General features: G+C 54.0%; 1 protein-coding gene across 1 annotated transcript; it reads right to left on the bottom strand.

The window, feature by feature from the left end:
- Positions 1-37,761: 37,761 nt before the first annotated feature.
- CLEC18C (C-type lectin domain family 18 member C) lies at positions 37,762-68,135 on the bottom strand. The gene is made up of 12 exons (XM_032795397.2): positions 67,678-68,135; positions 66,262-66,353; positions 60,728-60,961; positions 59,123-59,220; positions 55,683-55,804; positions 55,454-55,561; positions 46,346-46,438; positions 44,463-44,569; positions 42,413-42,542; positions 40,934-41,030; positions 39,806-39,897; positions 37,762-38,432 (listed from the first exon to the last, which is right to left on the bottom strand). The coding sequence occupies exons 1-12, from the start codon at positions 67,805-67,807 to the stop codon at positions 38,395-38,397; spliced, it is 1,341 nt and encodes a 446-aa protein (XP_032651288.1). The 5' UTR covers positions 67,808-68,135; the 3' UTR covers positions 37,762-38,394.
- Between the last annotated feature and the right edge of the window lie 2,493 nt (positions 68,136-70,628).

Genomic DNA, 70,628 nt, shown 5'->3' with positions numbered 1-70,628 from the left:
ATTGCTGATTCCCCAGGCGAGGGTGAGCAACCCCCCTGGCCCCGGTGTGGCTTCATGCAGGTGAGTCATTGAATTGTAGCTCCCTTGCTGGACAATGGCTATTTATAGTTGTGACGGGTTCGGTCACAGAGACCTCTTTGGGACTGTAACCTGACGTGCTGAATTTACCTCTGAGCCCATTTTCTCTGCCAAGATGGGCCTCCAGAACCCTGTCTTGTTGAGCCAGACACACTAGCCTGCTGCAGCACAGACCCAGGCTCTGAACCATGCCCCCAAAGCTGCAGACTAAACTGAAAATAGCTCAGCAAGTGTTCCTGTCTCCAGTACCCAGACACTCAACTCCCAATGGGATCCAAACCCCAAATAAATCCATTTTACTCTGTATAAAGCTTATGAATTGTCCACTCTCGATAACACTGATAGAGAGATGCCCAGCTGTTTGCTCCTCCAGGTATTAATCACCTACTCTGGGTTAATTAATAAACACAAGTGAGTTTATTAAGTGTAAAAAGTAGGATTTAAGTGGTTCCAAGTAATAACAGACAGAACAAAGTAAGTTACCAACAGGGGCGGCTCTAGATATTTCGCTGCCCCAAGCACGGTGGCACGCCACGGGGGGCGCTCTGCTGGTCGCCGGTCCTGCAGCTTCGGTGGACCTCCCGCAGGCGTGCCTGTGGAGAGTCCGCTAGTTCACCAGAGCTGCGGGACCAGCGGACCCTCCGCAGGCATGTTGCCGAAGGCTGCCTGCCTGCCGCCCTCCCGGCGACCGGCAGAGCGCCCCCTGCGGCATGCTGCCCCAAGCACGTGCTTGGCATGCTGGGGCCTGGAGCCGCCCCTGGTCACCAAGCAAAATAAAACAAAGCATGCAAGTCTAAGCCTAACACATTAAGAAACTGAATACAAGTAAAACTTACCCTCAGAGATCTTCCAATAAGCTTTCACAGACTAGACTCCTTCCTAGTCTGGCCCTGTCATAGCTTTCCTACTCAGATCTGAACCTTAGAGTTCAGAACATAAGATGCTAGCATGAAACCTCCAAGCTTAATTACCAGCTTAGATCTGATATCGCTGCCACCAGACAGGAATTTCAGTGCCTGCCTCACTCTGGTCTCCCCAAACCTTTCCCTTGGGGGGCCCCAAGACTCAGATTTGCCCGAGTCTCACAACAAAGGAAATAATCCACTTCCATTTCCCTCTTTACCTCCTCCAGGCATTCCCTCATCTGGGATACCCTGAAGATTACTGTACTCAATCCTTGAATTACCAAAACAGAGAGGAATTTACGTTCCACTCTTTTTTTCCTCTCCCAATTCCTCGGTGAGCTGAGGCTCAATCCCCTTGAGTCCCCACTAGGGAAAAAATCAACAGATCTTAAAAAGGAGCTTTATATAAAGAAGAAAAAGACATAAAAAATGTCTTCTGTATCAAGGTGGCATTAATATCAGGGTTATTGGGCTTAAAAGAAAACAGAATAACAGCCTTTTCAAAAAGAAATGCAATTTAAAACATTCCAGGCAACTAAATGTAAAATACAAAAACAAACAATAACAGCCTATTGTTTTTCTACCTTTTGTCTACACAACTTGGGATAACAGAGTTAGAAAAGCCTGGAGGTGAGAGCATAGAGACACAGGACAAAGGACCCCACCCCAAAACTTCCTCCCTGAGCTTTTTGAAAATAGAGATATATATATAGATAGAGTACATATAGAGATCAGGTGTTTGGTTCCCTTTGTTAACCCTTTACAGGTAAAAGAAATATTAACCCTTAGCTATCTGTTTATGACAGGCCCAATCCTTTCCCTTGGTACAATCCTTGTTAATTCCAGCTCAGGTGGTAACTAGGGAATTTATCATGACTGGCAGCCCCTTTTGTTCTGTTCCACCCCTTTTTATAGCTTTGGCACAAGCTGGGAATCCTTTGTCTCTCTGGGTTCCCACCCCTCCTTCTAAATGGAAAAGCATCAGGTTTAAGATCGAATCCAGTATCATGTGACATTCACATGTCCTGTGAGACTTCATTACCCACTCTGGAGCCATCAGGATTCTAAACCACCATTAATGGCCCACACTTTGCATAATTACAGTAGGACCTCAGAGCTATGCTACATATTCCTAGTTTCAGATACAAGAATGATACATTCTTACAAATAGGATTAACACACTCAGTAGATTATAAGCTTTGTAATGACACCATACAAGAGACCTTTTGCATAAAGCATATTCCAGTTACATCATATTCACACTTATAAATATATTTCCATAAAACATATGGAGTGCAATGTCACAATGGTTGTTGGACATCCCACCTGGGTGTTGGTTACTTTCCTTGCTGTTGTCTCTGGGGAGCTAATATCTGACTGATTCCCCAATTTACAGCATGTTTTAATAACAACCATGCAACACAATCTCGTAACTTCATATGCATTAAAGATGTATATATTTAGATAGAACAGTGGGTTTCAGCAGTTTATAATCTTTCCCTTGATACCTCACGTCATGCTTTATATGCAAGATCACAATGATATATAAATGAGTAATATGGGGGTTACAGGATACTCCCCAAGATATAGAATGTCACAGGGACATCACAGAAGAAACCTCAACTGCATCTGTCCAAGGTAAGGGAGGACACTAATCCACTGGATTGTCTTCACTACAGATACAACCATGCCAAGGGTTTGCTTCTATTTGTAAAGGCCACAAGCCTTCTTCAACCCCCGTTGGAGTCAATGGATGCTATGTATTTTAGTGAGCACTTCTTTTCTTAGCGGTGCTGGAATTATCAGTCTATCCTTCATGCACAAGTGGGCTCCTTATTAATTACATCCCTAGATAGCCAACATGATCTCAATCTGTCATCTCACTCTGCTGTCTTCGTTCGCAAAACTGGACCTTTCCATTTAGGCAAACTGGGTCTCCGTGTCTGTATGAATTTCTGCTAACTAGCCTTCAGATCCCTCTGCAAGACCTACCACTTTCATGAGGTCTACCAGAAATTAGCCAGATAATAAATAGCTGGAGGGGCAGGATACGAGATGTGATTTATTTAGTGGTAGTGTTTTTTTAAAGCACTGTATATAAAAATTGTGTATTTTTGTCCAGATCGTGCAAACACTTACACACATGGCCTAACTTTATGTAGGTGAGCAATCCCAATAAAGTCAATGGTACTACAGATCTGAGTAAACGTAAGCACCTGTGTGTTTGCAGCATTGGGCTGTATCTTTTCCCCCACCCGTTGTACGGTGCCATTTTCATAGGCACTGATCCTACAATGGACGAAGTGTGGGCAGACTGTTGTGCCATTGTGCTATCTGTTGTAGGATTGGTGCCTTAGGATGTAAGCTCTTTGGGTTGGGGAATGTCTCTTCCTCGGGGTGTCTGGCTGGTGTCTAGTACATTGTGAGTGCTGCCAGAATTTATTTATTACCATTATCAAGAAATGTCAGCTATGTCACTGTCACTTTGCTGTCATGTTGGTCTGACTGTCACGTCAAGGGCATTGTACTGTACCTACGTATTGAGATGTACTGGCTAAACAGCAAACTACGGTTCCCATCCAACCCTCTCTCCGCTGTGCTCTAACCTTCCAGGATGGGTATGCTGGCACATCCCCCTTCCCTGACCAGTAGGTGGAATGGGTAGAAATTCTATGGAGGACCCATACTCAGACCCAGGTAATAACTTGGCACTTGGGGAAACAGCAGCCCTATGGAAACCAGGAGCAGCAGAGGAAGCTGAATTCAGGGGAAAGTGCAGGGAGGAAATCTGTTCAGAGCTGGCAGGAGCTGGGGACACTCATGAGAACAGGCTGTGACTGGTGGACACTGCAACCAGGCTGAAGTCTGGGCAGAATCTGCGGGGAAGCAGAAGAGACTGGGTGGGGAGCCAGCTCAGGGGAACCCAAAGGATACACGGCACAAGCCGAGTTTGGCCAAATTCCTTTGTTAATCACGAAAAAGGCACTCTTATTCTGAACTAAGGGTTCACACTGAGTTACTCTGGTTATAACTTCACCAGCTTGTAACCCATTCCAGATCTGTGCATCTACTCATTCAAATACCCCTGGGTCAAAGCTAATGCCCGAAGGCCTTTACATTTCGAACAACCCAGTGGTGGTGGTGGTGTAAAAGTCATCAGCTTAGTGCTTGACTCCTCTCATTTAACTTAGTGTCAAAATGCACTAATGCCAAAAATGTTTTGCCTCTGAGGGCTGGTGTACACTGGGGTGTGTGTGTGATTGATCTAAGATACACAACTTCAGCTACGTGAATAGTGTAGCTGAAGTCGAAGTATCTTAGATCGATTTACCTCTCGTCCTCACGGCGCGGGATCGATGGCCACGGCTCCCCCTGTTGACTCCGCTACCACCGTTCTCGCTGGCAGAGTTCCGGAGTCGACAGGAGCGCTTTCGGGGATTGATATATCGCATCCCCGAGAAATCAATTGCTACCTGCCGATATGGTGGGTAGTCTAGACGTACCCAGAGAGTTCAGCTGTCACTTCTAGATAAAGTTCCCATTTGATGGCTTTACTGAAATCACATGGATCAATCACTATCTATCCTGTATTTGGCCCCTCGGTCACAATCACAGACCTGACCCATTCTACACTGTAGCTTGTTCTGCCCTTTCATTATCTCCAAGTTCTTGCATATTATCAGTTCCAGTTTCTCTTTTATCTATTGAACAATTGCATTTTTCCATTAGTGCCTGGGTCACTGGCACTACTGGTACATATTGCTTAACATGGGTGTTCTCACAGACGTTCAGGGCTTTGGGAATCATCTGAGTGTTCTCCTATTCTGCCTGTGTTTCTGTATATAATCTGTGGCATCTACAGCAAATATCTTGAAAACGAACTTCACTGCTAGAGAGACTTTTAATTCTAACCCAGATAGTCCATTTCTCTTAGTTTTCACTCCCAGTCATGCTACAAGAGCTTTTCTTGCTGTCTCCTTGCCTTTCTGCTGTTTTCCCCCCTTCAATTTCTGGCTTATTCTGACTCACACAGACATACACAGACAGCTGCAACCAAATCAATTCTCAGCCCCTGCTTTAGCAGTCAGTCTAGTCTTTGCACAGTGGCTTCCATTGTTTCAGCTATCACTAAACAAAGACACATTTAATTGTTTCCTCGTTTAGCTTGAATGGAAGGTGATCATCACCCCCAACAGTTTTGTGATTGCTCACAGATCAAAGACAATCTTGTTGGGAACCAATAATCTCCAGCATATTATTAATTATTATTTCTTTATTTATTATTCTTGCAATAGCACCTTGAAACCTCTGCCCTAATGCACTAGGGGCTGTACAAACATAAAAATAATTTTTCTAGCCCAAGCATCAGACACGTCTGCCAGCCTGGAGCAGTTGGCTCTGATACCACTGCCTGTTCTCCAAGCACATGGCCACTGTGACAGGATCCTGGGGTGCAGCCTGGGACTGTGGGATCACTGTACCCCTGAACTCTCTCCAGCCTGGGCTGTCTTTTACATTGCCTTGCTAGTGACCAGCAGCAAACCCCTCCAGGTGCTGTGATCACTCAGCACAACCACATGTGGAGACCAGACACCCAATAGATACATTGCATGAATGCTCCCAGAGCCACTCATGAGCCACACAGAGAAAGGCACCAGAGCCAAATCCCCCCAGGTCCCAGCACTTTACCTCGGGAATATGCCATCTTGCACTACTCAAGATGAGCAATGCAGATTTATTAATTGGTTCACCACTTCATCAATGGAAAGTGGACATACACCAGCCTTTGCAAAACATGAGCAGATTTACCAAACACTTCATACAATCTCATTAGTAAAGATAAACAATAAAACCAATGTATTGACTACAAAAGATAGATTTTAAGTGACTATAAGTGATAAGCAAAAGGTCAGAGTTAGTTACCAACAGAAATAAAATATAAGCACTCAGTCTAAACTCTCAACCCTATTAGACTGGGCAACAACTAGACTTGGCAGTTTTTCTCACCCCACTGGATATTGCAGTTCATAGTACGCAGATTTCACCCTTGAAGCCAGTTCCCTCAATTTGGTTTTATATCTTCAGTCCATGTGCTTGGAAAACACAAATCCAGGAAAGTTTGGGGGGCATTGCTGAGTCTCCAGGCAAAGGTGAGCAATTCCCCTGGTGTGGCCTCATGCAGGTGAGTCACTGAATAGTAGCTTCTTTGCTGGACAACGGCTGTTGATGGTTGTTTCACACCTCACCCAGGTGTTGATTACTTTCCTTGCTGTTGCCTCTGGGGAGCTAATATCTGGCTGATCCCCCAGCTTACACCATGCAACACAGTTCTCATAACTTCATATGCATTAACGATACACATCTATGGATAGAGAAATGACTTTCTGCAGATCATAACCGTTCCCCTGATATCTTACAAAGCATGCTTTATATGTAAGATCATGATTATATGAAAATGAGGAATATGGGGGTTACAGTATGCTCCCCGAAGGTATAGAATGTCACACCTTCCCCCTTAGTTTACTGCAAGAGAGTTAGTCAGTGACTAACTCAAAGGCAGTCTGTGTAATAGTTCTCTTGGCATCCAGCCATCAAGGCCATGAGGCAATATGCCTCAGTTTCCCCCTTCACACACCGCAAACCAGGTTTGTTATGGTTTCTTTGCTGCGATAAGCTTTAAATCTGGTTACATGTACTAACTGAGAAGTAGCATTATCATAAGGTATAACATCAGTATCAAGATTCTTATCCCAAGACTTAACATTAATACCAATTTTTTTCCACAGATGGGTGTTTACAAGTATCTTTATGACACCACGCCCTCTGTTCAGATAGTCTAATTTATGGTAGTTTGTTCATTACCCATGGTGTCCTTTGAATCTCTCCCCTGTAATCAGTCACTGGCTTTTCTTTCCCTCCAGTGTTCCCCTCTGTGTGGGCTCTTCATTTAAATATTTCTGGGATTTTGGTACCTCAGCATCTGGCAAGATAGGGGCCCAGGGGGATCCTGCACATTGGCTAGTCCTTTGGGAAACTGTCACCCCACCTCCGGACTCGAGATATGCAAAAATTCCAACTCCCTTTTTGAGGTTACCCTGTGTTTCCTCCTCCCAGCACTGAGTCCTTCCCTGCCCCCTAAAGGGCTGTGATCTGTGCTCTGGAGGCCAGGTGTGTTTACCCTTTGATCAGATGCACCTTTTCCCAACAGCTTTCCCATAATTGCTCTCTGTGTCTCACTAGCCTGGGGGAAGATACCTCCTTCTCTGTCAGCTGGGTAATTCACACTCTCACAAACTACCAGCTGGCAATTTTCTGGTCTCAACTCCTCTGCTGTCATAGGCATTGGAGCTGTATCTTCATTTAAAGAGACATAGTTTCCAAAAACCCTATCAGAAATAGCATCCTGAAAAACTGGGACCTGGATTGGGGTACTCTCTGCCCCCCTTTCTCTGTCCCTGAGAATTCAGCTGTATGACTGCCCCCTTGGAGGTCAGGTATACAGATCCTTCTCAAAACCTGGGTCACAGGCTGAGTGTCTGAGTGCACAGATGCTGACTCAGCCATTCTGTCCTGGGCACCCTGCTGCAAGTGACTAGTGAGGAGACATTCTGCACCCCCACTATTCCTTCCCCAGCTTCCTCCTCTGGGCCCCCTCCTGAGTTACTGCAGAGAATTCTTTCCTGGGTGCTGGCTGGTGAGTCTTGCCCACATGCTCAGGGTTTAGCTGATCGCCATATTTGGGGTCGGGAAGGAATTTTCCTCCAGGGCGGATTGGCAGGGGCCCTGGAGGTTTTTCGCCTTCCTCTGCAGCGTGGGGCATGGTCCGCTTGCTGCGGTGGATCTCTAGCGAGCTTGAAGTCTAAAAACCACTAATTTAAGACTTCATAACCATCATGTAAGGGTTGTATATAAAGCGGATGGTAGGTCTGTGGCCCTCCTTGTGCAGAGTCAACTAAGATCAATTCGGGTCCTCTACCTATAGCTATGAGACACAGCATTTCTCTGTGCTCCCTAGAAGCTCTACCCTGCTCAGCTGCAAGAGCTTGCCACCTAAACAACTGGACAATGTCCTTCATCATGAGAGTAATTGTCCGTTAGTTTTATGAGTTTTATGTGTCCGTTAGGCGGACCCGATTACTCCCCCCATCTGATTCTCCGTCCTCCTCGTGCCTATAGGGCACGTTCCTCGTGTGAAAGTAGATAGTCCAACATCCTCCCATAACTGAACACCCTTCTTTCCCGCGTGAACCAGATCACAGGAGTCCTCGACCCACCTCAGTGTTCGAATCCATCACCCTTCTCTGGCTCCCCTGGGAACACATTTCCTCGCTCCCTAGGCCGGTTTGAAACGTTCGGTCCTGCACCTCCGGCAGCTACACACCGGACAGTCTCTCCTGGAGCATCAATAGCCTCAGCCTTCCTGATGTGGGTTCCACCCAAGCTGCAGTGCAGATGGTCTCAACCGACCCCCTACTTGGAACACGTGCTCCCCTGCTAGCACAGAAGAAGCGAAGGAGACCTCACTCTTCTCTCAGCAGTTCCTAGACCTTTATCCTTCCCTATGGTCCCTAACATAAAACCGTAAGGATATCGAGGGCCATAACCTACCCGCAAAAAATGTCTGTTAGGCCTGCACACCCTTTACCTGGTGTTGCTAGAGCTACTGCTTCTGCCATCGGTAGCAAAGTCACGAAACGTCCTACGACTTCCCCTGGGCGTTCTTCTTGGGGAAAGGACCCAGATATCGCAGCTACTACGAATGGGACTCAATTATGGGAGTGCTGGAGAGGGCCTGACCAAATCTTGGGCTTCCCACCTTTGCACACGCTCACAAACTGAACAACTGGCAACTCCTTGCCCATTCCTCCTCACCATGGAAAGGACTCCCAACTGTCTTTGGTTGTCACCCAGCATGGCCACTGGGAATGATCATGGCAAGCTAAACTTCCCACCCCCGTTACTTATGACCACCAACCCGTTGTGCGGGCGGCCATCTTCCTGGGTCCACGACAAGAAAGAATTTCCTCTGTACAAAGTCCTTGTCAAACAAATCGCGGATCGTTAAGAAGCTGAAGCAGTGGCTGCTCCGGCCGCCACCTCAAGCTTCTGAAGCTGCCATCTGCTCTGCTCATCTGAACTGTCCTGAGCTGGGGAACCATTCTCCTCAGACTGTGGGACTTGGCTGTCCTCTGAACGATGTAGTGAGGGTGTGTTGCCGTCTGTGAACCGCCTAACCGGTGCCAACCTGCTGTATTACAGGCTCCTGCTGAGCTCTTCGGTATGCTGTCGTGCTTCTAGCCATTCAGCTCGGTGGCTCCTTGGTGTTGACGTTAAGAGTGGGTTGCAAGCGTGCTGGTGCTGTTGCTCGTCCAGTTCCGGCTGGGACTTGAGTGCTGTGGCTCGGCTTCAGCGTTGCGAATGACCGGGTCCACCACCCGCTGCTGGTTCCCTCTTAACGCACAGACGGTTCCCTGTTGGACGGCTCAGGACAGGAATGGGTCTGGGAAGAACTTGCCTGTTTGCTGCTGTAACTATTCCTACTCTCTTGGCCTGCTTCCCTGCTGCCAAGTCTCCCCCAGTAGGCACTGGATCGGATAAATTGTCATAGACTGCAAAAGTCCACATTCCCTGACAGCCGTATACTGGACAGCATGTTCAGCTGTTAGGTCTAGTCTCGATTCATCTTACATGAAGGGGAAATTGTCACTTGGCCTTGGTGCATGATTTGGGATCCAACGAAGGATGGTGATGCTACATATTGTGCCCCGCCGCTCCCAAGGTAACCGTTCTCCGACCACATCTCAAAATTTCCCTTCTGCTCAAGGGATTGAGAGGTAACTGCCTGGATCTTGTGATGTGTGTAATGACTGCACCTGGTGGGTCTTTTGTGCAGCTGCTTAATGTCCCATTCATTACACTAGCATCTCCACTAACCAGTCACTGGGTTGAAGTGTGACTTACTGGAGACTGGTAGGTGAAATATGGGTGTCGGGCCTTCCCTTGTTATAGTGGATGTTGGCTGCCCCTCGTTTGTAGGTTTATGCATTGTGCCCCCTGGGTTCATCCCTTTACAGTACTTTCTTGCATTCGCCAATCAATCATTCTCCAACCCCCCCCTCGTGATAATTTTTGGTTCCATCTAGGATGACCGTGTATGTCCCAGAACAACCATCACAAAGAACTGCTTTCCAATTTTCATGGAGGGCATTTCACAATGGATTGAACTTGTCCTGATATCCACATCATAAGCGCGAGTACTTTTGGAAAATGACCGCATCTGTTCCCACTTTGGTTCTGAAACCGCCGACGGCCTGAACCGGGTAATCCCATTCTGTATCTGGCTGGTGTGAACACAGTTATAATCGTCTATTGGTCTTTGGCATTCAGCCGCCACTTTCTGCCAAGGTCCACTGAAGTGTGACCATCACTCTACCATTTACTGTCTTATCAAGATGCTGACCAAATCAGGCTCTTTCCAAATCTCAAGAGGTCTCATGTCGACCCCTTGCCTTATTGGGAAATTCTTGCTGGAAGAAGTATTGGCGAAGGTTAGGATTGCTGAGCATTTGCCTACCGCATAACTCAGTCATGCTTCTCGTTTGTCCCTTCACTTTTTTGTTGTTTCCCATTCTCGCGGTAGGCGCCTCCTTCTTGTAGTTTCTTCATAGCTGCATGGCTCTGAATCTCTTTTAGCTGCCTCAGCCTGTTCGCCTTAATTATTCATCCGCTCCTCATTTCGATTTCCTTGTCATGATTTTGCAAGCTACCTTCCTTTCAAGGCATCTTTGAAGTCTGGTTCCTGTTCTCTTGGTGGTGCCCCTCTGGGTTATTGTCTGAACTCTGGCTCTCTGTGTCTCTGGCACAGGCCTAGCAACCAGTTCCTTTTTCTCTCCTGCTAGCTGTTTGACATGCAAATTAATCAAGTCCAAACCATTCATTAACTGTGATGTTGCTGGATACTTGACTCTCAATGGACATATAATTGCTTAACAATAGACCTTAATGTCACCATAATAGCTCTTGCTTAAAATGCAACCAAGCGAGCAAAAAAGAAACAGAAAAAAAATCTCTCGGCGCTTAACCAAACCCTTTCTCTCCTGCTAAAAACCCCAGCAGGGAAAAGATAAAATAAATATCCACTCTTCTTTCTGGATTCTTACTTCCCACGCGCGCCACCATCATATCATTCTTTCTCCCAAATCTGGACCTTAGCGTCCACAATCTGGTGCTTAGCATGAAACCCTTCAAGCTCTTACCAGCTAGCTTTGATCTCACTGCCACTAATCCCAAAAAATCCAAGGTTTGGCCCCCCTGCTCCCACCCAGACTTCTCTCTGCTAACCTGAATAGTAGATGCAAATCGTCTTACATCACATACCAAACAAGTCTCTATCCACCAAAGAACACAACCCCAAATACAAGAAACAAGAGAAGATCTACTCCCACCCCACCAACTCCGGCGCAGAGCTATCCTCCGTAATCTACAACAAAGAGAATTCCCCCTGTCCTAACCACCCAGAAGAAAAATCAAAACAAGTCTTACAATGAAAACTATATAAAAAAAAAAAAGAAAGAAAAAGACCATAAAATATAAACTCGCATCAAAGAAAATAACAAGGTAGTGCTATAAAAAATATAATAAACAGTCTGATTCAAAAAGATACGTTCCAAGTAAACATTCCAGACCAGCAATTACACACATTAAATTACCAGCCCCAAACACACATAAAGCCTATATTGTTTTCTACTTTACTACAATTGAACAAATAAAACAAAAAGAACCTTCATAGCTGAAGACAAACATCAAAAGACTCAGATACGCCCAAAAAATCCCCCCTGACTGAAAAAATCCCATTCTGAATGTCCTCGTCAGTTTTGTCCCTTTGTTAACCCTTTACAGGTAAAAGAAACATTAACCCTTAGCTATCTATTTATGACACTCCCTCCTGCTGCAGACAAATACTTTAACCTGAACTACACGGACAAAATCATTACCAAGAAGCAGGTCAGCTAGGAGGTGTTCCATTACCCCCTCAGTCAAAACAATTTCCAACCTTCCCACACCACATGGATCTTAGCTAGTGGTATGAGGAACCTGCTTTCTCCCACCCCCCCAATCTCTGCCATTTGGTCAGGTAACATACTGGCCTTTGGGACCACACGCTGTTTAACCAGAGAGATCTGGGCCCCTGTATTCCTCTGCCCCAAGCATTCCCTGCCATTAATTTTGACAGCCTTAACATGTTCCATATCTGGTTCTGCAAAGGCTAATCTCACAAAACCAGTATGATAGGTTGCCTGGGGGTGTTTCTGTGCTGAGGACAGCGGAACTGATATGAACTACTGGTTGCCTGCTTCCTCCTAGCACAGGGCTCAGGTGATCAGTGGAATTACACCAATAACACCTTTGGGGCTTTTCTGTTTTTACAGGAGGTCTGGGATGAGGGTTAGAGGAATGGTTTTGGAGAGGAGAGTACTTGGCCTCCCAGCCGCCCTCCTTCCTGCAAGGGATAAAATGGGATCTTCCCGTCCCACCAGCTTTAAACCACTGTTTTGGCAGTTTGCTTTCCGTAGATGCCTGGGTCTGTTCAAAGGTATCAGCTAGAGATGCCAGCTTGTCCCCAGACTTTACACCTTTATCCCATAGACACTGCTTTACATCAGCCTTACACGTGCCTGCGAAATGCTCTTTACCAACAAGATCCAACATTCCCTCAAAGCTGGTAACACCTCTGCCCTCTCTCATCTTGCCATCAAATCTTTCATTTTGTTCACATATTCCCCATTACTCCTATCAATATCCCTTTTAAGATTCCTAAATGTAACTCTATATGTTTCAGGGGTAATCTGAAACCTTTGTAAAACAGTGGTTTTGAATTTATAATAGTCTAAAGCATCCTCAATGGGCATTTCATTGAATACATTTAGAGCTTTACCAGTCAATTTTGCATCAGGGTAGGAATTCTCTTGGCAGCAACGCTTTCAATAGATCATGACCCTTCCCCTATACCTTACAAGACCTGCTTTATATGTAAGATCACGACTATATGAAAATGAGGATTATGGGGGTTACAGTACGCTCCCCCAAGGTACATAACGTCACAGCCATTCTTGGCTGTAACTGGGCAATGCACCTTCTGCACTCGATCTTTTCTATTGCCTGTATGGCATATTTGACACAATGCTGGGCAATTCCTCAGCTTGTGTCCTCAGGTACATTAGGGGCTCAGGATTCTTTGCCTCTCTTTTGTTTCCCCTCATTTCTAGTGTTCTGTCTTTTAAATGGTCTGGTCTGGTTGCTAGCTCTGTCCCTGGCACTTGGGGCCCAAATCTTCATCTCACCAATTGCACTGGCTCTGGCTCTGGCGCGGGTAATGGTTTAAATCAGCTTCCTGCAGCAGGCTATCCCTGGCTTGGGCCCCCAAAATGATTCTGTTCAAGTTCTTATTCTGGGCACCATGGTAAGTGGGCACCTTCCAGGTGTGCATGAAGCAATGTGACTAACACCTGCCATATATAGTTCTCTCTTTTCTCCCATCCTCTCCCCAGAGGGAAGTTTACCTGATACATATTGTTATGATAGTGGCCATCAGGTGGTGCTCTCTTACAGTTCTTTTCTTTACCTGTGAGATGTGAGCAAGTTTCAGTCTTGGAAGAAATGCTGTGCTATTGTTAGGTTTGTGATGGGGGGAGCTGTGGCAAGCAGCAGGGCAACTTGCTGTCTGCCTTAAGTTGACTAGAGCCAATTCTTGAGACAGTGTTGCTCCCTTCTAACTAAGCACAGGTGTTTGGCTTGAAATCCCTTTAAAAGGAGCTTGCCTGCATGCATTTTGGGATGCCCTCTGTTCAAGAACTGGTGTCTATAATGTAAATAAATGAGTTACACTATGAATATATCCAGACTTCATGTCACTGATTTCACCTCCAGTGGGAAGCTGACCGGTAAGGCCCTGAAATCTACCAGCACTCAGCAGAGAGGCAACATCATAGATGGATAATTTATTTATTGGATGGCTGCTATTCTCTGTTTAGCTCCTGAATCCTCTCCCTCTCACTGGGCTCGCTCAGAGGCTTAGCATGGTGTTAGCACAGCGACATTCAGGCCAGTACTGCATCATCTCATTTGCATAGCCTCTCCCATCCTGTTGGTATGACACCAATTCTTACAAGCAACAGGAGCCATGGGGGCTATAAGCCATAGACCCGGGGTGGGGAACCCCTCCTGCTCTTGTTTTCCTGCCTCAGTAATAAATGTTCCTTGTACAAGGAGCGCGTTGATCCCCAGCTGTCTGCCCTGACCTTGGCTTGCTGATTCCCAGGGAACCTGGTGACCCTTACACAGAGAACTGCCTCCAAGTCAGTTGTGTAGATCCAGGGGATTGGAAGGCAACAAATGAAACCGTGCAGGGGTGGGAGGAGGCTTCACACTCTGTGTATAGAAGGCTCAACTGAGCAAGACACAAAAAAAGAAAATTGAAAAGGAAAAAGAAGAATAAATGAAAAGCTACTGGGGCTTTGCAAGGAGGAGGGGCGGCGGCTGGGGGCCCGTGCATCCATCTTCATCAGGCGCAGCCTGGGTTAATAATGCAGAGAGCTGTCAGCTGGCTTTTCAGGGCTAGCTTTCGGCAGCAGCATTCCTGGCTGGGCGGATGGGGCAAGGAAGGAACAGAATACTAAATGCAGCCAGAGAACTCTTGCTCAGCTGGGGAACTCTCAGGATCCCTCCCCCTAGATTTTCCACTGAAAAGATTATCAAGATTAGAGAACCACAAGAAGCAGGGGCGGGGGAGGGGGGCAGGAAGATCAGGGACGCTGTGGGCAGGGACAGGCTGCCATGAAACTGGCCTGGTTTTGTGATCAGAAAAAGGGTGACTGTAGCCTCTGGAAATCCAAAGCCATGAGACAAGCAGCCTGTCATGGTGCATGAGAGTGTGAAATGCGGCCTGGGTAAGAGGCTGTGTCAGGAGATGGAAACTCCCTGTTCCAAGTCAGCCCACGCCAACCTCCCTGGAAACTACTGGTCATGTGATCACTGCTTAGTAACAAGAAGTTGCTGGCCTCAGCGCCATGTGGCCAAGTGAGACTGCAGGACAGTGTTGGGACCGTGCCTTGTGTGGGTCACAGCTGAGAAAGCCAAATGCGGGACAGCCTGATATAAAACTGGGCAGTGGCCCCCAAACTGGTGGTGATTCTAACGTTAGTGCTCACTGCATCACTAACAACAGTGAGCTCTTGTGGCACCACGCTGGTTAACGAGATGCTAAACCACGGTCCTCTGAGGCATTCCAGCCCCCAGCACCACCCACACAGCTGGTCCTTATGATGAGAGGTTGCTGAAAGCCAGATTCATCATACACAAGGCCCTTCTAATCCCAAAGGATCCCTTAGGTCAATATATATACTTTAGATCAGCAGTTCTCAAACTGGGGGTTGGGACCCAAAAGTGGGTTGGGACCATAGGTGTTGACTCTGTGGGTGCTCCAGGGATGGAGCACCCACAGGGTAAAATTGGCAGCTCCCCACCTGGCCCCAGTTCACCTCTGCCTCCTGCTTTTCCCCCCCTCCCCCCAACTCCCAGTGATTGCACCACAAAACAGCCATTTTATGCAGCAAGCCTAGGAAGGAGGAGGAATAATGCGGCGTGCTTGGGGAAGAGATGGGATCCAACAGAGGCAGGGATGGGGTGGAGGTGGGGGTGTGTGAGCACCCACCAGTGCCAACAGCTGGGACCCTGTTTTAATGGGGTTGCCAGGGCTGGCTTAGACATGCTGGGGCCAAAGCTGCAGCCCAAGGGCTTAGGTTAGAGGATCCCTGTTTGTTTGTTGTTATAGAGAGATATACACCAATCTCCTAGAGCTGGAAGGTCATTGAGTCCAGCTGCCTGCCTTCACTAGCAGGATCAAGTACTGATTTTGCCCCAGGTCCCTAAGTGGCCCCCTCAAGGATTGAACGCACAACCCTGGGTTTAGCAGGCCAATGCTCAAATCACTGGGCTATCCCCCTAACTGTTGCTGAAACCTTTGGGCTGTGGCTTTGACCCCCCACACACCTGGGGCATGGGGCTCAGGCAAGCTTGGGTTGCGATCCCCACTCCTGGGGTCATGCAGTAATTGTCAGTAACAGTAGGGGGAAAATTAGCATATATAGATATATCTTCCTACTGGATTTTCCACTGCGTGCATCTGATGAAGTGGGCTCTAGCCCATGAAAGCTTATGCCCAAATAAATTTGTTAGTCTCTAAGATACCACAAGGACTCCTGTTCTTTTTGCTGATACAGACTAACACGGCTGCTACTCTGAAACAGGGTACCCAAGACACTCATGTTGCTGCTGTCCTGGGATAGAAACTTTCACTCTTCCTCCTCTTTAGACTCACTCCAAGATGGTTAGAAATCAAATTGCTTGATGATCTGTGACTTCTTCATTACAGCCGAGAGGGGGTTGTGTGGCCTGGGGTTCTGAGTTTGTCTTTCTCTCTGTCTCTGTATTCAGCGCCTCTGCCAGGGAAGTCACTGAGGTGTGCCAGCTCTGATTTCAGCAGGTGGAAGCATCTTGTCTGCAGATGTCTCTTCTGCTGGCATGTGAAGCTTCCAAGGAGACAGTCAACTCTAGAAACAAGCTGCAGACTCTCTCCGAGCTCAGCAATTCGTTATTCCATTCAGGGAAAGTTGCTCAGTCACCTCTGAGGCCAGAGAGAAAACGGAAGCAGAGCAGAATGGAAGCTGTGATTTGCATCACAGTTTTATACAAAAATCCGTTCTCCTAGGCAGCAGGATGATCCTTCGCCCAAGTCACTGTCACAGGCACCATGGTGTGTGTGGGTGTGTGTGTGCGCACAAGAGAGAGAAAAACTTGTCTCTATTCCCCTGATAAATAACATCCGTATAGAGTGTCACTGGCTGTCCAGCGTGTACTACCCCTTGACTGCCCGTGGCTGATCTACAACGGGTATGGGTCTGCTAGATTTCCAAAGCACTGCATAACCACCGACTCCTTAGCCCTATCAACCATTCCAGTGAGGTTGTTAAGGATCATTCTCCTCATTTTACAGAAGGAGGAAACTGAGTACCGGAGGTGAAATGACTTGCTCAAGGCAGCTAGGAGTGGAACTGGGAGTCCTTGCTGCCAGGCCATGCTGATCTTAGACTGAGGGGGGGGACAGGTCTCACCTTCATTCCAGCCCTATTTGGGGGTCATTAAACCTTCCTGAGTTCATGAAACCTTTCAAATTTTGACAGGGCATCCAAAGACGTGATGGTAAAAGCCACAGGGCCAAATCATGTGGTCTTTGCTCAGGCAAAACCCTCATTCCCTGCCTAGGGATGCCTCCTCCATATGGAGGAGGGAGTGATGGCCAAGGAATCTATCCCTGGTTTTACAGGCAGCCCGGTACCTGCTTGGGCAGGACTCTGGGGGTCCAGACAGTGCTGTGTGTGGATACCCAAGCTGTGCAGAGATGCTGAAAGCCCACAGCTCGGTGCCCTGCTCCAGACTCTCACTGCTTGGAATTAAGGCGCTCGCACTAAGTGGATCCCAACGCTCCGAGCTTCTCTCACAGAGGGGCAGGTGTGTTACAGGATGAGCCTGTAGCCAGAGGGTTTGTCTAGACCAGGGCAGTTTCCCACATCAGTGGAGTTACCCAGCTGTAAACCCCTAATGTAGATGCTCTAGACCAGCGGTCTCTAAGCTTTTTAAGCCCAAGATCACTTCTTGAATTTAAATGCAACCCAGAATCTACCTCACAGAAAATATAGAAATAACAATTGCTCCACCCCTGCCCTGAGGTCTCACTCTGCCCCGCCCCTTCTTCAAGGCCCGTCTCCACTCACTCCATCCCCACTCCCTCTGTCACTTGCTTTCCCCCACCCTCCCTCACTTTCACTGGGCTGGGATGGGGGTGGGAGTGCGGGCTCTGGGCTGGGGCCGAGGGATTTGGAGTGTGAGAGGGGCTCTGGGCTGAGCCTGGGACAGGGGGTTGGGGTGCAAGTGAGGGCTCTGAAAGAGAGTTTGGGTGCAGAAGGAGATGTGGGATGCTGGCTCCAGGAGGGGGCTCAGGGCTCTGACAACGGGTTGGGGTTTAGGGTGCAGGCGAGGCTGCAGGGTGCAGGAGTGGGGCTCAGGACTGGGGCAGGGGTTGGGGTGCAGGAGGAGATGCGGGCTCTGGGAGGGAGTTTGAGTGCAGGGGGCAGAGAGTTGGGGTTCAAGAGGTGTTTGGGGTGTGGGCTCCAGCCAGGTGCCACTTATCTCAGGTGGCTCCCGGGTGGCAGCATAGCGGGGCTAAGGCAGGCTCCCTGCCTGGCCTGGCCCTGCCCCACTCCTGGAAGCAGCTGGCATGTCCCTGTAGGCAAGGGCAGCCGGGGAGACCCCCTGCTTCCCCCAGGAGCCGCTGCCGGATATGCCCGCTGCTTCCAGGAACAGCACTGGGCTATGGCAGGCAGGAAGCCTGCCTTACCCCCGCTGTGCCACAACGGACAGTTAGCGGCCAGCTGCAGGAGGGTTAGTAACCCTATATCACAATGGAATGGTCGATTGAGGAGCCTCTGACAGTCAGTCTCAGTGGCTGAGACTGAGACCAAGACCGACTGTCAGAGGCTCCATGATCCACTAGTCAATCGCGATCTACCGGTTGGTGATCACTGCTTTAGACAAGAATGCTGGTAACTTCTGCCGGAGTTCTCCTGGCCATGTTACAGTGATGTCTGCCACCTTCACCCCAGAGTCAGGGGAGCCTGGCTTCTGGTTCACCTCCAATTTGCTGCAATTGTGCTTCCAAACAAGTTCCACACAACGTCCAATCTCTTACTCTGCCTACCTGCTGCTGCTGCTAAGGTAGATCCTCTAAAAGCGTTTTCTCGCCTCAGGGAACTGCTGTGGGCACAGGCACAGCTGGTCACACAATTAGATAAACACTGCCTCTCCCTCCCATGGACTCTCCCCCAGGGGTGAAAGTAACTTGCAGGACTGACCGGTACTGCCGGACTCCCGAGGGGGGTGTGGCCTCAAGTGGAAGAGGCGTCGCCTTTCAAGATTTAAAGGCCCTGGGGCACCGGCTGTGTCTGGGGGCCCCAGGGCCTTTAAATCAACCAGGGGCTCCCATCTGAAGAGGTGGCTGGGAGCCCCCTGGGGCTCAGGGGAAAATTAAAGGGCCTGGGGCTCCAGCTGCCATGGGGAACCTCGAGCTTTACCAGGTTGGGGCCAGGATTTAAAGGGCTCTGGGCTGCCCGCAGCCGCAGGGACCCCTGAGCCCTTTAAATCCCAGCCCAGCCCAGCCACCGGAGCCGTGGGCAGGATTCAAAGGGCTCTGGGCTGCACGCAGTGGTAGGGAGCTCTGAGCCTTTTAAATCCCCGCCCCAGCCCGGCTGCCGGAGCTACGGGTGGGATTTAAAGGGCTCTGGACTGCCTGCAGCTGCGGGGAGCTCTGAGCCCTTTAAATCCCACTCCAGCCCGGCTGCCGGAGCCACGGGCGAGAGTCAAAGGGCTCTGGGCTGCCCACAGCAGCAGGGAGCGATGAGCCCTTTAAATCCTGGACCGGCGGCAGGGATTTAAAGGGCTCTGGGCTACTTGCAGCCGTGGGGAGCCCTGAGCCCTTTAAATCCAGCCCCAGCCCAGCTGCCGGAGCCACGGGCAAGATTCAAAGGGCTCTGCGCTGCCCACAGTGGTGGGGAGCTCTGAGCCCTTTAAATCCCAGCCCCAGCCTGGCTGCTGAAGCTGCAAGCCGAGATTTAAAGGGCCCTTTAAATCTCCGCCGTGGAAGCTAGTGCAATCTGGCATGGTGTACTGGCTCTTACCGGTACGCTGTACCAGACCGTACCGGCTTACTTTCACCTCTGCTCTCCCCTCTCACTGAAACTGCCTGGCCTGATCACTACTGATGTTACCCATGCACAGAGACCGGTTGGGAAGATAGGACTCACTTTACACTTCCCTCTCCAGCAGTAATTTTGCAGGCTCTTTTTGCCTTGTGCACTGCTATAGGGGATATGTAGAGAAGCAGACTCTGGGAACCTGCCTGCGGGCTCAGGGCTCCTCTGGTGATTCATCCTGTTATCAGGTGTGCAGGTGGCATGCGGGTGCAGTATACTCATTGCTGAGATGGAGCAATGAGTGTACTGCAAGCAAGCTCCATCCAAGATACAAGGCGGCCTGGAGCTTCCCTCAGGGGCAGAGGGAATGAGGGTCTTGGACAGAGAGGTGCTGTAGGAAAACTGTATGGTCAGCCAAGTTTTGGGGAATTTCCTATGATATTATTATGTTATGGTTACAGAGACTCTGTGGATATGGGGAAAGTAGTGGACGTGATATACCTTGACTTTAGCAAAGCTTTTGGTACAATCTCACACAGTATTCTTGCCAGCAAGTTAAAGAAGTATGGATTGGATAAATGGACTATAAGGTGGATAGAAAGCTGGCTAGATTGTCAGATTCAACGGGTAGTGATCAATGGCCTGATATCTTGTTGGCAGGTAGTATGAAGCGAGTGCCCCAAGGGTCGGTGCTGGGGCCAGTTTTGTTCAACATCTTCATTAATGATCTGGATGATGGGATGGATTGCACCCCCAGCAAGTTTGTGGATTACACTAAGCTGGGGGAGGGGAGAGGTAGATACGCTGGTGGGTAGGGATAAGGTCCAGAGTGACCTAGCAAATTGGAAGATTGGGCCAAAAGAAACCTGATGAGGTTCAACAAGGACAAGTGCAGAGTCCTGCACTTAGGATGGAAGAATCCCATTTACTGCTACAGACTAGGGACCGAATGGCTAGGAAGCAGTTCTGCAGAAAAGGACCTAGGGGTTACAGCGGACAAGAAGCTGGACATGAGTCAACAGTGTGTCCTTGTTGCCAAGAAGGTCAACGGCATATTGGGCTGCATTAGTAGGAGCATTCCTAGCAGATCGAGGGATGTGATAATTCCCCTCTATTTGGCATTGGTGAAGGCTCATCTGGAGTATTGTGTCCAGTTTTGGGGCCCCCACTACAGAGGGGATGTGGACAAATTGGAGAGAGTCCAGCAGAGGGCAACAAAAATGATTAGGGGGCTGGGCACATGACTTATGAGGAGAGGCTGAGGGAACTGGGACTGTTTAGTCTGCAGAAGAGAAGAGTGAGGGGGGATTTGATAGCTGCCTTCAACTACCTGAAGAAGGGTCTCAAAGAGGATGTAACTCGTCTGTTCTCAGTGGTGGCAGATGACAGAACAAGGAGCAATGGTCTCGCAGTGGGGGAGGTCTGGGTTGGTGTGACAGGGTTGGGACTCCCTACCGCAGCACCTCCTACTGGCACATCTGGGAATTAGCTCTGTCCTCTGCGGGGCGCCCTCTGCCGGTGGTGTCTTGTCCATCATCTGCTCCCCTGTTTGTGTCTGGACCTGCGTTGCTCCCTACTCAGCAGTGCCCTCTTCAGGACATTGCCCTCCAGCAGTGCCCACTGCTCTGGTCTCACCCGCTTCCGGGGGTCTGGTGTTATCTGCAGTCCCCCATCTGCACCTGTTCTAGTGGCTGGCTGCAGCCTCAAAGTCTAGCCCCGTTGTGCCAGGAGCCAGCCACAGCCTGTATCAGGCCACACTCCTCCTCAGCCAGGTGTAGTACAATGGGGAAGGGGGGGGACCCAGGCCCACCCACTACTCTGGGTCCTGACTCAGGGACCCTCTAGCGGCAGCCTCCCTGCTCTCCTTCTCTCCCCTTATCAGACTTTTGTCCCTGGGCCGCTTCTCCTTCGGCCCTGTGCACCCGCTCGGCCCTTTGTAGCCAGGCCTGTAGCCTAGGGTTTTCCTTGGCTGGAACTCCCCAGCACTGCTCTGTCCAAGGTGCTACCTTTCAGCCCAGGAGCCAGTCCTCCTCCCTTGGCAGTCAGGGAGAGCTGCCTTTCTTCCTGCTAGGGTGCCTTTATATAGGGCCTAACCCATCGCTGATTGGCTTCCTCTGCCCTGCCCTGATTGGCTCCTAACACGGCCTCTGTTCCAGCCTTTTTCTCAGGGGGTGGGGCACCACCCCACCACAGCTGGATATTAGGAAACACTTTTTCACTAGGAGGGTGGTGAAGCACTGGAATGGGTTCCCTAGGGAGGTGGTGGAATCTCCTTCCGTAGAGGTTTTTAAGGTCAGGCTTGACAAAGCCCTGGCTGGGATGATTTAGTTGGGGTTGGTCCTGCTTCAAGCAGAGGGTGGGACTAGATACCTCCTGAGGTCTCTTCCAACCCTAATTCTCTATGATTCAAGCTACCAGTAAAGCCAAGCCTCAGGTACGGGGTAAATTTGGACTATACCCATTAGGCCTGAGTTTCTGTTCTCTGCACCATGAGTAACCATTCACACTGGTGCAAAAGAAGGGGAAAATGCTACTCACCCTGCACTGGTTTGCACTCACCCTGCACTGGTTTGCACAGTTGAACATGGTACAGGGCAGTGGAGGAGCTGCCTCTCTGTGTGCATTCTGTGGTCAGCACGCCGCGGGCTTACCAGGCCAGCAGCCCCCCTCGAGACTCCTCCCAACCTGCTGTAGTATCTCATTGGATTCTAGATTGGACCTGTCTTATAGCGCCCTCCTGCTGTGGGACCAAGCTTTATCCTGCTAGGTCAGCTCACTCCCTGGTAGTCCTGGGCTGTGCTTTCTCAGAGAACCAGGGATGCTATCTTCAGCTGAGGGAGTTCCTTTTACTGAGCCTTTGTAAGAAACTAATCCCACTGTATGCAGATGCTCACTTCAGAGTCTAGGCAAGCAGAGCTGTCCCTCCCCAGCAGTGACGAAGGTAGAAATAATTTCTTGCTAGTACTGCACTCATGGGAATGATGCAAGGGAGGGGACCACAGAGTCCTGTGGCACCTTATAGACGAACAGACGTATTGGAGCATGAGCTTTCGTGGGTGAATACCCTCTTTGTCGGATACATGCACCTCCCCACATGACCCTCCATGTGACTCTGCCAGCCCCGCCCTCAGCCTGGGGCCCCCACGCTCTCCCCGTCCCCTCCGATACCCCCCTTACCTGTGCTGTTGTAAAATGATACTTTGAGCCCCTGATGCCACCTGTATTCCAGGTGTCACTGAGGATCCAGCAGCACTCCACGTTGCAGACTTCTTAAATGAAAGAAGGATAGGCTGGACAATCACCCCACTGTTCCTTGACACACTCTCAGTGCCTCTCTATGTCCGAACTAAGCTTCTGCCAGCTTGCCTCTATCTAAGGATCACTCTTCGCCAGGCACCGGGAAAGCAAAGATGCGGCGCCAGCCGGGTTTGATGGATAAGAGGCATAGAGCTATGTGTGCCACGTACATCTCGCTAGAACTACAACCAACATTGTTTTATTATTTTCCTCAGCATGACACACAGGAGGGGCCATCGAAACCAGCCTGGCAGAACGTGCATGAGAACTGTGTCTGGGCAGATGAACAATTGATCAAAATCACATTCTCTGATCTCTTGGGGCCAAATCCTGTTCCCACTGAAATAAATATGGCAGGCGACCAGCTTGGCTTAACAGTGACATCCTTGCTGATCTTAAATGCAAAAAAGAAGCTTACAAGAAGTGGAAGACTGGACAAATGACCAGGGAGGAGTATAAATATATTGCTCAGGCATGCAGGAGTGACATCAGGAAGGCCAAATCACACTTGGAGTTGCAGCTAGAGAGATGTTAAGAAGTAACCAGAAAAAGAGTTACTTCAGGTATAGTTAGCAACAAGAGAAAGTCAGGAAAGTATGGGCCCATTACTGAATGGGGGAGGCAAGCTTAGGACAGAGTATGGGAAAAAGCTAATGTACTCAAATGCTTTTTTTGCCTTGTCTTCACAAACAAGGTCAGCTCCAGACTGCCTGCATCGGGCAGCACAGCAATGGGAGGAGGCTGACCCAGCCCTCTGTGGGAGAAAATGTGTTCGGGACATTTAGAAAAACTTGGATGAGCACAGTCCATGGGGCAGATGCGCTGCATGTGGGGTGCTAAAGGAGTGGCGGATTGATTGCAGAGCCATTGGCCTTTATCTTTGAAAAACTCATTGCACACGGAGGAGTCCGGAGGGACTGGAAAAAGGCTAAATTAAGTGCCCATCTCTTAAAAGAGAAAAAGAAATAAAGAGGAAAAAGAAAAAGAAAAGAAATAAGATCAGAATAAGTTAAAATGGCATAATAAACACAAGGAAAAAAATACCAGGATCAGGGCCTCAGCCCACCAGTCCCTGGGAAAAATCATGGAGCAGGTCCTCAAGGCAATCAATTCTGAAGAGTTAGAGGAGCACAAAGTGATCAGGACAGTCAAGCATGAGATTCAACAAGGGCAGTCATACCTGACTAACCTATTGCCATTCTATGAGGAGATACTGCTCTGTGGATGAGGGGAAGGCAATGGATGGTTATTCCTTGACTTAGCAAGCTTTGTACAATCTCACAAACGTATCTTGCCAGCAAGTAAGAAGTGTGCTGATATTGGACTATAAGTGTGGATAGAAAGCTGGCTAGATCGCGGAGCCAACGGTAGTGAAGCAATGGCCCATGTCTAGTGCAATCGGTTTCAGCGGATGCCCTAAGGGGTTGGTCCTGGGGCCTGGTTTTGTTCAATATCTTCATTATATCATGTGAGGATGTGTGGACGTGCACCCTCGCAAGTTCAGCAAGTTTGCAGATGACACTAAACTGGGAGGAGTGGTAGATACGCTGGAGGGTAGGGATAGGATACAGAGGGACCTAGACAAATTAGAGGATTGGACCAAAAGAAATCTGATGAGATTCAACAAGGACAAGTGCAGAGTCCTTCACTTAGGACGAAAGAATCCCATTCACTGTTACAGACTAGGGACCGAATGACTAGGCAGCAGTTCTGCAGAAAAGGGGGGTTGCAGTGGATGAGAAGCTGGATATGAGTCAACAGTGTGCCCTTGTTGCCAAGAAGGCTAACAGCATTTTAGGCTGTATAAGTAGAAGCATTGCCAGCAGATTGAGGGACTTGATCATTCCCCTCTATTTGACATTGGTGAGGCCTCATCTGGAGTACTGTGTCCAGTTTTGGGCCCCACACTACGAGAAGGATGTGGAAAAATAGGAAAGAGTCCAGCGGAAGGAACAAAAATGATTAGGGGTCTGGAGCACATGATTTATAAGAAGAGGCTGAGGGAACTGGGATTATTTAGTCTGCAGAAGAGAAGAGTGAGGGGAGATTTGATAGCTGCTTTCAACTACCTGAACAGGGGGTTCCAAAGAGGATGGATCTAAACTGTTCTCAGTGGTAGCAGATGACAGAACAAGGAGCAATGGTCTCAAGTTGCAGTGGGGGAGGTTTAGGTTGGATATTAGGAAACACTGTTTCATTAGGAGGGTGGTGAAGCACTGGAATGGGTTACCTAGTGAGGAGGTGGAATCTCCTTCCTGAGAGGTTTTTAAGGCCTGGCTTGACAAAGCCCTGGCTGGGATGATTTAGTTGGGATTGGTCTTGCTTTGAGCAGGGGATGGGACTAGATACCTCCTGAGGTCCCTTCAAACCCTGAGATTCTATGATTCTCTGGTAAGGGCAGACGCCTGCTCACACTGGCCCTGACCTAGCATGGAAATCACTAGAGAAATGCTAATCCACCAGCTCCTCTGCAAGGCCCCAGCGGGTGAAAGCAGAGGCCAGGCATGACCAGCGCAGCAAATCCTGCCCTGCCCACGCACAGCAGTTGCACGGACACATAACGAGAAGGGGGTTTATCTTTGCTTTGGTCTGTCTCCAAGCCCAGGCAGCCAATGTCTGAGCTGTCAGACACCTGCTGCTTGTTTCTACTGCATGTTCCTTCTGCTACCGCCACGGGATAACTGAGCCACCCCATGGCTGACAGGGGCAGCAACAATCACCCGTCTAACCAGCTCCGGGCTGAACTCATTGAGGTGGAGGCAGGATTGCCCATCACCAGAGTTTCCATGCGTCCTACCAACGGCAGGTCGCCTCATGCCCCGCCGGCTATTTATTTCTGATTACAGAGCACCATGGCTGCTCAGGGATCCTTATGACAAAGAGTCAGACACATCCCCTGCCCTGAAGATTTTATAGTTTCTGTGAAAATGGGAACAGCAGGAGTGGATAATAGTGCAACAAGGATAGGAGGAGTGGGGGAAGGGTTGGGCAGTGGGATTATTGTGCAATTATTTGGGAGGCTAATTCACCTGTCAAGAGAATAACAAAGATGGGGGTTGTTCGTGGCACAAGTGTTTCAAATTATTGTGTGTGTGTGCGCAGTTCCCTTGGTTTGCCTGTGTTGAATAGAATTATTGCTCAAGCCACTTTTGAACTCAAATGGATAAATCTCCAAAACCCATGGCCTGAAAGCCGGGTGATCCAAACAGAATTCTCCTGGAGGAGGAAGTGAGTTCTGAGGGTCAGCCAGAGACTTGGGAGACTTGACTTCTGCCACAAGCTCCCCGGTGACCCTGGCAAATCACTGAATCTTCCTCTGCCTCAGTTTCCCCTTTGTTAAATGGAAGTGATAGAGCCGGTGTGCTTTGCAGGAGTGCTGGCAATGAATGCCCGTAAAGAAATGCTTCTGGGCCCCATTTACGCCTTGCTACCATAAGTAAGGTGCACGCATGAGATGGAATCTTCTCCCAAATTGAAAGTCGGGAACTACAAAAGGTTTCTAAGGCCACACCCTGCGGAGGGATCATATGTTGCCCCTCACCATTCTGGAGATGCACACAATCTCATATGCAAAGAGAATCTTATTTCCTTATCTTCTGTCCTCAGATATGGAGAAGCCTAGGCCCGTGAGGCTTGGAAGATCCTCTGACTTCCACAGTAGGATCTGGACATCTTGTTCCAGAGCCTGAAGCTGTGCCTATGAACAGCCTCAGGAGCGAAGAGAGACAGCACAAGAGGGAACACTTCACAACACGGCAGAACAAAGGACTGGAAAATAGTGACCTGCACAGAGTGTGAAGCAAGGATGATCCAGAAGAGGAAATGTAGACAGTAAATCTGGAGGTGGAGAATCAGGCCTGCTCCTGCAGGACCCCAGCAGAGGTGTTTTCTCCAGACCTGAAGAGCAGCCATGTGCTTTCAGTCTGAATGACAGTTTTCACTGAGGAAAGTCTCACTGAGATAGAGAGCACAGTGTGTTCATCTCCTCTACCATGCTGCAATAACTCTGCCTCACTCCTTGGCAGGGAGGCAGAGCCCTACGACCCATAACAGATCAATGCAGTGAAAACAAAATCAGGCCAGTTACATGCGCTGCCATTAATGTTTTCATGGGCCCCAGCTTAGCCACTGTCCCACACAGGGCCTTGCTAAGGCACCAGGGCCTGTCACTGCAGTTGCCCGCTCTTCACTCCCACCCCTACCTCAGTCACCTCCAGTGACTCTGCTTCCCTTCTATCTTCTCCACCCACCTCCAGCTCCAGTTACTCCCCCTCTGGGGCTTCCTGTGCACAACCTCTTTCTCCCGCTGCCAGCCTGACCCTCCAGCGCTGAGCTGTGTCCTTGTGCCTGGCTAATAAACGTGCCTGCTCCTAAAAGGAAGGTTTGGTGCTCTGGCTCATCCTCGTGCTACTGCTCACGGCCCAACGGCCACTAGAAAGGTAGACCGCGGAGGCTCACACTGCAGTGGCTGTGTTCTTAGCCCAGGGGTCAACAACCTGTGCTCAAATAAATATGTTCCAGTCTATGCATCTGATGAAGTGGGCTCTAGCCCACGAAAGCTTATGTTCAAATAAATTTGTTAGTCTGTAAGGTGCCACAAGTACTCCTGTTCTTCTTTCAGAAGTGCTGTGCCGAGTCTTCATTTATTCATTCTCATTTCAGGTTTCGCATGCCAGTCATACATTTGAACATTTTAGAGGGTCTCTTTCTATGTTTATAATATATAACGAAACTATTGTTGTATGTAAAGTAAATAAGGTTTTTAAAATGTTTAAGGAGCTTCATTTAAAATTAAATTAAAATGCAGAGCCCCCCGGACTGGTGGCCAGGACCCGGCCACTGTGGATGCCACTGAAAATCAGTTTGTGTGCCGTCTTTGGCATGCATGCCATAGGTTGTCTACCCCTGCCTTAGATTGACAAGACTCTAAAAGAAGTAGAGAGAGCTGAAAATTTCTCAGGTGACCAATCTGGCCACAAACACCTTTAATTCAGCTGCTGCTGCAAAAGGCAGAACAAAGCCATTCAGCCTGTACTTACTATGTATTGACTGAGACAACGTCCCATCAATAAAATGACCTGAGATTCATTAGCTACCCCCTCCAGCCTATAAAAATAACCTACAGATGCAATGAAACAGACTCTCCACTGCATAAAGCCTGTCTGACTCTCTGGAGCAATGATGGAAGAGACGTACCCAGGGCATCCCAGAGTTCAGTGACTCGATTTCCCTGTCTGCAAACAGGAGATAATGAGATGTGCCCTCCCTAATAAAGTGCTTAGGAATTTTCTGTGGCGAAGCCATTGGGAATTCTTGCTGCCATGGCAGCTCCTGTCCGTATGGGGCCATGCCAGGTGATGGGCCTCCAGCCACACTCATTCCCGCAGCCTGCCCTCTGGGGAGCAGCCCCCGGGCTCACACACATGCTTGGAGACAGCCCTAATGTCATTGGCTTTGTGCCTCAGTAGACTGCACCCCTCCCCCTCGCCTCACCTTCCTCCCCCACTTGCCTCCAAGTGAGATAGCTGAGATGTTGGCCTCTTCCCATCAGAGTCTGGCTTAATTACTGGAACAGGTTCAGAGACGGGCTACTAGGATGATCCGAGGAATGGAAAATCTGCCTTATGAAAGGAGACTCAAAGAGCTTGGCTTGTTTAGCCTGGCCAAAAGAAGGCTCCGGGGGGATATGCTTGCTCTATATAAATATATCAGGGGGATTAACGTTAGGGAGGGAGAGGAATTATTTAAGTTTAGTACTAATGTAGGCACAAGGACGAATGGGTACAAACTGGATATTAGGAAGTTTAGACTTGAAATTAGACGAAGGTTTCTAACCATTAGGGGAGTGAAGTTCTGGAACAGCCTTCCGAGGGAAGTAGTGGGGGCAAAAGACTTATCTGGCTTTAAGACTAAGCTTGATAAGTATATGGAGGGGATGTTATGATGGGATAGTTTAATTTGGGCAATTGATCTTGGATTATCGGCAGATAAGTCTGCTCAATGGTCTGTGAGGGGATGTTGGATGGGATGGGAACTGAGTTACTGCAGAGAATTCTTTCTTGGGTGCTGGCTGGTGAGTCTTGCCCACATGCTCAGGGTTTAACTGATCGCCATATTTGGGGTCGGGAAGGAATTTTCCTCCAGGGCGGATTGGCAGAGGCCCTGGAGGTTTTTCGCCTTCCTCTGCAGCGTGGGGCATGGGTCGCTTGCTGGTGGATTCCCTGCAGCTTGAGGTCTTCAAATCTCAATTTTGACGATTTCAATAACTCAGTCATGGGTTCGGGGTTGTTACAAATGTGTATGGGTAGGGTTTTGTGGCCTGCCTTGTGCAGGAGGTCAGACTAGATGATCATATTGGTCCCTTCTGACCTATGAGTCTATGAGTCTATGAGCCGGGGTGGGCAGGGCCCCAGGAATCCCAGGGACCCCATTGACTTCTGGGGATTTAGAGGGAGGAAAGCATCCCATCCTTCCCATCAAAGGGCAGAGGACTCCTGAAATGTACTGGCCTTGTGGCCAACGCCCAGGTGGCTGACATGAACATCTGGGCTCTGCCATCAGCCCCCGGCCTGCAGGGACATGGGGTGGCAATGTCTGTGAGTGTTAGATCAGGGAACGCGCTCCATCCTCAGGGCCGCCCGCTGCACCATGGCACTGCCGCCTGTTATCTCAGAGGTGACACGGGTCGTGTAGGGTTTGATTGTGTGTAGCCAGGTCTCCTGTCCATGGGGAGGGCAGCTCAGCATTGGGGAGTGGCGTGGGAAAGAGCCAAGTACACCTGTGACTGGCCAGTGGAGCCCGGCTGGGCTGAAGAGAGGGCACCTGGGCTCAGACGGGAGGAGACTGGCTCAGCCTGGGGCCCTGAAAGGAGTCAGCCCAGGAGACTGGCAGGTGAGTGCTGCCCCATCCAGCTGAGACAGAGACCGGCCTGAGAGGCACAACAAGAGGGAAGCAGGTGCAGAGAGCTGCCAGGGCTGCTTGGGAGAGCTGGGTTCAGACGGGCTGGCACAGAACCGCTGGGGAGAACTGCCCCAAGCTGGGGCCCTGCTGAGTGGACGCTCTGAGCAGTTGCCCCTCAGCAAAAGGGAGGATCCAGGTTGGTTAGGGGAAGCCCAGGCTGGGTGCAAGGGGATGGGTGTGTCCTGGCCAGGGCTGGCGCTCCCAGGCAGGGGAGCTCTTTTGGGGGATACCTGCCCCGGGGGCCAGGGTGGAGTCAGGAGCCCGGCCACTGTCCGGCACGGAGGCCTGGAGTGGGGGGCCTGGATGGGGCCCAAGGCACTGGGAACGCAGCGCAGCTGTGAGCAGTGAGAAGCCGGAAGCGCTGGCCCTGAAGCGGGGAACAGGAAGAACTGTTGTACTTTATACGGTTCCTGGGGGGTTGTTGAGAACGGTTTTACTGCCTGGGTTTGGGGGGATTCCTGCACTGGCTTCTGTGAATAGATTATACCCCGAGGTGGGCTTGTCTCTGGCACTGTGGACAGCCTGGCTGGCTGCACTGGGCCGCGTGGGTCCCTCCATAGCACCGGGGTGTGATCGGCCGGGGCAAGGAAAGAGAAAGAAGGCAGAGAGGGCCGTGTCTCAGGTCATGGGTGACCCTGCCCCAGCTGTGCCCCCTCGGCAGCCTGTGGCATTTGGAGAGCCCAGGCGGTGCCGCTGGCAGGGGGCAGCCAGTGACACTCAGTGTAGAAGGGGCACAAGCAAGCTGGGCTGTTCCTATGACCCGGCGGCCCAGCTTCTCCTCAGGCAGCAGCTGAGCTGCTACCCCAAACACCCCCAGCTTGTCAGAGCAGCAGCTGGGCATCCCCCCCTTTTGGGGCACCCTGCGCATGGCCCCCAGGCCCTCGGTGTGTCGCACTCACACCGGTCAGCTGCTCTCTGCCCCCAGTGGGGAGCTGGAGCCGGTTGTTAAATTTAGAAGCCGGTGTAGAACCAGCTGTTAAAGGGCAGGGGGGTGGGCAAAGAGCTCTGGTCCGTGGGCCACATCCGGCTCGCGGGACCGTCCTGTCTCTGGCCTGCCTGAACTTCCAGCTGGGGAGGCTCCCCCAGCCCCTTCCCCGCTCTCCCCTTCGCAGAGCAGCAGCGTGACGCGCCGCTGGCACCAGTGCTCTGGGCAGCTCTGCAGCTCCTGCTGCTTTGAGTGGCATGGTAAGGGGGGGCTGGGAGCTCCAGCGGCTGTGCAGTGACCATACACGGTGCCCTGAGCGGCATGGTAAGGGGGGGCTGCGAGCTCCAGTGGCCGCGCAGTGACCATACACGGTGCCCTGAGCAGCATAATAAGGGGGGGCTGTGAGCTCCAGCGGCCGCGCAGTGACCAGACACAGTGCCCTGAGCGGCATGGTAAGGGGGGGCTGCGAGCTCCAGCGGCTGCGCAGTGACCAGACACGGTGCCCTGAGCGGCATGGTAAGCGGGGGCTGGGAGCTCCAGCGGCTGCGCAGTGACCATACACGGTGCCCTAAGTGGCATGGTAAGGGAGGGCTGCAAGCTCCAGCGGCTGTGCAGTGACCAGACACGCTGCTCTGAGCGGCATGATAAGGGGGGGCTGAGAGCTCCAGCAGCCGCGCAGTGACCAGACACGCTGCCCTGAGCGGCATGATAAGGGGGGGTTGTGAGCTCCAGCGGCAGCGCAGTGACCATATGTCACGGAGTCCCCGGGCGATGCTCTGGAACTGCTCCCCACAAAGCCATTCAGGACTTTGGGGAGCCTGCTCTCCCTTGGAGCAGACTTGTTCAGGGCAAGAAGCTCACACGTCTTCACCTCCTGGGTCTCTCCTTGGAGCATTCAGCATCCTCTGCCCCTCCGTGGCTTCCCAACAGTGACCCACACCACAGCGGGTCCTGGGAAGCCACAGGGTTCTGCACCCCACTTTGCAGTCAGACGTGACTCTCAGCCAGCAAAACAGAGGTTTATTCGATGACAGGAAAGGGTCTAAAACAGAGCTTGTAGATACAGCGAACCAGACCCCTCGGCCGGGTCCATTCTGGGGGGCAGTGAGCCAGACCCTAGGTCTGCACTTCACTCCTGTGTCCCCAGGCAGCTACCGACTACCCCCTCCAGCCCTCCTCTCTGCTCAGCTCCTTCCCGGGCCAGAGGTCACCTGATCCCTTTGTCTCCAACACTTTCAGCTGGCACTTTGCAGAGGAGGGGCCCGGCCATCAGTTGCTAGGAGGCAGAGTGCCCGCAGTTAGGGCACTGGCCCCTTCCTCTATAGCAATCACACACCCTTATCCCACCACCAAGATACTTAAGAACTGCCTAGGGGACACTGAGGCACCAACACAGTATTCAGAGCAAACATTAGGAACAGTCCCAGTTCGTCACACCATACATGATGCCCTGAGCAGCATGGTAAGGGGGCTGGGCCGGGGCTAGGAGGAGGGGATGGATAAGGAGCAGGGAGCAGTTGGAGGGGGTGTAGGTTCTGGGGGGGCAGTCAGGGGATGGGGAACGGGGGGGTGTTGGGTAAGCATGGGAGTTCCAGGGGTCTGTCGGAGTGGTGGTGGATGGGGTCGGGGCAGTCAGGGGACAGGGAGCGGGGTGAGTTGGGTAGGGGGTGGGGTCCTGGGGGGCAGTTAGGGTGGGAGGTGTCGGGAGGGGGTGGTCAGGGAACAAGGAGCGGTGAAGGTTGCGGGTTCCGAGAGGGACAGTCAGGGGCAGGATGTGGGTGGGGGTTGGGTGGGGGTCCCAGGCTGTTTTGGGAGGCACAGCCTTTCCTACCCGGCCCCCGATACAATTTTGCAACCCCGATGTGCAGGGCCGGCTTTAGGAAGTGTGGGGCCCGATTTCGACGGGGCCCCAGCAGGGATGACTTCAAACAACATGTAAAAAAACCTGTGAGGCTTGTGTTCACTGGGGGGCGCTCAAAGTCTTCAGCGGCACTTCGGTGGCGGGTCCTTCACTTGCTCCGGATCTTCGGCGCCACTGAAGGACCCACCGCTGAAGTGCCACCGAAGACCCGGTAGGGACCTGGTTGTCAAGATTTTGGCAGCTCATCACTGCCTGCCCCTCCAGGTCAGTCCCTTACCCCAGCTGGGCAGCGCCATGTCCCTGCCTGGAGAATCACTACAGGTCTCACCATGGGGGCCAGGGGAACAGACAGCAAGGGGGGAGCATGCCTGCCGTTCCCCAGAGATCCAGTGGCTGGGCCCAGCACTGCCTAGCTCCGTGCCCAGATGATGCAGCTTCATCGTGCCCCAAACCAGTGCCACCCCAGTCCTGCCTGAGACTGCGACAGACACAGGGGCTGGGGTGGTTGCCATGCACCTAGGGGTGGAACAGCTGCTGATTTCAGGGGCGTTCCCCTGAGTGAGAGCAGAACTGGGCCCTTCCCAGGGAAGTTCTGCCCTAACAAGCCAATCCCGGCCTGGTCCACCCGTTACTTGGGTCCGGCCTTCTGTTAATTGCTGCCTGGCTCTCATGGGCTTGCTGGGATGGAGGCTGGTTTCACAGGCCCATTGTTGGGGGCACTGGGGTTCTTACTAGAAAGCACTCTCAGCAGAGCAATGTAGGCCCTCGGGATGGCTAGTGCCATTTGCCACAGAGCGCTCTTCCCTTCTGGTGCACTGGTTCTAATCCTGGCCAAGGAATTAGGGACCAAGAGATGTCCCCTTCTGTGGGCAGCGGTTGATCTCAGTTCTCAGTGCACTTGGCCTGAACTGTCCCTTGTTGGCCATGTCAGCGGGGAACAGCAAGACCTGAGTGCAGGAGCCCATGTATTTCTTGCAGGCGTTAATGCCCTCCCAACTCTGCACCCCATCAGGGCATTTACACCAAACCCTGCACTTTGCAGGTGGCTATAGGAGAAATTGGAGTCAAAGGTGCAGCATGGCTGAGTGGCTACAGCTCTGCACTAGGATTTGGGAAAGCAGGGTTTGGTTTCTGGCTCTGCTAGTGCCTCAGTTTCCTCATGTGTAAAATGATAAGGCAGGGGTAGGCAACCTATGGCATGCATGCCAGAGGCAGCACACAAGCTGATTTTCTGTGGCACTCACAGTGGCCAGGTCCTGGCCACCGGTCCGGGGGGCTCTGCATTTTAATTTAATTTTAAATGAAGCTCCTTAAACATTTTTAAAACCTTATTTATTTTACATACAATAATTCAGTTATATATTATAGACTTATAGAAAGAGACTTTCTAAAAAGATTAAAATGTATTGCTGGCACGCGAAACCTTAAATGAGAGTGACTGAATGAAGACTCGGCACAGCACTTCTGCAAGGTTGCCGACCCCTGTGATAAGGCTATTGCCCCCGCCTCCCCCCGTTGTGAAGTACTTTGAGATCTGCTGACGAAAAGTGCTAGCCATAGGCTGGGTGTTGTTATCATCACCCTGTCTAATGTGTGGCTCCTGTGGTGTATGCAGCCAGGGCCATGCCATGCCTTTGCTTTCTGTGTCCTGCACCTGGCCGCTGCTGAGACCTGAGCCCGCAGCCATCCATTCTCAGCACTGCTGCGGCCTGTTAAAGAGGAGATGAACACACTGCGCTCTCAGACGCACTGACCAGCATGTCAGAAACCATTCTGGTGGCTCCAGGGCCCAGAGGGAAAACTTCCATTCTCTGAATGGGGCGTCGGATCAGGGCCGCCAGTCTGGATTGGCAGGCAGTAGGGTCAGCAGCTCCAATTTGCAGTCCATACACAGGTCTTTTCCCTGCATTATCACGCTTCACAAGACGGGGGTATTAAAAATCCTGATGCCCCCTGCGCCGGGTCCTACTCCCCCATCCCTGTGAGCACTGGACTGTTCTGCTGCCTTAGGAGAATGTGTCCCTTTAACCAGCTGTTTTAAAGGCTGGCGGCAGTGCTGGATTCCTCACTCTGAAGCTGGGTTTGCACTGGACAGAGGTGGGAGGCTGTCCTAACGGCTAGTGGGGCAGGGTGAACAATGGTCTAGGAGGAACAATTCACTCACATCTTCCTGTGTGTGTTGTGACATTCTATACCTTGGGGGAGCGGCCAGGAACTCCCATATTCCTCATCTGTACGAAATTGTGATCTTACATAGAAAGCATGGCTAGTACGGTATTGGGGAAAGGTTACGATCTGCCGAAAGTTATTTCTCTGGCCATAGATGCGTATCATTAATGCCTGGAGGTTATGAGAATTGTGCTTCATCTAGACGTTACTGAATAGGGCTGAGAGTTTAAACTGTGTGTTTATATTTTAGTAACTAACTCTGACTTTTGCCTCTCACTTAATATCAATTAAAATCTACCTTTTATAGTCAATAAATTTGTTTAATTGTTTATCTTTACCAGTGAATTTGTATGAAGCGTAGGGCAAATCTGCTCAGGGTACAAAGGCTGGTGTATATCCACTTTCCACTGATGAAGTGGTGAACCAATTAATAAATTTGCATTGCTTGTCTTGAGCCGTTCAAGATAGTATATTCCTGGGGTACAGTGCTGGGAGCTGGTGTGGGGATTTGGTTCTGATGCCTTTTTCTGTGTGACTCATGAGTGGCTCTGGGAGCATGCATGCAATGCAGCTGGGTATTTGGTCTCCACATGTGGTTGTGCTGAGTGATCACAGTGCCTGGAGGGGTTTGCTGCTGGTCACTAGCAACATATTGTGAGAGACAGCCCAGGCTGGAGAGAGTTCGGGGGCACAGTGGTCCCACAGTCCCAGGCTGCACCCCAGGAGGATCCCATCACGTGTATTTTTCTGCGTTTTTATTGATCAACAGGATCCCTGCTCCTTTGGGCGTGCTCCTCTGCTCCCATGTGGGGTTCCCCCACTGGCACCTTTGCACTCTCCTCTGTACCCGCCCCCCCCGGAAATGACAGAGAATGATTTGGTTAACATTTGTGTGGCACGTTCTAAACGGTGAAGTGCTGGTGTTCGCGTTAAGACCTTGCAGAGATGCAGGGGGCAACCTGGATGCGGGGGGGGGGAGGGGCTGGATGAAGGGTGACCTAAAATGGAAAGGTTGGGGGGTTGTTTCATACCAAACAAAATGTTTCATTTATTTTCTGAACCTTTTAAAAGGTTTTTAATTTTTTGTAATAACATTGAAGGAAATTTCATCTAAAAATCATGTTGATATGGGGGAAATGTTGTGACGTTTTTGGCAATCTGCATTTTTCAGAGAGGAAAAAATTTCAGATGAAAAAAATTTCCTCTGACTATTCACAACATCTTCATATATGTGCCCCCCCCCCGGGATCCCCAGGATCCTACCCCTGGCCAGGTGATGGGCTGGACTAATGCCGACGTCACAGTTAGCTCCTTTCATGGGGCCTGCAGCAGATGTTCTAACCCAGGGCTGGTGGCCCGTCGGTGCTTTGTTAGGCTAGAGAATGGGCCAGCGGGTTTAGTTGGGTTTCGGCCCTTTCCTGCTTTGAAATAGCCGGGTGATGGGGTTAGCTTGGCCGGAGGAGCTGCTGGCTATTCCCTGGGGATATGCAGTGTGTGTGTGGAATCTCTCCCAAAACAGTTTCTCCAGAACGTTCCCGAGGCAATGAGTATTGCAGCTGGTGGCAAACACCAGTGGTTTTAAATCCTTTGGCCATGAGCTCCTGTGTATGTACAGCACCTTGCACCATGGCCTGACCCTAGACACCCCCACCCAGTGCTAAGAACTAAACCTCGTCTTTTCCTCCCTCGTTTACACTAGCTCCCTAGTTACCTGCAAGTCTGCCTGGCCAGACAGGCTCTGAATTTCCAGTATAAAACCCAAGCAGAGCCCCTCCCTCCAGCAGAAAATGGCCCAAGCCCCCTTGCTTTCTTTTCCTTTGCAGGGCACTTCATGATCTCCCATGTGGGCTGTTGAGTTGAGAAATGCAACCCTCCCATTCCCTGGGGACCTGGCCACACACAGCTCCTGGCAGAGCAGTTCCTTCATAGGATCTCAGGAGGCATCTAGTCCAACCCCCTGCCCAAAGCAGGACCCATCCCCAGACAGATTTTTGCCCCAGATCCCTACATGGCCACCTCAAGGGCTGAGCTCACAAGCCTGGATTTAGCAGGCTAATACTCAAACCCCTAAGCTATCCCTCCTTGCCCATCTAGGCCAGCCACAGTGCAGGACAGCAGCTGAGGGGGAAGGCAAGCTGAGCCCTGGGATGGCAGGCAGGAGGGGGGCCCTAGCCCAGTGTAGGATGCCAGTGGGAAGTGGCAGGAGAGATGATTGCAGCAGGGAGCAGGTGACATGCTGAGGAGGGCCCCTGGCTTTTGCTTTCACCACTCCCCATTTTTCTCCTCCTTTTGCCCCACGCCAAGGCAGGTGGCTCCCACCGCTCACCTGGGCCAGCCCTGCAGCTGGAGACAGAGGCCAGCTTTATTAGAACAGCCCCAGGTCTCGAGTTCGTGTCGCTTAGGCCGGAGAGCTGCTGCACAGCGCGAAAGAACAGGCCTGAACAGAAAAGCCTCTAGGCCTCCGGGAGCTGAGAGCGGGTTGGTACTGGAGCTACCCGGCTTCGTCAGTACTGAGCCGTGGCGGGGCCGACTGGCAGAGCGAAGGGGCATGGGACCGAGATCGTGGCCACGCTGCACCTGCCTGCCCGGGGAAGGCTGCCTCCTGCAGCCGGGCTACAGCGGGAGGCGGGATGGCCCTGGCTAGCGACTGGACACCGAGTCCTAGACCCAGCAGCCACATCTGCCTTCTCCACAGGGCGCATCTCGGCTGTGATTTGGGGGGGCCCACAGCCCTGGCAGAGCACCGCCAGCTCTAGGCAGGACAGACTCTGCGCCACTCAGCTCCCCAGCCCGCTCCCACCAGCGAGTCCCGCAGAGTCCGCTAAGCCGGCCCTATTCCGTCTCAGGGCCGCAAAGCGATGGACTAGGGGAACCCATGGGGAGCGCCCTGCTCCCTCTGGCACAGCCGGGAGAAGCGAGGGGCTCCCTGCGCAGGTGTGCCATCGTGCCCCAGAGGAAGGGGGTGGGGACACGAAGCAGCTGCTTCTGCCCCGCGGCCACGTGTGAGGGAGGGGCTGTTTTACAGGAACTCGGGGCTGTTCCATGGGCAAGGGGCTGGGATGCACCCCAGAGACCCCCACCTGGCTAGACTGCGATGGCTCTGGTGGAGTCAGGGCCCCCGGAGCAGCTGTGCAGGTTGATCTGGCCCCCCCACGCTCCCGCTCCGGTCTGGAAGGGCAGCCCTGGAAGCACTGTCTCTGGAGCATTCGGCAGGTCCTGGCGCCACCTCTGGCCCCCGGCCCTCAGGGGGGTGTCAGCATGGCTGGGATGGGCCGAGCGCCCAGGGGGGCGGTAGAAGACCTGGCAGAACAGCAGCAGCGGGTTCTTTCTCTCAAGCCGCCTGCGGGCTGGAGGCGATGTCGCGCTCACCACTCAGCAGCCAGAAGCTGTGCAGGCTCAGGGCTCGGGCTGCCACAGGAAGATGTGCTCCTGAGCTGCAAAGGATCCCAGCCACCATTAGCGCTACCCTGCCAGGTCGGGCACCGCAGCCCACTGCCAGCCAGTCAGGCAGGCCCCATAGCGACAAAATCCCCACATCCACCCCAGCGTGTCAGCAGCACCAAAACACAGATCCTTACTAGATGAGCCAGAGGACTAACACCATGAGCTAGCAGCAATAGTAAGCTGTTATCCTTTATGTGCACTAACCCCTAGAGGAAGCGCAATGTACACATCACCCCTAGGTCAGGCGTCTCAAACTTCATTGCACCACAACCCCCCTCTGACAACAAAAATTACTGCATGACCCCAGGAGGGGAGACCGAAGCCTGAGCCTGCCTGAGCCCCACCGCATCGCCTGGGGGGCCAAAGCCCGAGCCCCAGTGCCCCGTGAGGTGGGGGCAAAGCTGAAGCTCAAGGGCTCCAGCCCCAGGCGTGGGGCTTATAACCTGAGCCCCACTGCCCAGGGCGGGGGCCCTCAGGCTTCGGCCCCAGGTGGTGGGGCTCAGGTTCGACCCCAGCCGGTGGGGCTCAGGCTTCGGCCCCAGCCCCAGCAAGCCTAAGCAAGCCCTGGTACTCCATGAAAATGGGGTCATGACCCACAGTTTGAGAACCGCTGCCCAAGATAAAATGGTAATTGGGCACCACGTAGCTAGCTTAGCTAGCACACAGACCGGGTAGTGGGGACAGACTGGCAGGTGTGTGCCAGCCAGCACCCGGCTGTGCTCACCCTCCTGCCAACCAGTCCAGACCTGGGCAACCTGGATCAGTTCCCATGGCACCGTTCGGACCCAGAGAAGGGCTGGTTTAAAACTTGGAAATGAATTGTTGGTGGCTAAGGCCAGGGCCTGTTAACCAGACTGGGCACAGGAAGGGCAGCAACTGGGCAAACTACTTCCATGCTGCCCGGCCACCGGGCCTCTTGCAGGGACCAACTCCACGGGTAAGAGGTGGCTCATTCTCTGCCCAGACCACTAATTAGAGTTACCCAGGCCTGGGTTACCTGGGGGCTGCAGGTCAGGGATGAGGGACAGATCTGTGAGGCTGGGAGCCCAGGACAGGGGCTGCACGTTGGGATTGGGGGCACCGGTGGGGCTGGGTGTGAGGAGCCCACGGTTGGCACCTTGGGCTGAAGGGCCTCGGCAGAGCCGTCCCTGTAGGGAGCCCAGCAGGGGCTGAATGTGGGGACCGAGGGGCATCAGCAGAGCTGTCCGGGATGCTGCAGGTCAGGGCTGAGGTGCACTAGCACGGCGCACGGCACACAGGGCTTGCCCAAGCACTAGCCAGCAGCTGGCTCAGAGCCTGCATGCCTCTCCCCATGCAGAACGGGTTACGGGTGAGCAGAAAGGAGGGAAGCTGGGCCACTCACCAAACTGGCAGATGTAGCGGTTTCGGGTCTTGCAGCGCTGGTCGTTCCAGTTGAAGGCGGCCGATGCCTGGAGCTCAACGCAGTTCCCAAACCTGAGACAGAGCAGAGGAAAGTGGTTCCAGGCCTGGGAGGGGAGCATGGGAGCAGGGCATGCAGGAGTCCCAGAGCAGAGGAGAGCAGTCCAAGGCCTGGAAGGGGTGCACATGGTGCAGGAATCTCAGAGCAGAGGAGAGCGGTTCCTGGCCCAGAACGGGAACACAGGGTGCAGGAGTCCCAGAGAAGAGAGGACAGCAGTCCCACGCCCGGGAGAGCAGGAGGTGCAGGAGTCCCAGAGAAGAGAGGACAGAGGTCCCACGCCCGGGAGGGGAACAGGAGGTGCAGGAGTCCCAGAGAAGAAAGGACAGCGGTCCCACGCCCGGAGGGGAGCAGGAGGTGCAGGAGTCCCAGAGAAGAAAGGACAGCGGTCCCACGCCCAGGAGGGGAGCACGTGGTGCAGAAGTCCCCGAGCATAGAGGAGAGCGGGTCCTGGCCCAGAATAGGAGGAGGGGGTGTAGGAATCCCAGAGCAGAGGACAGCTGTCCCAAGCCCGGGAGGGGAGCAGGAGGTGCAGGGGTCCCAGAGAAGAGAGGATAGTGGTTCCACGCCCGGGAGGGGAGCAGGGGGGGCAGGAGCCTAGGGCACAGAGAAGCACAGTCCGAGATCCGGGAGGGGAGCAGGAGGTGCAGGGGTCCCAGAGAAGAGAGGACAGTGGTCCCACGCCCGGGAGGGGAGCAGGGGGTGCAGGAGCCTAGGGCACAGAGAAGCACAGTCCGAGGTCCGGGAGGGGAACAGGAGGTGCAGGGGTCCCGGAGAAGAGAGGACAGTGGTCACACGCCAGAAGAGCACGGGGTGCAGGAGACCCTATACAAGGATTGTAAATCTAGGGCAGGGACCAGCTATTCTGTGTTCATACAGTGCTTGACACACTGGGGTCTTGGGCCATGACTGGTGTTTCTAGGTTCTCCTGCACTGCAGTGAAGAAATATTGACAGGTGCCGCCGGCAGGCTCTGTGTCACTGGGCCTCGGGACCGAGCGGGAGCAGCAGAAGCACGGCCATGGGTCTCCGTGCCCCTGCCCGGATCACTTACCGCTGGCTGTCTGGCTGGCCGAACGCGAAGCTGGTGAAGGAGTACTGGGCGCCCGTGTCCCAGCGGAACAAATCCTTGGATGTTTTATAGGTCAGACCTAAACGAGAGAGCACAGAGGATGTCCTGGGGCTCCAGTCCACACAGGCACAGCAGCAGCCATGCACCACCACAGAGCTGGGTCTGAGTCTTATCACACAGGTCCCCACTGGCTGCATCTCTGCCGAGGAGCTGTCCATGTGAGTCAGCAGCCCCATTAGCACAGCAACCGCAGTGCCATGAACCTTGAGGGATCCGTGCCCCTGCTGCTGAGCTGTGTGTCACGAGCCCCACGCTGCTAGCAGCGATTCTCCATTAGCTCAGGTGACTTTGGAGCAGTGGAATCAGTTCTGTCCCTGCTGCCATCAGGAAGTTAAGATTGTATCACACTCCCAGTTCTGAATTTGCCTGCACTGCAAAGCCGCACGTGGGCTCTGCTGACTCAAACAGCAGGAGCTGCACGCTCAATGCCTCTTGGCGAGCTGCATGGCAGCCTCTGGGCTAGGTACCAGTGCTCTGTGTCCGGCCCCTAGAGCGATGGGGCCCATCCCCATTTCGACCTCCCTCACCCTCAGAGGGCATTGCATTGCGAATGCCCCACAGGCCAGCCCCCATGGAGGGCACAGTGTGGCAGCTGTAGCTGGGTGTGGCTTCCCGGCCTCCTACTTGAATCAGACTCCTGCAGCTGTTTCTGCTGCTCACCCACCCTTTCCGCTCCACGTCCCCTCTCCCTCTGAGCCACCATCTCCCAGACTGTCAGCGAGTAACTTCGACCCAGTCCCAACAGCGAGGGCAGGTGCCTACAGGCTGAGGTGGCAAGATGTCCTAAGTTCTAATTCCAGCTCCTGTGGTGAACCCTGGCAAGTCGGAGCCCTGCAATGCCTTGGTTTCCCCAATTGTGAAACACAGATGCCTCCCTCCTGGGGGGCTGGGGAGGGTTAATGGTCTGCGGAAGAACTAAGGATTATCAGACAGCAGCACTTCCATCCGCAGCCTGAGGGAGAACAGCCCCATGAACAACCCTGCCCCTAGGAAACAACAGCAACCGAGTTCGTTAATTAGCTCCTGTCTGCAGAGCACTTTGACGATGACACACTCTATGGAAATGCCAGGATTTAGGGCATGTGATCCGGAAAGTGGGGCTGGATGTTACTGTACCCTACGTGATGCCCTACAATCGGAGCGAGGACTTTTCAAAGCTGGAAAGACGAGACTCCCGCCTTTGGACACTGCACAGAGCTCTGCGCCTGCCTCGGGATCCTGCCAGGGTCACCTTGCACTCTGCCAGCAGAGCTAGGACAGACTGTATCATCCTTTCTCCAGCCCGGGACCCAGCCTGCAAGGTCTCTAGGGCCACGCTCACCTCCTCCTTGCCTCTGGAAAGTCCTGTCCCAGCCCTGGGGCTGCAGCTGTCCTTCAGCAGCAAAAACTGCAGTCACTCACCGATCCAGAAGTTCCGGGTTTCAAAATCCGGTTCTGTCACCTCATTGGTGGGTTCCAAACGCCCCAGGTAAAAGGCCAGAATATCTTGCACTTTCTGATTTGTGATCTGGGCCAGCATGGCTCCTTTCTCCTGCAGGGGATCAGACCCAGACAGCTCAAATCAAAAAATCCATCCAGCCGGCACAACAGGCTAATCCTGCCCTTCAGCCACAGTTTAGACCCTGCAACCCAGACGGGCCAGTCCCCCATCTGTGCACTTCTCCCATGTAACCCGAATCCATTCCAGGGAGGCAGAGGAGTCCAGTTCCCCAGCATCTTCTCTTCCACAGGGAACAAGGGACTGAAAGCTCTAGGGTGACCAGACAGCAAATGTGAAAAATCTGGTCACCCTAGAAAGCTCCCACTAGCACTGAGTCTGCTGCGCCGGCGTGAACACGGCCCATGAGAGCCCAGAAGCTGGCTTGCTTTGTTCTCATGGAACAGCCACTCGATAGAGCGACACTTGCTCTCCCAGCTGATTGTCACCTCTGTGGGCAGATTAACTCCTCGGGGCTCCGAGCTGGTGCTCTCTGTCTATCGCCTGCGCCAGGTGCGCACGAAGCGCTCGGGACACTGGTCTGAGGGATCAAAGCCAAGACCCTGCCTGCAAATGGAGAGGAAATTTCCAGCCACCTACGAGGTGGCTTTCAGCTTCCAGTGCTGTGGCAGGGGCTGGCCTGGGCTGTTCGCTCCCAAACCCCTGCCATAGAAGAGGGCTCGGGCTGCGACACGCGGCAGCCAAACCAGACTGGACGCTCCCCCTAGGGCCACTCAGGAGTGAAATCAATGGAATGGTCTGCGGGGGCAAGAGCCTGGGGGTGGGGGAAGGGCTGGCCTGACGCATCTTGCTGTGTGCTGCATCTGGCCGCCCTTGCAGATCTCCAATCCTGCAGCCTGTCCCCGCGGCTCACCAGGGTCAATGATCAGCTCGGAAATGCTCCCGCAGTCCAGAGTGGCTCATGACACCCAGCCCTGCTCCTGGGGTGTGCTGTCCCCCCACAGAAAGCCATTAACAAGCCTGCTCAAGGGGGGCTCTTCTAGCTACACTGCAGAGGCTGTTTGAGCCAGAGGCCCCAGGTTCAAGCCTTTCTGCCAGGACCTATAGGACTAGCACCGGGGGCTACAGAACGTGGGCCGGCTGCCACTCCCACACCACCGCCAGGCCAGCCAGAGCCCCAGCCCCGGAGCACTGCTGAGAGCAGGCGCCGCGGGAAGTATTGCCCTGATTGGCCCATGCTCCCTATGTGACCCGGGAGGGTGGCCAGCAGGCTGTCTGGCCTGCTGTGACTCCAGACCCCATCCTGCTGCCTGTTCTCCAGCCTCTGAGGCAGCTTCGCTCTGACCCTTGCTCTTACTGACCTCGGCGATTGCTCCCATCCCCGTGCCTGGTGGCTGTCCTTAGCATGTGGACACAGCCCAGCCATGACCAGCAGGCCATGCTGCCTGCACCCTGCTCTCTTTCATCCGCCCAGGGGCATCAGGTAACATTTGCTCACAATCCGGCAATTCAGAAACCACCGCAGTTCGTATGGTGCCCGGCACGCGCCCCGCCTGTGCCATGCAGTGGTTCCGAGGAGTCGCTGGAGACTGCCTGGGGTCCCGAGTGAATCCAGATCCCTGCGTTCCTTATAAAACGTGGGGCCTTGGGGACTGAAGAGACCACAGGGCTGGTGGAAAAGAGGGAAGCCCCCTCCCCAAAGTGTGTTAGCGCAAGCTCCAGTGCCGTGCAGGTGAATCCCAGCTTGGATTTCATTCCCCTGTCCCCAGACTGAAATATTATCGAATGCGGCTTCCTAAGCAACGCACTAGCTCTGTGTGCATGAGTGAGTGAGGCTGCCCTCTACTGGACACCCCACAGAAAAGGTAAGAGACCTACTACTCCTAGCAGCTGAGGCGCTCTCCTTTAGTTCAAGCAGTTGTGGCCTGTGTTTTGGGACTGGAAGGAGCAGGGTCTAGCCCTGGTTTCTGGCTCTCTCTGGGAACTGGGTCTTGCCTGCAGCACATGGGTTACCTGGCATTTTATTTTGGCTCCATAGTACGTGTCTGCCTCAGAGGAAACCATGAAGCAGTCCCCGTCTATCCTCAGGTCGCACGTGTGGAAAGGGAACTGAACCTTCGCTGTGAGAGGAGAGAGAGGAAAGGATCAGTCCCTGCTTTAACCCCCAGGGACTCTGCCTGCAGGAGAGAAAGCAGAGCCCTCTACACGTGCCAGTCCGGTCACTCAGCAGGCAGACTCTCACCTGTAACTGGGGTTGCCAACCCTCCAGAACTGGCCTGCAGCCTCTAGCAATTACAGATTAAACTTTAATGAAAGATTATGTCATGTGATGAAACCTACAGGAACATGTAACACCCCCCCCCCCAACTCTCCTCAGCCCAGCAAGCCAGGGGTGCAGGAAATGGAACCGGAAGGATTAGGATCATGCACTGCTCGGGTCTCCCCACAGGGCGTCACTCTTACACCAGGCATTACTCCGGCCCAGCAGCCTTTGCATCAGGCAGGTCAGCACCTCTTAAAGGAGCCCGCACTGGTAGTCAGACATTTGGGGGAAGTTTGTTCAGACTTCCCATGAGTGCGGCACCATTCAGCCGCTGCCCTTGGGCAGCCAGGGGGGTTCATTTAACAGCAGCACGTATCCCCTGGACTATGTTGTTCAGCTCTGCCCTCACCCCCAACGCCACCTGCACAGAGACCTGGGGTTCCCATAGGGCACTGCCCCAGTCTCGCTGTTTCCAAACATGCACTGAATGGCACCAAGATCTTCCGCCTCCGACCCGGCCAGCGATGGGCCAGCTAGCCCGAGCAGGTCCAGCCCCAGCTGGGAAGCATCGCATCTGCAACTTGGTCTCATTGCTAGCCAGCAGCTGGGACCGGGAGGGAGACAGGAGGCGAGACTATGAAGCCGTCTCCAGAACTGGGAGGGACGAGCAGAAGAGCGACAAATTACAACCAAGCAGCCCCCTTGCCGCACAGCAGAGGCACCCCCTCCCTCGGAGTCATTTACTCCTTTGCAAAGTGCGGGGCGAACTGGGAGCGTTTAACACTCTCTCACGCAGCCAGGAAAAGTGCGACACAAGGTGCTGGCCTGGGTGATCGGGCCCAGGGAGGGGCCCAAGCCTGGCAGTGCATTGATGCCAGCAAGACAAGAGCAGCATGCAGCAAGGACCCCTTCCCTTGAGTAATTCTGTGCTCACCTGGCCACGCACTGGAGAGCACACGGCGCAATCCTGGGCTAGCACCAGCTGGCTCCAAGCAGGCCTGCCCCATTCTAGGATCTGCTACCCTCGTAACCCTAGCCACATAGGGAACCCATTGGAACCCCTCTGCCTGGGCCAGGGGGACGTCTGCCAGGATCCACGTCTGGCCCTGGCCGCTCTTGGCGCGGGGGCTGATTATAAACAGCCACTGAAAATGAGTTTGAACTCAGGGGCAAAGCCATGGCTACAGTTGTATGTACCCGATGCTGAATATGGGCAGGCCCCCCACACCCCACCAGTCCCGGACTCTGCCCCACACAGGGTGCAATGGACGTCATTTGCTCAGCCTGGGATTGAAGAAAGCTAAAGAACCACAAAGGGGCACAACTGATGCCACAACCTAGTTGTCTGCAGTCCTGGGCCCCCAGGGAGCTCGGAAACCCCAGCAAAGGGGCCAAGTGCTGAAAGCAGAGGCTGGGCTGAACTGCAGCCTCCCTTAGCGACCAGCTTGCGAACCAGGGTCAGCAGCCAGCTTGGCGGTGCCCAGGCTGGAACGGCCTCGGGGCGCAGCCTGGGAGGGGACAGAGAGTGTGGGGGCTGCACCAGGCTTGGACTACAGCTGTCCGTTTCCAGAGGACGCAGGGGAACCGCTCAGCCCCGCAGCAGCTGGGGCACACGTAACTGAGCCGGACTCACTGCCACACTCTGCTCCGCCGTAGCCGATGTCACAGAGGCAGGAACATTCCTCCTCCCTGAACCTTCCATGGAGACACTGGATGCTGCATTTCACTGGAAGAAAATTGGGCAGTTAGTCTGCAGCCTGGCCTGGCGCTGGCTCCCCAGCCCCCCGGCAGCGTCCCAGTGGAGCCAGCACAAGCTCTTAAACACCTTGGCAAGCACCACAGACACACTGTGTGCTCTGCAACGCACACGGGTGCATGATGGTGACACCACATGGGGGACACAGCCTGAATGGGTCACACACGTCTGTACACATACATTGTACGGGACACACAAACACACACTGCCTGTGGGGGACGGAACACACATCCTGCATGGGTCATGTGTGCACATACATATTTCATGGGACATACACACTGTATGAGCCATGTGCACTCTCATGCCTACATACACGCACACACACTGCATGGGCCATGCACACGCACCCATCACATAGGACACCCACCCACCGCCGCATGGGACACACACACACATCCTGCGTGGGACACACACACACACATACACATTGCACGGGACACACACACACACATACATACACATTGCATGGGACACAGACACCCCCCCCATAGGTGCCCACACCCACACCCACCACCGCATGGGCATGCACACACATACACACATACACACACCCCGCATGGGTGCACACATACACACAGACACACACAAAAATCCTGCAAAGGACACATAACCACAGCACATGGGGGACACACACACACACACACACACCCTGCATGGGACACACACACACACGTACACACACACCCCGCATGGGACACACACACACACTGCATGGGACACAGACACTCCCCCGCATGGGCGCACACACCCACACCGCATGGGGGGGACACACATACACGCACACCCCGCATAGGACACACACACACACACACATTGCATGGGACACAGACACCCCCCCCATGGGCGCGCACACCCACAGCCACACACCACATGGGTGCGCACACACATACACACACACACCCCACATGGGCGCACACATAGACTCAGACACCCACAAAAATCCTGCAAAGGACACATAACCAGAGCGCATGGGACACACACACACACTCCGCATGGGACACACACACACACCCCGCATAGGACACCCACCCACCGCTGCATGGGACACACACACACCCCCCACATGGGACACACACACACATACACACACACACCCCGCATGGGACACAGACACCCACCCCCAGCATGGCCGTGCACACACATACACACACACAAAACCCGCATGGGCACGCACACACACACACAAATCCTGCAAAGGACATGCATGCACACAGCATGGGACACCCCCCCCACATGAGCGCGCGCACACCCGCACACACACCCTCCCCCCCCGCAAAGGACACACATGCACACAGCATGATGGAGGCAGTGGTAGCCACTCCATAGTCAAGGCTGAGCCCGGATTTCCATCCCAAGCCATATTTCCATCCTTTGCGCCCACCGTGGATGGGAAATGAGCCGATGGGTCTGCAGATTGGGAAGCTTCGAACAGGGCCCAGGGAATTTGGGAGCTGCTGGGATCTAGGTGTGTATTTGCTCTGCATTCCCATGTGCCCTACAAACCGCATTCTTTTCCTCAGTGTCGGATGCTACATTGGCCCTCATGTGGCCAGCAGTGATGGGTCCCTGGGACCCAGTCCTCATACTCAGATGCAGCCACCAGCATGGGGCAGTATCACATCCTGAGCCATTCCAGGGGAGGGTTATCTAGGAATTGTCATCCACATGCTGGGAGCCACAGAGGGTACATCTACTCTGCAAGGCAAGACCCACAGCAGCGCGTCCCAGAGCCTGGGATCAACTGACTCAGGTTTGTAGGGCTCAGATTGTAGGGCTTATAGCAGTGTAGACATGAATAGTGTGTGCATGTGCCTCAGTTTCCCTGTGTGCTGCATGTTTAAGAAGGTGGTGGGAGAGGGGTTGTTACAGAGGACGGAGAAGAGAGGGCCCCAGTGACCTGTTTACCTGGGACAGAAGATAGAGGACAAAGGAGCTGTTGGGGGATGATATAGGATGATTGGCGGCTGGACAGGTCAAAGAGATCAGTCAGAGCCCACCTGGATGCAGGAGAGACCTAGATGTACTATGCTGAGGGTTGCTAGGCCCAAGGGCCTGGACAGTTTCCTATGCTGTGTTCAGACATTCAATAAACCCTCCTGTTTTACGCTGCCTGAGAGTCACTCTGGTCTAGATATCAGGGTTGCACTATTCCCTCTGGGAGTGGAGGCCCTGAGGGTCCAGAAAGAGTGGAAGCCCTGAAGGGGCCCATGGTGAGAAACAGCTGTACAGGCCTGAAGGCTCAACCCCCCCCAAGAAGGACTGTCATACTGCAGGGGATTCTTGCATACTGCATTCAGACCATACAGAGCTGTGAGTGCGAGCTCTGTGAGTCCGTGACAACGTGGTAGCAGAGGATGGTTGGCGGATGCACTCTGTAGAGAGTTGGCTGTGAGCACAGGCACTTTGCAGTGAGTGGCTGCCAGCGATAAAACAAGGGAATTGAAGGAACCAGCGCAGAAATGGCCTACAACCCTCCCCACATCTGTGCAGGGAAAGAGGGCAAAGAGCGTTGTGAGGCTCACCTAGGAGCAACTGATTGCCCAGCTGGTAGAGAGTGACCAGTCCACGGAACAAATTCCAGATCCCAGCGGGGCTTCTGGGATGCCCGGAGAGCCTGGGAGTAGCAGGAGGGTATGGTTCCCCAGCCTGGGTTCCCCTCAGTGGAGGTGAAGAGATGGAAACCGGAGCTAAGAGTGAAGGAGCTGGAGCCGGAGGAGCGGAGGCTAGCAACTTGCTCAGAGCAGCAAAAACATGAATTAGAGTTGGAGGAGGCGCAGGTCAAGAGGACTTGTGGTGGGGTAAGTGGGGAAGGACCCCAAGATGCCTGTTCGGCAGGAAGCCCAGATTCCAAAGTCTGCCCGGTGTAACAGGGGAGGGCTATCGGTGCAGACCTCCCGGCCTGGGAGAAGGCTGGTGATTTGAACCAGACTGACCCTGCAGACAGGCACAGCTGTCTCACCCTCCTCCTTGGTCCCAAGGCCACAGGGGTGTTCAGCCAAATGGACAGTGCAGAGACTGGAGACTATGAAGGTTCAAACAGGCTTTGCCGCTTTCATTTGAATGGACACCTGAGACAGATAGGAAAAGATTCCAGGGTGTACGAGAAACCCTGGGCATCACGTACAAGGAAGTCACCACCCTGCTGGGAAAATCTCTCAGCAAGGGGGAAACGGTGCAGAGAATGTGTATAATCTGGCTGGATTGGGGCAGCTGTAGGATATCTGCCCTCAGAAGCCCAAAGCCCTGCAAAGTGCAGGTACGTTGGCAGACTTGAGGTTATGGACAGCAGACAGGGTGTGGGAGAGAGACCCACGTCGGGGACTTGAAGGGGGAGTCACCCAGAGACCTCTCAGAGGTGAGACTCCAGGAAGCCCAGAAATGCTGGAGCAGGCAGACCCCTTCCATGGCACCTGTGGGACCTGAGATGTCATTATTGCGGGCAAAAGGATGCAAAGTGGTGTCATGCCCAAAGACACAGGAAATTTTTGCCCAAGAGACCCCTTGAAGGGTTAATAGGTGATGGGAAGACAGCTGGTAATGCAGGCTCGGAGAGGGAGCTGTGTGCCTGTCCCTTCAGAGGAAGCAGTCACCCAGCCAGCTCCTGGGGCAGAACTGGCCAGGGAGGAGTGGCAGATGGGCTTCCCTCCAAGCCCAGCAGATATGTCTGCTTGTACCGCCTGGGCTCAGGCCCCTGTGATCCCCAGGGGGAGCGGCAGGTGGGGGTCAATGGGGAGACATTCACGGAGTGAAGAGATTCTGGGATAGAGACTCTTGTGGGTGTGGCAACCTCACCAGCTGCTGAGAGGCTGCATAACTTGGGGAAAGCTTCCTAATGGCAGCCATTCACCTCCTGTGCAGACAGAGACACAGGAAGGATGGGGGGGCTGGTAGCCAGGGTCCTTCAGCACATCAGCTTTGACGTACTCTTGGGAAGTGACTGTGTCTCTTTAAGACAAGATCCAGACCCCATGCCAGTAACAGCCAAAGATCTGAACCCAGAGATCGGAAGGAGCCAGTGAGCCTGTGAATGGCCCCGGCAGGGAGGAGGGGAAGTCTCCCTTGGCTAGTAGCACAAGGGAAGATCTCCAAGGCTCAAGTCTGCAGCCAGGCTCCTGGAGCTGAGTGGGACATCAGCCCTGCACTGAGGAGAGGTGGATCAAGCTGGCTCTGATGCGGTAGCCAAAGCAGTGGGCTTGCTCCCTGCCCTCACTGGGACACGGGTGCTGGTGGTGGCCGAACCCCCAGTTAAGATCTTGTAGTGAGGATACATCTGAATGGGGGCCCCAAAGAGGTTGGTGCAGGGTCAGCTCCCTGCAGAGATGCTGATGGGAGATGGATTGAAGAACTGGCCAGATGGTGCCCTGGTCTTTGCCTGTGGCTGAGCTCAGGGAGGGGCACTTGGCCTGGCACCGGCAATCCACTCAGCAGGCGGGTGTGGAACCTCCAGTGCGGGGAAGGGAGTTGCCAGGGACAGGGCTTAACAGGGCTGAGACCAAGGGGGAAACTAAGGCACAGCAGCTGAATTCCAGACCTAGCCGCAGAAAGATCCCACCTGGAAGAAGCAGGTTTTGCAAGATCCTGGGGAAGGATCACAGGGAAGGATCCAGGTGAAAGGACCCTGTACCAGGAAAGGGCTCTCCAAGGGAGAACTGACCCTTAGGGGATCAGAAGGCTGGTGGTCCCCCAGAAGTACCACTGGGGGGGGTTGTCCCTTCTTCTAAATATCAGGGAGTTCAGCGCACCCGGTGAGAGCTGCTGCAGAACATTTACTGCCCCGGAAATTCCCACGGATCCACCCTTTTGAGTTGGTGCATGGAAGGAGAGGGAGGGGACCCCTGGAGTTGATGAGAAACAAATGGGGAATCGGTGGTGGATTCTGAACTGTCGTTCTGGGGAAAGCTCCCTGAGCTCTTGGGTTTGGCCAGGAAGAACCTAGCTGGGGCCCAGGAACTGCGAAAGGGCTGGGACGACAACGTGCCTGATCGGGGACTGGAAGAGGGGTCTCAGCTCAGTGCAAAGAGCCTGGGGACAACCCTGGGAAATCAGCAACCAGCTGAAGGAGGTGAGTCATGTGCTGGAGCTGCCCACCTGGACATACTGGAGCTGTACTTTGGGGGTGTGGGGGGGCAGAGGAAGGAGAAGGGGAAAGAGAATCTCTCTCCTAAGCCAGGAGCCAATGCTTGTGACGTTATTGATATAAAGTGGGACCATATAGAACATGGGTTGCAACCAAGGTCCTGTAGTGGCACCAAATCCTATGTAAAGGGGGTCATGTAAGGTGTCTAAGACCAGGTTACGGGTTACTGGTTATAATTATGCTGTCTGTATGTCTGTATCATTTTTGTAGTTGAAGTTATGAATATTGGCTGTATACTGTCTATATTTCAAACTTGTGCTGTGTTACTGGGAAAGATCCCAGACAAGTTGGTGTCAGCTCAGCTACCCTGCTTGATGGCCATTAGGACCATTAATATCACAATTGACCCATGGATGAGAAGCAAGTTCTACCTGTTGACTCAGCAGGGTGGTGCAAAACTGGCCCATTGACTCTAAACTCCTTTTGTGCCTGTATACTTTCATAGTAGGATACTAAAGGTCTTTAACACTACTGGTAAAAAGCCTATATAAGGCATAGTCATGCCTTCACCTCCATTTGGTCTTACAATCCTGCTTTCTTTATCCTGGAGATTTTGCTTACAAGCTGATGCTCTGAGAAAGGACTGAATGAACCACACCAGCTGTGGATGTTTCAGAACTTGATTTAACCCAATCCAACAAAACCATGCAGTTTATTCCACCTGCACAAGCCGATAAGAAATTTTGCCATCACTGTATTAATGATTCATTTAACCAATTCTAGCTCTCATCTCTATCTTTTTCCTTTTATGAATAACCTTTTTAGATTTTAGTTCAAAAGGATGGCAACAGCGTATTTGTGGAAAATCTGATGTATATATATGGACTGGTCTGGGGCTTGTCCTTGGATTCAGAGAGAACTTTTCTTCTTACTGGGGTGTGGTTCTTCAATAACCAAGCTCATCCCCAGACGAGTGGCACTAGTGGTTGATCCTGGGAGACTGGTTAGTGGTCTAAAGAAATTGCTTGTGTGACTTGTGGTTGGCCAGTGGGGTGAAACCGAAGTCATTTTTGTCTGGCTGGTTTGGTTTGCCTTAGAGGTGGAAAAACCCCAGCCTTGGGCTGTGACTGCCCTGTTTGAGCAATTGGTCCTGATTTGGCACTCTCAGTTGGGTCCCGCCAGAACCACATCGTCACAACGCTCTGCTGGAATAACCTCCCCTCTCTGACCAGCTAACCCCTGCCTGCCAGCAGAGATCAGAGGGGCTGCGTTTGTACCCACAGCCGGGCCTGGACTCACTAATCTAGCTGTCCATGGGGGGAGAGGAGATGTCTCCCATTCACAGTCACCAGGGGAAAAGCCTGGGATCCAGAAAGACAGATCAGTGACAAGCTGGCGTTAGGGGTGATCCAGGCTCCTCCAGCCCAGGGCCTCCCCGTGGGATTTTTGTAGTGTTTTACATGAATAGTGTGTGCTTGCCTCAGTTTCCCTGCATGCTGCATGTTTAACAAGGTGGAGGGAGAGGGTTTGTTGTTGCAGAGGACCAGGTGTGACCTCGCCTGGCAGCCAGGACCCCCGGACAACAGTGTGGAGATGGGGGTACCCCAGTGACTGGTGACCTGGTGACCGAGAGGCTCAGCCCAGCTTGGAAGGCAGCTGGTTCTGGCCAGCGGGAGGACAAACCCCTGAGGAGAGAGGACTCCGATGACCTGACCAACCAGTTCCAGCCAGAGGGGGAACAAAGGATGGAGGAGAGAGAGCCCCAGTGACCTGTTTACCTGGGATGGAAGACAAAGGACAGGGGAGGAGCTGTTGGGGGAGATGATATCGGGTGATCGGCTGGAAAGAGGGGGCTGCCAGACTAGGGAGAGAGAGCAGCCAGAGTCCCCTGGATCCGGGATAGACTTAGATGTACTGTGGTGAAGGAGGCCAGGCCTGAAGGCCCAGAGAGTTTCCTGTGCTGGGTTCAGATGCTCAATAAACCCTCCTGTTCTATGCTGGCTGAGAGTCACTCTGGTGCCCTCTGGGTGAGGAGGCCCCAGGGGTCCAGAGCGAGTGGACTCCAGTCCCTGAGGGGGCCCACGGCGAGAGACAGGCTGCTGAAGGCTCAGAGAGGTGCAGTTCCAGGACATGGAGGGGCCTATGGCTAAACCCCCGAGAGTGGACCCCCGAGAAGGGCTGTTGCACTGAAGGGGGTTCCCCCCAGGGACCGTACGGAGCTGAGAGAGAGCACGAGTCCTGTGAGTCCATGACAGGACGTGCCTGTCTGGGCTGGAGCCCGGATTCATGGGTGTGTGGGGGGGTGTCTCGGAGCCCAGGCTCCAGCCCGAGTGGGAATGGCTACACTGATCTGGGCTCAGACTTGCTGCCATGGGTTTTGTATTGTGGCAGAGACGTACCCAGGGAGCAGGAAGGGGCTGGGCTAGATAAGCCAGTTCCATGATTCCTGGGACACCTCAGGACTGATTTCTGCTGTTCTCAAGGGTCCCTGCAGAAATCCTCAGGATAAGAGAACCTGGGGGATGTCCCAGGGGACCAGCCCCTTTAAGAGGGAGCTGGTAAACCTGTGACTGGTCAGCTGCCTCCCAGCTGAGCTAGAGAGAGGGTACCTGGGCCATAGCAAGGAGAAACTGAGGCAGCTGGTTGGCCAGGAAGGGCAAGGGGGAGCTGCCTGACCGCAGAAGCAGCGGAGAGATGGTGGAGGGAGGAAGCTGCAGGAGAGCAGTAATGGAGCTGTTGGCGGTGAGTGCTAGGAAGGCTCGTGAGGTCTGGCCCAGTTGCAGGAAAGCTTGTGCAGTGACCCCTATGAACAAGCAAGCCGGGCCCACAAGCCAGGGGCTGCCTCTGCAGAGAAGTGCCCAGGAGCAGGGGCAGGGCTCACCGGCAGGGAGGCCTGGGCAGTAGGACGCTGTGGGGAGCTGTCTGGCAGAAGAGCGAGTGGGGGCTGCAGGAGGCACTCAGGAGCACAGGGCTGGTCTGGGAGGGAGGTTCCCTGGGCAGGGGTAGGACTGACAGGCAGGGAGGCCTGGAGGAGGAGTGGCACGCTGCAGGGAGCCTCTCCCAGGGACACTGGCATGGGGCTGCAGGAGAGATGTGGAACTTGGAGCTCTTGGGTGGGGCCCTGAAACGGGAGCCAAGGAACTGCGGCAGGTGGTTAGTGACTGTCGAGTGGGTGACCTTGGACAGCGACCCCTGAACAAGAGTGAAGGCTGCTGCACGGTAACAGTGGCTGGTGCTGGGGTTGGGAAGGGCCTGTCTGTACCACGAGGGATCTGTGGACTGACTATGTGTATGAATTAAAGGGGCTCAGTTTGCTGCTGAGACACAATATTTCTTTGCATGGCTGGATGAAGGGGAAACTGAGGCAAGACTACAGTGGGTTCTTGGGCTAGCAAAGGGTGAGGAGACTAATTTGGTTTTTGGGCGCAGGTGAGTGCGGCAGGAGTGTCTCCCTTCACCACATCAGGCTGCTGCACTGGCCCAATACAGGGGTTCCCTGCCCCGCTCTCCTTGCAACACGGAAATAAGCCCTACAAGGATGTTGTTGCAGTTCTCAAAGCAAAGCCAATGTTAGCTACCTCCAGGCAACCCTCAGGGGATCGTAAACTTAGAAGAAACAAAAACAGTGGGAAGGAGCAAAATGCACAGATAGGGCAGGCAAATGCCTGTAACTGCCCCTTGAAGAGACTCCAGCCTCTGATCTCCAGTGCTGCTCACTCCATCCCCGCCACTTCATCCTGAAAATGCTTCTGCTGCGCAGCCCCACGCAGCCCCCGGGCACAGCACTCCACACACAAGACTGTAATGCAACACAACAACCATGCAATGCAGGCGTCTCACCCGTGGCACCGATGGCAAGAGGCATCCCTGTGCACCCTGCACACACCCATGCCAGCCGGCTCTCTCACCTTGGCAGTACCGGCCCGTGTACCCTGGCAGGCAGTCGCAGTGGCAGGTGCTCATGTTCAACCGCCCGTCGTTCCTGCAGGTCATCCGACAGGGGTTCCTGGGGACCTCTGATCAAACAAAAAGCACAAGGCAGCTGTAAGATGGCAGGGCAGGGGAACTAGCATAATCTAAGTTCAAGTGAAGGTAGTGGGCTGAGGGGGAGCAGGGCAGGGGGGAGCTGGCACTCACCACACAGCCCCCCACTGTGATCCCACGACTTGAAGCATCCGGAGCATCCTGAGGTGCAGAGTGAACACCAGGCTCCTTTCTTGTAAGGGACGATCGTCTTCCCATTCATCTCCCAGTTCCCCCTGGGGGTGGAACAGACAGACATGGAACCGCAGGGCCAGGGGGCCCCTTTCCAGCCCAGCCCAGGGGCCACATGGGTTGTTCCCAGGCAGCTGGTCCTATTGCAGTCGGAGGCTCGGCCACAGCTCCCCACCTCCTTTGCTCCACCGCTGGAGCTGGGCGACCAGCCTGTGAGCTGCACAGGCTGCAGTCAGCCCCTAATGCTTAATGGAAGGGAGTGCAGCATCTTCTGCCCAGGCAAGGCTGGCCAGCTGATTAGCCCCACCCACTTTCTGCTTCCAACCCCACCTACTTTAATAATAAGCCACACCCACCATCCTCTCCCCTGGGGCCAAGTCTTACCTTCTTTCATTGTAAGCCCCACCCACCTTTTACTTCCTGTGGGCCAAGCCCCACCTACTATTATCTTAAGCCCCACCCATTTTCTACTTCCATTGACAGACTCTTCCGCCCACCTTCTACTTCTGTAGGGCCAGGTTCCGCCTACTATGATAAGCTCCACCCACTCTGCTTCCATTGACAGATCCACCCACCTCTTTCATTGTAAATCCCACCCCTGGGGCCAAGGTCCTCCCACTTCCTGGTGCGAAGGTTGCGGATCTCTCAAGACATCCAGACAGACTTATGTGTAGTGCTGGGGAGGAGCCGGTGGTCATAGTACATGTAGGTACCAGTGACACAGGGAAGGACAGGAGAGAGGTCCTGGAGGCCACATTTAGGCTGCTAGGTGTCACGGAGTCCCCGGGCGATGCTCTGGAACTGCTCCCCACCAAGCCAGTCAGGACTTTGGGGAGCCTCCTCTCCCTTGGAAAAGACTTGTTCAGGGCAAGAAGCTCACACGTCTTCACCTCCTGGGTCTCTCCTTGGAGCATTCAGCATCCTCTGCCCCTCCATGCACTTCTCACAGCGAGCCCTCCCTTGCGGGGTCCTGGGGAAGCCACAGTGTCCTGCACTCCCACTTTGCAATCAGACGTGACTCTCAGCCAGCCAGTAAAACAGAGGTTAATTCGATGACAGGAACAGGGTCTAAAACAGAGCTTGTAGATACAGCGAACCAGACCCCTCGGCCGAGTCCATTCTGGGGGGCAGTGAGCCAGACCCCCAGGTCTGCACTTTACTCCTCGTCCCCAGGCAGCTCCAGACTAATAACCCCTCCAGCCCCTCCTCCCTGCTCAGTTCCTTTCCCGGGCCAGGAGGTCACCTGACCCCTTTGTCTCCAACACCTTTAGCTGGCACCTTTGCAGAGGAGGGGTCCAGGCCATCAATTGCTAGGAGACAGAGGGTCAGGCATTTAGGTGCACTTGCCCTTTGCTCTGCTCACCTAGATACTTAAGAACTGTATAGGGGACACTGAGGCACCAACACAGTATTCAGAGAAAACGTTAAGAACATTCCCAGTTCGTCACACTAGGTAAGAGATTAAAGTCCAGGACCTCCATGGTAGCATTCTCTGAAATGGATAGGCTCCACTTAATCCAAAATGGAACCAGACTGCTGGCACTTAACATTAAAAAGGTCGCAGGGCAATTTTTAAACTAAGGGCTGGGGGAAAGCCAACAGCTGTGGAGGAGCATGTGGTTTGGTCAGAGACATCCTGTAGGGGAGGATCTACTAACGGAGATTCTCTATGTCCTAGTAAGGAGGAGAGGATGGAAGATGATAAAATAGGGGTAGGATCTGATGAGAAACAGTCAAATGAAAAAAATTCCCATTCAACGACATCATATAATGGCAGACAGCTAAAAAGGGACACATTTTGAAAGTGCTTATATTCCATGCTAGGAGTCTAAATAACAAGACGGGTGCACTAGAGTGCCTCGTATTAAACGAGGATATGGCTATAATAGGCACCACAGAACCTGGCGGAATGAGGATAATCAATGGGACACAGTAATATCAGGGTACAAAATATATCAGAAGGACAGAACAGGTCATGCTGGTGGGGGAGTGGCACTAGATGTCAAAGAAAGCACAGACTCAAATGAAGTAAAAATCTTAAATGAACCAAACTGTACCATAGAATCTCTATGAATAGTAATTCCATGCTCTAATAATGAGAATATAGCAGTAGGGATATACTACTGACCACCTGACATGGTCCTGCTATATCACAATATTCATAAATGATTGGGGAAAAAGGGTAAACAGTGAGGTGGCAAAATCTGCAGATGATACAAAACTACTCACAATCCTTAAGTCCCAGACAGATGCAAAGAGCTACAAAAGGATCTCACGAAACTGGCTGACTGGGCAACAAAATGGCAGATGAAATTCAGTGTTGATACATGCAAAGTGATGCACGTTGGAGAACATAATCCCAACTATACATATAAAATGAGGGGGTCTACATTAGCTGTTACTAGTCAAGAAAGATCTTGAGTCATTGGGGATAGTTCTTTGAAAACATCCACTCAATGTGCAGCGGCAGCCAAAAAAGCTAACAGAATGTTGGGAATCATTAGGAAAAGGATAGATAATAAGGTAGAAAATATCATTTGCAGCTACATAAGTCCATGATACGCCCACATCTTGAATACTGCATGCAGATGTGGTCACCCCACCTCAAAAAAGATACACTGGAATTGGAAAAGATGCAGAAAAGGGCAACAAAAATGATTAGGGGTATGGAACGGCTTCTGTATGAGGAGAGATTAATAAGACTGGGATTTTTCAGCTTGGAAAAGAGACGACTAAGGGGGGATATGATAGAGGGCTATAAAATCACGACTGGTGTGGAGAAAGTAATTAAGGAAGTGTTAGCTTTCAGAGTGGCAGCTGTGTTTCACCCAATGCACAGTCAGTCTGTGAAACTGCCAGAGGATGTTGTGAAGGCCAAGACTATAATAGGATTTAAAAAAACCCTAGATAAATTCATGGAAGATGGATCCATCAATGGCTATTAGGCAAGATGGAAAGGGATGGTGTCCCTAGCCTGTGTTTGCCAGAAGCTGGGAATGAGCGATGGGATGGATCACTTGATGATTCCCTGTTCTGTTCACTCCCTCGGGGGCACCTGGCATTGGCCACTGTCTGAAGACAGGATACTGGGCTAGATGGACCTTTGGTCTGACCCAGTATAGCCGCTCTTATTTTCCGCTATAAGCCCCACCACCAAGTTTCTCTGGCATTGACAGACCCGTTCACCCATGCCTGCCTGCCTGGGCTGGGGTGGACGACGCGGGGTGGGGGGCGTTGTGCTGTGGGCTCACTGGGGGTGACAAGGGACATGAGGGGGGTGAGCACGTGGCCTAGGTGCCAGCCAGGTGGGAAGGGTGGTAGACCCCAGCCAGGCTGCCCATGCGCACGCCGAGAGGCCTTACCCTGGGGAGTAGGCGCAGACGAAAGCCTCTCTCCTCTCCTGGCCCTCGATGCAGGCATGCTTCCCGCAGCCCAGCCTGCTGGAGGTGGCCCAGACCAGCTGCAAGAGAAACACAGTGCAGGCCTCAGCGCGCCTGCCCAGCCTATGCCCACCACAATGGGGATAGCCCCTTGCCACGGCTGCAGGCACAGAGCCAGCTGTGGAGGGATTGCCAATTGTTGCAGGGTGGCTGGAGGGCTGGCGATTGCTGCCGACCGGGTCACACAGCGAAGGGCTGGGAAAGGCCCCCGCACCCACACCATTAAACTGGCAGGCCAAAGAGTCTCAGCCCAACGCTCTGCAGGGAGCCCAGATAGCCAGTGTGAACAATTGCCTCGGGATGGGGTGGGGGGTAATTGGTGCCTGTACAAGACGAAGCCCTGAATATCGGGCCCTCTGGTCACACCACCTGCATCCCATGGCCTGATTGGATCCACCCCTGCCACAGCGCATTCCACAGAGCACTGAGCTCCCCTCCCTTTAGGGTTGCCAGCCCTCTGGGATTGTTCTGGAGTCTCCAGGAATTAAAGATTAATCTTAAATTAAAGATTATGTCATGTGAGAAAATCTCCAGGAATTTGTCCAACCAAAGTTGGCAACCCTATCTCCCTTCCCTCCCCTGGCCTGGGAAAGCCCTGCCCTTGCCCTGGCTGAGGAGGGGTGGGACATTCTCAGGTATGGCCCAGGCTCTCCCTGGGCCCTGCAGGGGCAGGGTATGGGGGGGCTGGCTCAGCTCTGGGCCCAGCCATCCCACACGAGCAGTCCCAGCTCTGGCTGCTTGCCAGATGGTCGTTCCCCACCCCGCCCTCAGGGATGATGTGGGCATGTACAGGGTCCAGGCCTCCCACCAGGCCTCGCCCGCACGGGCAGGGCTGGAGCCCTTTGTTAGGCCCAGCATTCAGGGCCGGCTCTAGCATTTTTGCTGCCCCAAGCTGGAAAAAAAAAAAAAGCTGCGTTTGTGATCAGTGGCAGCTCTACCGCCGCTTTTTCTACAGCTGCAATTTGGCAGCAGGTCCTTCGCTCCGAGAGGGAGTGATGGTCCCGTCGCCGAATTGCCGCCGAGTGGCCACACGTGCCACCCCTCTCTTCATTGGCCACCCCAGGCAGCTGCTTGCTACGCTGGTGCCTGGAGCCGGCCCTGCCAGGATTGCCAGCACTACACCCTGTCCCTGGCCACCTGACTCTGAGCAGCCAGGCCCTTCGGGTGCTGCTGGCTTTCCCTGTGAGGGAAGACAGCAGGTGGTGATGGTTACTAGGAAATGATGAACAGGTTTAGGTGCATTTTCATGGCCCTGACAGCCCCAAGCTGGATCCTGGGCAGGAATGAACTCCTGGGGCCAGCTGTGGCTCGCCACACACAGCTGTGCCAGTGTGCCTCCATCCTGACCGGCAGGCCACCTGCTTTTCCAGCCCTGGGCTACCTGGAGAGGCCCCGTGACACCCAGTCACGTGGTGGAGGGTCTCTGATACACAGGGAACCGTTCTCACTGTACCAAACTCTGCTGTTCTGCAGGGCGTTAACGGCGCCCCCAGGGAGGAGACAGCGCTGGGTCTCTCGCTGGCTTACCTGGGTGTAGTGGCTGCAGGTGGCGTTCTCCAGGCACTGTGCTGCGTGATAGTCATAGCTCCATCCCTCGCTGAACCACAGCTCCACCACGGCGGCAAAGCTGGCCGCCCCGGCGGGGAGCAGCTGGGCATTCCAGCCCAGATGCTGGGTGTGGTGTGGAGGGCGGGGCAGGGCCCCCACCAGGCAGCTGGCTGCTCGCTCCTGGGCCAGCTGGGCCAGCTTCTCACTCCAGTCCTGTCAGCACGGAAAATGAGCGTTAGCATGCAGAGCCTCCGGGGCGCCTGGCCAGCACGGCTTCCGCAGGGGCCTCGGGTGCTGGGTCCATTGTAATAATGAAAGGGGCAGTGGGATACAGCCCTTCCCCATCCCCTTGGGGATAACTCCCGGGCAGCTGGTGAAAGCAGACGGCCCAGATCTCTGCCCACCTCCCGCCACCACCTGGGCCTCGGATCTGCTGCGCTGAGGCTGGGCATCAGTTCTGTTCCAGCCATGAGCTGCTCCCCGCAGCTGGCAGGAGAGCCCAGGCCCTCCCTGCTCAGACCCGGGGGAAGGCAAACCCAGATCAGTGCGGCCACGTTTACGGAAGTGGGCACTGGTAAGTGGGGACTAGCTTGAAACACCTGCAGCTCCCGCTGGCTGTGTTGGGGAGTCCCAGGCTGGCTGCGAGGGGGAGCCCCTGGCTGGCTGCAAAGGGGGAGTACCCCCTGGTTGGCTGCAAGGGGGAGCCCCTGGCTGGCTGCAAAGGGGGAGTACCCCCTGGCTGGCTGCAAGGGGGAGCCCCTGGCTGGCTGCAAAGGGGGAGTGCCCCCCGACTGGCTGCAAGAGGGAGCTGCAGGTTCATATTCTCTCTGCAGAGCAGGCCCTCAGTGGCTCAGGCCACGTCCCTTTCCAAACCGCTTGCCTCAGTCCATGCCACGAAGGACTGCAGCAAGAGGCACAGAGTGGCGTGGCTCTTCGACACCAAGGCCGGGCCCTCGCCCACGGTAGCCACAGAGCAGCAGATTCTCCCCAGCCTCGTGCTCACCAGTATCGCTGTGCCCCTGCGATTGCTGATGGCTCTGAGCACTGGGGGCGGGCAGCAGCTTGGGGCCAGAGCTCATCAGGTGCCAAGCAGCTGAGCTCCAGCTGAGGCCTGCTGAGGATCTGACCCTCTGTGCCCACTCGATGGGCAGGGGGACACAGCAGGGCCAGGACATGCATTGCATGCGGCAGCTTTCCTGCGGCCGGACGGCGTCTAGCCCTGGCGTCGTGAGTTCAGTGTCCAACCCCTCAAAGCAGCTGGACCAAGCAGCCCCTGCCTGCGTGGGAGGAGGAGGATGGCATGCAGGGTTGGGAGGAAGACCAGGCAGTTGTATGTTCTCAGGCAGAAAAACATCTTGTTCCAGACAGTTAAAATTGCAATTTCCATGGCTCTCAGGGCAGCCGAAGGGAGGAGGAAGTGACAGAGCCTCTCACAGGCCAGAAGCCAAGCGCCACACGTGGGAGCTGCGCTGAGTCACCGTCCCTCACCGCTGCCAGCAGAGATGCCAGGCTCAGGACAGGGACTGGCGCATAGGGAGCCCATGGGGTCCTTCCTCCTGACCCTGGGGGTGGGGTGTGGGGTAAAAGCTTTCCCCCTCCTCAGCCCCAGAGATAGGCGTGGGCGGGGGGCTTGGTGGAACACCCCTGAGGACAAGGGCAGGGGAGTTCTTCAGGGACAGAGGGCAGGGCCGCCCTAGCGCACTGGGAAGACACAGCCCCGGGAGTTAACTGCGCCTGCTCAGTACAGCTCTGGCCCTTTGAACCTTCCGCGGGCACAGTGGTAGTCAGTGGAGGTTGCCATGCAGAGCTGCAGGGGTTTTAAAGGGCCAGCCGTGGACTAAATCCTGGGGAACCACCACGTTCCTCGCCCCTCTCCTCAGCGCTGGGAAGGCACAGGTCCCCGACGCTCTTGCTCATCCCTAGGGGCTGGCAATGCTAAGAATCACCCAGCTGTGCATTAGCTTCCTGGTTCATGCATCTTAGATGATGGCAGATTTGGGCTCAACATCCACCCCAGGCGCAGCCGGAAGGGGAAGCAGCCCAGATGCTTGTTTTGGTAGGCCCCACAAAAATGGAGGCAATTTTCAATTCTTAGCAACAGCTCGGTTAAATGACCATTAGCAACCAGCCAAGCTATTCACTGGCTTGCTCCTGCCAGCGTTGAGAGTAAAGGTAAAACTCCCAGTGATTGCCATGCAAATAGGCTCAGGCTCAACAAAGCCACCTATTACACCTGCCTAGCTTCTGCTAGCTTGTCACTGTGCCATGAAATGCCACCGTGCATCCTTAAAGGGACAGCACCACTCCTACTTGGGGCCCCTTGCCGTCCTGTTTCTACATGGAAGCCGGACCCACCCGTGACCTATGTGCACAGACTGAGCAGAGTGGCCTGTTCAACGTTTGAAACAGCTCGTGGTCACCTCTGGATGCCCTGTGAATTTATCCTGAGCCATTCAGGATGACAAGGCCGTTTCCTCCCCAGACTCATGTGGAGAGCTGGAGGAGTTTATTATCCTTGAAGAAACCAGCCATAAAGCACCCCTACCCACTCACCACTCAGACTTCCCCTCCTGCTGCCTGCGTTAAACCAACTCCGTTAATTATTGCTAACGAGGTGCCAGGCTGGGAGAACAAGGAGATTAATGGCCTTTTGTTCCAGAGTGCTGCCCTGGCCTGCCCAGCTGAGCCAGCCCTAGTGCCCGCAGCCCCCACGCACTCCCTGCCCGTTACCCACTCACCCCTGGCTGCCCCAAGCAGCACCCTGGCTGAGGAGCAGGGAGAAACCAGGAATAGGGGGCTGGAGCCAGAGTTCAGCCTCCCCAGAGGTCGAGTGTTCAGAGCCGGGGATTGATTTGGCCCATCATAGACTTAGGCTGGATTCACAAGCACTCAACACCCAGCGTCTTGGGCTTGTGAAAATCTCTCCCTTAGTGACCAGTGGCACCATTCAGATGCAGCCCTGCCAGGTCTCTGAGCCCCCTCCAGATAAAACCACAGGTGCTGGGCTCGGGCTCCTCTGCTCTCGGAAGTGGCTCAGTGCCTCTGGGCAAAGGGCAGTGCTGGGATGCCGGCGAGGGGCCAAAGCACCCTGCAGCTGTTGCTGCTGGACCTGCAGTGCCCTGGCGCAGGGAGATGGAATATTTGCTTTTCAGTACGGACAGATCAGCTGCCAGGTGGGTGCTATCTCACCCTTGTCAGCCAGTGCCCCACCTCCCTGCCCCAGGGCTTGCAAATGACATACTCAGTCTGTGCTAGCAGCTGAGCCAGCCAAGGGGAAGCGACTGATGTACCATGGGTCGTTTCCCTCCTGCTGGCAGGGCCTTACCTCCCACTGAGTCAGCCCAGGGGTCCACCTGGGCCCGCCTCCTGCCCCATGGGACCAGTCTGAGAGGCCCCTAGTCTCATGTCCCACCCAGAGGGGGGATGGGCCTGGCACTGCAGAGGAAGGAGAAGGGAAAAGGGAGAGGGATCGGGACAGTTCCCGTCTGCAGGGTCCCGTGGAGGCTGAAGTTAGACACTCCCACTGCACCAGGCCCAGCGTTCTGACCCCAGACGAACTGGTAAACAGGGACTATCCTGGGGACTATATGCAGGCCAGTGCCTGAACTTCCCTTGGGCAGACCTCTGGGCCAGACTGTCCCCAGCCAGGGCTCTCTCTGCTTTTGGGCAGGGCTTTGTCCCCACTGGCTGGAAAAAAGTCATCCCCAAAGTGGATGGCTCCCCGCATGGCTCCCTGGGAGACCATGGCTAGCTGCAGCCCTGCCCTGGCACCCTGCTTCACTGGAGGTGCTCAAGCAGTGACAGCATCAGTAAGCTCCTGTGCTGTCGGGGAGGTGGGAGGGGAAGACACACAATGCTGCACACAGTTTGGTGCTGCTGCCTGAATCAGGACAATGAGCTTCCCCCTCACTCCAGCTCCAGCCTCTCTGCTCTGCAGTGAGCCCCCCGCAGAAGCAGGGAGAGCAGCCTCAGCCCACAGCCATGGGGAGAGCAGCAGGAGAGGGCCCGACACTTGACATCTTGCCCTGAGAAATGCCGGCTACATCTGCGTGGTTCTAGTCTGGCCAGTGCCTGCAGACGTGGCCCCTTCTGATGCAGTGACCTGCTCCCCAGGACCCAGAGTGAGAGCCCCCAATTGAGTGACTGAGACAGGTTCGGGGCCGGGCCAGCCACGCGAGGGAGCTGAGTCCATGGTCCATGGGGCCGTCTGCGACATTCAACGTATTCAGCCTGGCTTGAGTCTGCAGGGCTGCAGGTGGAGAAAACGACCTCGCTAGCTGCTACCTGAGTGCTTGTTTGTGCTGGAGTCACTGTTAGACACTGTGTGTGTGTGTGTGTGTGTCTCTGTCTATGTGTGTGCGAGTGCGTCTGTGTGTGTCTGTCTGTCAGGCTCTGTGTTTGTCTGTCGGTCTGTGGGTGTCTCTTTGTGTCTGTATGTGTGTGTGTCTGTGTGTTTGTGTGTCTGTTTCTGTTGGCCTGTGTGTGTCTGTGGGTGTGTCTGTGTCTCTCTGTGTGTCTGTCTCTCTGTATGTCTGTCTGACTCTCTGTGTCTGTGAGTGTGTCTCTGTGTGTGTGTGTGTCCTGGTACCACTTTGAGCAGGGTCATCCCTCCAGGCTGCGCGTGAATGCACCTGTGGTATCTGGCTGATCAACAGGCTGGTCTGAAATGTGCATATTTCCGACTGCGCTGCCAGGAGCCTTGTGGGCCGATAGCACGAGCTGGAGGTGACCGTGGGCAGGGAATCAGTTCAGAGAGCTGGTGCTGGCAAGGGGCTGTAGAGGTCAAGGCTGTGTGGGGCCCCCTAGGGAAGGTCACTTATCCTGGTCAAGGGGCTAGACCCTCTGGAGGGGGGGTCTGTGGGAGCAGGGGGGACACCTTGCAGCACAGAGACCCTCCCTCTTTCAGCTGTTGGCCCTGGCTCTCTGCTGCCTTGCCTGGCCCAGAGCTGTGGGTTCAATGGGGGAGGAGGGAGGTGAGCAGGCTGGGTAAGCCCTGGACCTGGTGCAGCTCAGCCATGTCTCCGTGGAGTCCCGTGCAGGCTGGCGCATAGTGGCCAAGGGGGAGTGGTTTTGATTCCTGTCCATGCCCTACACCAGGGCTCAGCCATGCCCTGCGTACCCCCACCCAGGCCCCAGACTGGCAGGTCCCTGAGCACCACGGGAGTCCCAGGTCCACTGTGCAGTTCTGTCTTGTGCTCTGCGCTGTTGTGTGGCCTGGGCGGAGCAGAGTCCGATAGGGAATGGGGAGAGAGCAGTCGGGCATGGACAGCCCCACCCTGGACTCTGGGCGTGAACACTAGCCAGAAGGGCTCAGCTGTCACCCAGTGCCAGGGGCTGATCTGGCCCCTGCATTCTCCAGAGGATCCCCCAAAGTGCAGTCTCACCCTCCCCTCCCCTGAGGAGATCGACAGGGTCCCCTGTTCAACCGCAGTGCGTCTCCATCACCAGCAGCCCGTCCCCAGACCCGGCTGGGCCCCTGCTGCGTCTGAACAGGCAGGCAGAGGGGGACTCACCATCCTCTGCATGTTGGCAGCGGGCGGCTGGACTTTGCTCCGCAGTTTGTTGTGCAGCGAAAGCAGCAGGAAACGTTCCTTCAAGCCTGGAGCTGGGCAGGGGGAGCAAAGCAAGGAGTCAGGGAACACGAGTTTGAGATGAGCGGAGGCCCAGATCCCAACCCCTCAGCCCCAAGCAGAGCATGGCTGAGCTGGGGTCCTGCAGTCAACTCCAGGAGTTGCAGCCTCCCTGCCCTGGCAACCTCCAGCAGCAGCAGCTCAGGAATCCAAGCCAAACCCGGCCCCAGCCCCTGGGTGGACAGTAATCCTGCAAACAGCCAAGGAAGGATACGGGTCTCCATGGTGATGGGGAGAGAAGAAAGCCTGGCTTTTAGCGGAATACAAAGCGGGCCAGGCCTGCGAGCCACTGACACACACCAGCTCCAGAGCCAGCCTGGGCGTCTCGCTGCTCGGGTACAAATAGGGCTCTGGCCCCCTGAGAACCCCCAAAGGGAAGGGGCGGGGGCAGGGCAGAATAGCTAGAGAAAAGGGAGGACTAGTGGTGTCCTTGGGTGCTCTGGAGCATGTTTGCTGGGGCGTTTCTGGGATCACCCACAAGTACACGGGGGGCTGACGGGAAAGGCAGGGGAGCCCTGTATCCCTGCTGTATCTCAAGCACAAAGCAGAGTCCTGGCAGGATGGCTCCAGCTAGTTGGCAGCACCCTTCAGAAAATCATTCCCCTTTTCTTGGCACCTGCTGGGTAGAAAATCTGGCTCCAGCTGTGGTCCCCTCAACTGGGTCTGGCCATGTGGCTTACTGCCCTGCAATGTGGCAATCAGACCCCAGGAGCAAAGAGATTGCAAAATGAAAATAATATTTGATGCTAATGATTAAAACCCATGATCTGTTTGGGGAAAGACAGGCTGGGGACTCTCGTCCAGCCTGGATAAACCCTGGCCGTGCCCCGACTCCCCCCGCGAGGGAATGGATTTCCCCTGCCTCTCTGCCGGCCTGAGGTTTGGACTCTCGTCAGCTACAGATGTTACAACGTGCTGCTTCTCTCATTCAGCAGCTCTGAGACCTTCCCTCCCTCCCACCAACAAACCATCCGTTAACCTCGGTGTGCAGACCCTTTGCTGGGGTAAACAGGGGCCACCAGAGCTGTGCCGATTCACAGCACCTGACCCAGCAGGGTGAGGGTCTGATGCTGGAGAGTGCTGAGTGCCCTCAGCTCCCCTCAGCTTCCGTAGAGGCGGAGGGTGCACCAGGAGGCATAGTGAGCAGAGGGTCAGCCCTGGCTGCAAGGATATATATTGGTGGGCTCCTCCAGACCCAGGTCCGAGATCAGATATGTGCCCCCCACAACCAGCTTACCTGGTGCTGGAAAATCTTGACCAGCCCCTTAGTCAGTTATTTCAGTGGAATTGGTCAGTTACCTTGCTGCAGAGGCACCTGGGGGGGCAGCTTCTCCAGGTGGCGGTGTACCGGGAACTCCCCCAAAGCAGAGCCCAGCAAGATGCAAGCCAGTGCCAAGAGCTGGCACGCTGGCATCCCTTTATCCTTCATTCAGATGGCTCTGTGCTCTCTTCTCCCAGATTAAGGGGCGGCTCCCCATGAAGCAGGAGTGTTGTGCCACGCAGTTTTCCTGGGCTCCTGGAGCCAGGGGTCGGAGATGTGTCTCTCTCTGGCTGCTTCCAAGTTTTGCTCCTATTCAAAACTTCAGACAAGCGCTGCTGGGCGGTTAAACAAAAGCGAGACTGGTGAGTAATGGCTCTGTCCAGACTCTTCCGCCAGCCACTCACTGGCATGAAAGGAGAGACAGCTCCTGTGCAATCCTCCCGCACAGGCCCCCGCCAGCCCGAACCTGGCGCTGTGCAGGCTGCGGTGCTCACTGGAGCATTATTCTCCGTGTAGATCCGCACGGGGGCAGGCTGACTGGGCTGGGGAACGTTCCAAGGGGGCGGATTAATGAATGGAAATCTCAGCTGGCTTTATGCTGCGCTGTTCTCAGCTCATGCGGCTTCGTTTACCACCAACCTGCCCCGCAGGGTGTAGGAGCCTCCCTCTTCCCTCACCCTCCTATGCTCTAGGCAGGGACTAGTTGGGAGACTCCAGGGGCTGGGGCTTAGCATGGTCCTGCTAGGGGCTGAGGGCCCGTATCAGACCTGTCCATGCTGGAGATGGGCTGGGTTGTTTCCTGGGAGCCTCACCCCGCCCCTGTGCTGCACCATCAGTTAAACCTGCTGGAGCTGTAATGCACACCGCTGGGAAAGTGGCCCATGGCCGGGAGCCTTGGCGACGCATGGGGGTTACTAGGAAAAAGACCGGTTGCAGGCCAGGGGGCGGCTCTGCTAGGACGAGGGAAGAATCTGTTAAAATAACACGCCCATTGTGCAGACGCCCCAGGGACACGTTGCAGGGTGGCAGGTGGCTGCCAACCAGCAATTGGGTCGCACTCTACACGCAGCGGGGAATTCAGCCCGTCCTTGGGAGTCACATCCTGTGTGGCTCAGCGCGGCCGGGATGCCGTAACACACACCACCCACTGGAGTTACACTTACAAGCAAAATAAATAAGACAAAGGCTGGGAGGGGAAACTGAGGCATGGGGCTGGCAAGGGGCACGCCCAAGTTTGTGCAGCAGGTCGGCTGAGCTGGCATATCATGCAGATCTCCTGAGCCCTAGCCCAGGCCACTGGCCCACAGCACCTGCTCTTTGGAAGCCTTTGCCTCCAGCGGTCTCAGCAGCCCACACCCAAACGTTGGAGAAAGAAGCTGCTCCAGCACTGTGAGAGGGGGAATCAGATGGGAAATGGAGGCACAAAGAGAGAAGGGGCCCAATGGGGCTGCAATACCCCTGAGATTTCCACTGGCTGCAGGAGGAGACGCTGAGGGCCTGACTTCCCAGCGTGCTGTGCCCCAACCACCAAGGCTGCCATCAGTGAACTGGTGCCCCCAGAGTCAGAGGCCACCACTGAAGACGCTGGTCCCAGTGATTTGTCCAGCGTCTCACAGGCAGGCCATGCAGAGCTGGGTCTCCTGACTCTCACCCTGGGGCCTCGATCACAAGGTGCTGTGTTTAGGTGGGTGAAGGACTAGGAGAGACTGAGCCCCTGGGGCACCCCCTCACCCACTACCACTAGGCCTTCAACATCCCGGCACCTGGGAACGTCAGAGCAGCTGCACCTGAACCCTGGGCTCCCTTAGGCCAGCTAGTCGGCTCCTGGCACTCGCCCCTTAGTCACACAGCCACCGTGCTCCCCTCCGGCTGAACAGCATCCCCATGAGCGAGGCGGGCAGGTTGCCGAAGCTGCAGCATTTGCCAAAGAATCCATCCCTTGCTGCAAAATTGTGCCCCAGAAGCTAATGTCTCCTCTAAAAGAAATGCTAGGCAGCTCCTCAGCTGCTGTGATTGGCACGTCTCCACTGGCGCCAGTGCTAGGCTGCCATAGCCCAGTGGAGTGTCAGGCCCTACATTTTCTAGCCCTTGTGGTTGATGCCAACTCTGTTAGCTGTTTCACTGTTGATCATTTTAGCAAACGAGCCAGCCAATGTGCTTATCTCGCAGCCCCAAAGGCCAGGGGCCAGAACAAGCTGTTTCCCTAAACCTTCAGCTTACCCGTCAGCTTCCAGAAGGCCATGGTGTGTTTCAATGCACAATTCTGCAGCCCCTGGCAAATTCAACCTCACGGGGCAGCGAGAAACCAATCGACTCTGATGGCAAATTAAACAACAGAAGGGGGACCCTGCTGACTGTATCAAGAACTTTCAGATGGAACCTCACTGACGTTTTTCTCATTGGTGGTGCAGAATGAGGGTCACTCTTGCTGCACAGCATGTGGGGGGCCTTGCTCTTAGGAACGATGGCTAAGACGTGGAGTCCGAAAACATGAACACCAGCACGGGCTTCCAGAAGCATGTGTCCAGTTTGCATTAGGTGCTCTGGCGCCTGCAGGGAGCACTATTCTTTCTCCTATCCCACAGGCAGCTGCCCAGACGCAACCTGAGCAGCCTGTGGGTGGGTTGGTTATTTCCGACTGAATAGACCATGCAGCACCCAGAGGCCATTGGGCAAAGCGACACCCCAGCTGAATCCTCCCCATCCTGTGTGCCTGTCCCATGCCCGTTGGTGCTGAGATGAAGCTGGAATGTTTTCAATCTGGGCTTGGGGTGGGGGGTGGGGCGGTGTCAGAAGCCAACAGTGTAACGATTGCCTGGACTCTGATCATGCAGGGATCCCCTAGCCTGACTTGAGAGGTGTCAGGTCCCACAAGAGACAGATACTTCCCTGTTCATGTCCCTGTATTCAGGGCCTGGAGTAGTGCTTTATCTGAACAGCCCTTGGCCACACTAGCCGTCAATCAGCCCCACCTGTGCTAATTAACAGA

The sequence above is a fragment of the Chelonoidis abingdonii genome, chromosome 19 (genome assembly GCF_003597395.2).
Source record: "Chelonoidis abingdonii isolate Lonesome George chromosome 19, CheloAbing_2.0, whole genome shotgun sequence".
Taxonomy (NCBI): Eukaryota; Metazoa; Chordata; order Testudines; family Testudinidae; genus Chelonoidis; species Chelonoidis abingdonii.
Note: the sequence above shows the minus strand (reverse complement) of the source record. Positions and strands in the feature narration are given on the sequence as shown.

Excerpts from the sequence above, each read along its gene's own strand:
- CLEC18C (XM_032795397.2), bottom strand. The coding sequence starts at position 67,807 with ATGAAGGATAAAGGGATGCCAGCGTGCCAGCTCTTGGCACTGGCTTGC. Across the intron at positions 60,962-66,261 it reads CTGCCAACATGCAGAGGATG|GACTGGAGTGAGAAGCTGGC; the intron begins GTGAGTCCCCCT and ends CCGTGCTGACAG. Across the intron at positions 41,031-42,412 it reads AACCCGGAACTTCTGGATCG|GTCTGACCTATAAAACATCC; the intron begins GTGAGTGACTGC and ends TCTCTCGTTTAG.